General features: G+C 45.8%; 1 protein-coding gene across 2 annotated transcripts; it reads right to left on the bottom strand.

The window, feature by feature from the left end:
- Positions 1–37,107: 37,107 nt before the first annotated feature.
- FBXL18 (F-box and leucine rich repeat protein 18) lies at positions 37,108–70,776 on the bottom strand. Of its 2 annotated transcripts, none has more exons than XM_058157912.1 (5): positions 70,656–70,776; positions 65,828–66,028; positions 62,245–63,800; positions 57,425–57,643; positions 37,108–38,430 (listed from the first exon to the last, which is right to left on the bottom strand). In XM_058157912.1, exons 1-5 carry the CDS (start codon positions 70,674–70,676, stop codon positions 38,274–38,276), a joined length of 2,154 nt encoding a protein of 717 aa, XP_058013895.1. In that variant the 5' UTR covers positions 70,677–70,776; the 3' UTR covers positions 37,108–38,273. The 2 variants fall into 2 exon arrangements, with proteins under 2 accessions (XP_058013895.1, XP_058013896.1); XM_058157913.1 differs by having other exon boundaries at positions 70,661–70,757.
- Between the last annotated feature and the right edge of the window lie 971 nt (positions 70,777–71,747).

The raw sequence follows: 71,747 nt of genomic DNA, 5'->3' as shown, positions 1-71,747 counted from the left end.
AACACTGTGCAAGCTTCACTCAGAGCGAGTTAAGACAGCCTAAACAGAAAAGGATTATTGTATATCCAGGAATATTCTTAAATCAAACTTTTCTTCCAATGATGGCGAACCTTTTCAGTACCGAGTGTTGAAAAGGTCGTGCGGAAACATTACACACGTGCGGAGCCGTGCTCCGGGAAAGCTGAACTTCCAGATCCTAGCGGGCATGCGCGTCCGATGATCGGCTGGCTGGCGCGCATGTACTCCGGTTTTTGGCACCACCCTGCGTGCGAAGGACAGATGATTGTCGCGTGCGCATGTGCAGTTTTCAGCACTGCCATGCGCGCAATGGGATTGCGCTCCAGAAAAGCTGAACTTCTGGGTTCTGGCACATATGTGCACCCGACAATCAGCTGGCTGGCACACATGTACACAGCGGTTTTTGGCACCGCCCTCCACGCGAAGGACAGCTGATTGTCACGCACGCATGTGCAGTTTTCAGCACTGCCACGTGCGCAAAGGGATTGTGCTCCAAAAAAGCCAAACCTCCAGGTTCTGGCACACATGTACACCTGACAATCAGCTGGCGGGCACACATGCGCACACTGGTTTTCAGCACCGTCCCACGCATGCGCACCAGAAACCCGTAAGACAAACAGGCAAGGCTGTGTGTGTGCTGGGTAACACGGCTTCATGCCACAGGTTTGCCATCACAGCTCTAGGAGAACATCAATAGCTAGTCTTCTGGACTGAGAACCTTTTAGCAACGTCTTGGGGGAATGTTCTTCAGCTCTGCGGCTTCTTGCAAGCATCGTTACATCCTTCTTCATCTTGGCTTTGGGACTGTTACTATTCTGGATTCCCAAGAATCTTCTCGCTTCCTTTTTATTTATTTTTTTAACCCTCCCTGGCTTCCTGCAACTATCTCAGCTTGCAAAGGAACTTGGTACCATTCCAGATCGTCCGACGAATCCCACATCCCTTAAGACGTCTGGTGGTTGCAACTCCAACCATGGTCCTCATAACACGTTGTGTTTCTTGACAAGCTGTAGCCGGGCTCAGATGAAGCGCTGGTCCCAAACCACCAAGACCCGCTTTGATTTCAAGGATCAAGGGGGCAGGGGGTGGGTGGATGGGAAAAAAGAAACAGACTTTGAAAAGATAGCAATCTCGCCTTCTTTAAAAAGAAAAAAAATTTGCAAAGAGCAAGAGGCTCACTTTTGATTTCCCCTTGCAGTATCTTCTGATATGGCCCAAGATCACTCGCTTTAATTAACGTATCTGGAGGGGTAAATAAACAAGCTTTAGATTTATGCCAAAAAGACGGGAGAGAGGAAAGAAGAGACCTACACACACACCTCATGTGCACACACACATGAAATGTAGATGCTCTTCCTTCTATTTTTAACTTGTTTTTCCATAGCTCGGTGACTACAAAGGAAATGCGGACACTGAAACAGATCAACAGAGTTGGAAGGGACCTTATAGGTCAGGGGTCAGCAACCTGTGGCTCTGGAGCCGCATGTGGCTCTTTCATCCCTCTGCTGCAGCTCCCTGTCACTGGTCGGCTCCACAATTGATAGGGCTTTCGGTTAGGACAAATAGAGGAAAAAGGACGCTGCGCTAGGAGGAGACTCTATGGTGGGTGAACCGGACTTCCGGTTGGCTCTAGGACTGAATGTGGGGGTTTCCGGTTAGGAACTTTGTGGCCCTTTGAGTGTTTAAAGTTTATTTATTTATTTTATTTATTTATTTTTCGTATTTTTATACCGCCCTATCTCCCTAGGGACTCAGGGCGGTTTACAGGCAGATAAAAAATTCATATAAATACAAAATAAAACATCAATTAAAAAACTTATTCCAAATAGCCGAATAATTAAAAATAACAGTATACATAATAAAACCCATTAAAACCAGTTTAAATTTAAAATCTAAAATCTAATCCAGTCCTGCGCAGATGAATAGATGAGTTTTAAGCTCGCGGCGAAAGGTTCGGAGGTCCAGAAGTTGACGAAGTCCTGGGGGAAGCTCGTTCCAAAGGGTGGGAGCCCCCACAGAGAAGGCCCTTCCCCTGGGTGTCGCCAGACGGCACTGCCTAGCCGACGGCACCCTGAGGAGTCCCCCTCTGTGAGAGCGCACGGGTCGGTGAGAGGCATTCGGTGGCAGCAGACGGTCCCGTAAATAGCCCGGCCCTATGCACTTTGAAGGTCATTACCAAAACCTTGAAGCGCACCCGGAAGGCCACAGGCAGCCAGTGCAGTCTGCGCAGGAGGGGTGTCACATGGGAGCCACGAGGGGCTCCCTCTATCACCCGCGCAGCCGCATTCTGAACTACCTGGAGTCTCCGGGTGCTCCTCAAGGGGAGCCCCATGTAGAGAGCATTGCAGTAATCCAGACGAGACGTCACGAGAGTGTGAGTGACCGTGCATAGGGCATCCCGGTCTAGAAAGTTGCCGATCACTTTATAGGTCATCTAATCCAATAGTGTAGAAACAATCAAGACTTCGCTGAACTTCCTGGTGGGACTAGAGGGATGAAGGGGGCAAAGAGCCTATGAGGAGGGGGGAGTTGAAGAAGGAAAAATGAAGGGATGAAAGAGGACGATTTGAGGAACCAGGAACCAGGGCTAGAGGTTAAACTTGGGAGTTCAATCAACTGCAGACCCCCAAAAAGTAATTGGAAGCTTCTCCTGATCTTTGAGGTGGACTTCGCCTGGATCCAGAAATGGAATCCAGTTAGATGAGCCAGCAGTGTGCTGCAGCTGCCAAAAAAGCCAACACAATCCTGGGTTAAAAGAAGGATAGAATCAAGGTCACATGTAATGTTGATACCACTTTATAAGGCCATGGTGAGGCCACACTTGGAATCTTGCATTCAGTTTTGGCTGCCACGATGTAAAAAAAAAAGATGTTGAGACTCTAGAAAGAGTGCAGAGAAGAGCAACAAAGAGGATTAGGGGACTGGAGGCTAAAACCAGGGGTGAAATCCAGCAGGTTCTGACAGGTTCTGGAGAACCGGTAGTGGAAATTTTGAGTAGTTCAGAGAACCGACAAATACCACCTCTGGCTGGCCCCAGAGTGGGGTGGGAATGGAGATTTTGCAATATCCTTCCCCTGGAGTGGGGAGGGAATGGAGATTTTGCAGTATCCTTCCCCCTGGAGTGGGGAGGGAATGGAGGTTTTGCAGTATCCTTCCCCTGCCACACCCACCAAGCTACGCCCACCAAGCCACGCCCACAGAACCGGTAGTAAAAAAAAAATTCACCACTGGATAAAAATGAAAACAGGAAAGTTACTTCGTTCGATTGCACCAAAAAGTAAGGTTGGGGTGGGCTTATGCCCGAGAAGACTGGATGTCTCTCGTACATTTCAGGGTGCTAATTTACTACCGAAATAGAAGCAGGTTAGAGAGCCGCACTAATCCCGGGGGAATGCAATGCGCACCATATGGCCAGAAATTATCCTTTCAAAAATCCACCAAGATTGTGGCTTTGCTCGACTCCAGCTGGGATTAGGACATGATTCCTGTTGATCCGGGAAACATTTCAAAATATCCTTCATGTCGTACTGGCCTTCCGGCTCTTCTTTCTTTTTTTTTTTCATTCTTCTCTTCCTTCTCTCAAGCCGTCGTCCCTTGCCAGCCTGTTGAAAGAAGGCAGGTCGTCCTCGACTTACGGCCGCAACGGAACCCCAGATTTCTGTAGCCGAGCGAGACAGTGGTTAAACGAATTTTCCCCAATTTTACGACCTTGCTGTGACACTGTTAAGTCAATCTAACTTAACGCGGTTGTTAAGCGGATTGGGCTTGCCCAGTGGCTTTGCTTGACAGGAGGTCACAAAACGTGATTGCTGCAGCCGTCATAAATATGAGTCCATTTCCAAGCTCCTGAATTTTGATTCCCCCAACCGTGGGGACACTGCAACGGTCATAAGTGTGGAGAACGGCCACGTGTCACTCTTTTCAGTGCTGTTGTAACTTTGAATGGTCATTAAACGAATTCTTGTAAGTCAAGGAATACCTGTACCATGTTCTGGTGACATCTTAATGCAGGGGGTGTCAGACTCAAGGCCTGGGGGGAACGGATCTGGCCCGTGGGGTTCTTAGATCTGGCTCGCAGGCCTGCCCGGGAAACATTGAAGGAACGACCCGCGGTGCCTCTGCCAGCAAAAATGGAGCTCGGAAGGGCCATGTGTGGCCCACCAGAGCTCCGTTTTTAGCCGTGATGGCTTCCTGCAGCCTTCCGCCAACAAAAATGGAGCTCGGGGAGGCCTCACGTGGCTCGCCAAGGCTCTGTTTTCAGCCATGGTGGCCTCCTGCAGCCCTTTGCCAGCAAAAATGGAGCTTGGGAGGGGGGCGTTTGCGGCCTCCCCAAGAAAGGTAGTATTCAGCCGGTTCAAACCGGTTCGGGCGAACCGGTAGTGGCAACCTGCAGGTGGGCCCACCCGCCGACCAACCTGCCCACCCACCCCGGGCGCTATTCCATCCTATTTAGCCACATTTTCTAAGCTGCGTGCATGTGTGCAAGCCGCAAGCATAAGCAAAGCACATGCGCCAGAGGGCCATGTACGTGCATGGAAGGCACACATGCTCTCACATTTTCAGTGCAGGGCAAACCGGTGGTAAAATTATGGAAACTCACCTCTGCTCCCTGAGCTTCGTTTTCGCTGCTAGAGGACTGCAGGAGGACATAGCAGTGAAAAACAGAGTCTTGATGAGTGATGTCGAGCTGGCTATGCCCACCCTATCCATGCCCCCCTCCCCCTCCCAAGGTCAAACACAACCCTGATGCTGCCCTCAATGAGTTTTGACAACCCTGTCTTAATGCAACTTCTCCTTCTTCCCTGACCCTCCTGTTGAGCTCCTAATGCCAGTTCGTAAGTTGTGTGTATGTGTGCAATTTTTTTTTTAGAGGTGTAAAATTGCAGGAGCCTATTTTCGGTCCTTCGAAAAGATTTCTTTTGATCGACCCCTCCCGTTTCAAGGGGTCAGAAGAACGCTTTTGCAGGCAGGGATGGCTGTGAAAATGCTCCCATCTCAGCGCCCTCTCCCTCCCTCTCTCTCTCTCTCTTTCTCTCTCTCCCCTTCCACCCTGTATGTGTGTGTGTGTGTGTGTGTGTGTGTGTGTGTGTGTGTGTTTAATGCCGTCTATTCAAATTAATCCCACTAATGGAGCCGCTGGTCGCGTGCTGAGCATTTCAATTAAAGGGCTTGTAATATTTTATAAGCCAACTGCAAAACGGTGGGAGGCAGAAAGGGAAGGGAAGGGAAGGGAAGGGAAGGGAAGGGAAGGAAAGGAAAGGAAAGGAAAGGAAAGGAAAGGAAAGGAAAGGAAAGGAAAGGAAAGGAAAGGAAAGGAAAGGAAAGGAAAGGAAAGGAAAGGAAAGGAAAGGAAAGGAAAGGAAAGGAAGGGAGGAAGGAAGGAAGGAAGGAAGGAAGGAAGGAAGGAAGGAAAGGAAAGGAAAGGAAGTTAGAGAAAGGAAAGGAAAGGAAGATAGAGAAGGGAAGGGAAGGGAAAGGAAAGGAAAGGAAAGGAAAGGAAAGGAAAGGAAAGGAAAGGAAGTCTTGTATTTGGGGTAGGGTGGAGGAAAGTAATGGGAACGAGGAAAGAGAATCTTAATTTGAAAAAAAAAAGAAATTACAAGAGGAGAGAGAAAAAAAGAGAGTCGATGCCCCTTACAAAATTAATAATGCAGAGGAATGCAAGGGTTTTAATTTCCGTGTAAGGGGAAAGAGGCAATTAAGCAAAAATAGCACTGGTTAGGAAAAGTCACTGCATATTTTAAAGGAAAGAATCTACGCTATTAATATCCTTTCTCTCCCCCCCCCCCCACATCGCATGTGTTTAAAACTTCATTATGGAGCCCAACAGCAACATATATATATATACAGCTCCCAAATGCCTTTATCATTCTTTTATTCTCCCTCAGCTGCCCCAGATGCGGGTGGTCTTATTATCTGAGAGAATTAATTTAGCTCTCTGATGGATCACTCCCGCGCTTACTTCCCTGCGAGCAGTTCCTACTGAAATGATGTCTCTTTCTAGATAAAGGAAGCGGGGGTGGAGTGAGAGATAGAAAAGCCGAGAAAAATGAGTGGTAGAGAGAAAGGATGAAGAGAAAGAGGGGAGAAAACGATAGGAGAAAAAGAGACAAAACGGAGAAAAAGAATGGGAAGGGAGAAGAAGAAGAAGAAGAAAGGGGGCGGGAAAGCAAGCAAGGAAACAAAAAGAAAGAAATGGAGAGAACGAATAACAAGACAAATTGAATAAATCCTGAGTGGGTGGGCGGGTGGATAGGGAGAGAGAGATAGGTAGGTAGGTAGGTTCATGATAGAGAGAGAGAGAGAGAGACATGAGAGAGAGAGAGAGAACCATGTTTCCCTAAAAATAAGACCTTAATAATATTAATATAAGATCTTATATTAATTTTGGCTCAAAAAGATGCATTAGCGCTTATTTTCTGTTAGCTCTTATTTTTGGGGAAATACGGTACTAAATGCATCCATCTGGCTGACAATCTTAACTGGGGCTTATTTTTGGGTGGGGTAGTTCTTATATTACGAGCATCCTGAAAAATCATGCTAGGGCTTATTTTCTGGTTGGGTCTTATTTTCGAGGAAACAGGGTAGACAGACAGACCGATGATAGACAGGATAGATAGATAGATAGATAGATAGATAGATAGATAGATAGATAGATAGATAGATAGATAGATAGATAGATAGATAGATAGATAGATAGATAGATAGATAATTGATTGACAGACAGACAGACAATGGAGAGTTTTTGATGCTCTCTGAGCTTTGTTGTTTGCTTGCAACATCAGTGCTAGTGACTCTGCAGAGTATTTGCTCCCTGTTTATATATAGTACCTTCCCTGCCAGTGTCAGTTTGGGTATGGTTTTTCTCCTCGCTAGTTCTAGCGTATGTGTCCATCCGCATATGCACGCGGAGGAATGAATGAATGAGTGAATGAATGAATGAATGGGTTGTTTTACATAACAATGGCAGTAAAAGTTACCCATATTTCATTTACTCCTCCACCCGTATTCTACATCTGTAAGCAACTCATTTATAAGTCACAAGCCACAGCGGGCCTTCAATCCACTGGGTAATTGGGGACATAAATCTTTCTTTCCAATGTAGAAGGACCAGTTCCTGGGCATGAATAAAGGCGGGGAGAATCTGTTTCCCCTGTCCAAGTATCTCTTAGGATTTCTCTTCCTTAATACAGGAAATCTCTGCGGCTGGTAAATTTCTTCTTTTTCATCTTTTTTCCCCCCCACATATATATATATATAATTTTGTTAAAGACTTTTTTCCCCCAAAAAAAGATAAACACTGTCATTATAGAAATGGCTAGTGCATATTAAGTACGTACAAGTAGGGGAAAAAAGGTTGTAATGTCATTTATTCTACTGCACTTAAAAGAGTCGGGAGTCAATACTTTTTTTTTTTTTTTGCATTTATATCCCGTTCTTCTCTGAAGACTCAGGGCGGCTTACACTGTGTCAAGCAATAGTCTTCATCCTATTTGTATATTATATACAAAGTCAACTTATTGCCCCCAACAATCTGGGTCCTCATTTTTTTTTATTTGCATTTATATCCCGCCCTACTCCGAAGACTCAGGGCGGCTTACAATGTGTTAAGCAATAGTCTTCATCCATTTGTATATTATATACAAAGTCAACTTACTGTCCCCAACAATCTGGGTCCTCATTTTACCTCCCTTATAAAGGATGGAAGGCTGAGTCAACCTTGGGCCTGGTGGGACTTGAACCTGCAGTAATTGCAAGCAGCTGCCGTTAATAACAGACTGTCTTACCAGTCTGAGGCACCAGAGGCCCAGACTTTTCTTTCTTTTTTCCTCTTTCCCCCTACCCTTCTCTCTCCTTTTCCTTCTCCCCCCCACATCTTCATTCACAATTATCCTGAGGTGGGGGGTGGGTAATGTGACTGGGTGGGCGTGGTCAACTTTTTTTTTTTTTTTACTTTTAAAAGCATTTTTTCTACAACCTCTTCAGCCGAAGAGGTTTGGCGGTTTGAATCTCTAGTACAGGTTTCCTGCGTGAGCAGGGGGGTTGGGCTAGATGACCTCCAAGGTCCCTTCCAACTCTATTATCTATATCATATATATATCTATATCATATATTCATATAATTTTAAAAGTGAAAAACCAACCTAAAGTAAAAGAAAAGAAAAGAAAAAAAGAACAAAGAGAAAGCTAAGCAGGCCAGAAAAAGATGAGCAGAAAGGAAAGAAAAAAAGAGAGAGAGGTACCATTTCCCCCCCCCCCCCAAGTTTTTTATTTTTTTATTTTTTACAAACATGCCAAATCAACGCCTGAACAGTGTAGCCCCTGGGTGTCATACATTCTAGTACAAATAAAACTAGTAAAATTAAGCAAAGTTATTACATTCGATCGACTTATATATTTTTAGTAATAGCGCACAATTATATTAAGTTACAATCTGTCATTATTCAATTATTCCATATTTTCTCTTATTACTTTTATTTTATTATATAAAAGTGTATACACTCATATTCCCCCTTCCCTTATTTCTATCACTTATTCTAACTTTTAGAAGAATAAGTGATACTTATGTCACCGTTTATTAAAAAGCATTTTCTTTCTATTCTCTTTCTATTCTACCTAACTTCTAGTCATGTCCCCTGCCTTTTAAGAAAAGAAAGCAAGAAGAAAGAAAAAAAATCTATCCATCGTCTCTTGCCCACTTCAATACTTTAATTGCTATGCTTTTTTTTTTTTTTTTTGACTTGCCTCCCAAATTCCTCTCTTGAATCTTTATCCCTGTCTTAAAAACTTTCAAGGGTTGGTGCACCCACAATTTCTGGAGGCAAGTTATTCCACTGATTAATTGTGGGACCCCTTGCCTCCAAAAGTTGTGCGGGTTGCTCTAACGCTGGAGGTTTTTAAGAAGAAATTGGACAACCATTTATCTGAAACAGGGATTTTATTTCAAGAGCTGGACTGGGCCAAAGATGATGATGATGATAATAATAATAATAATAATAATAATAATAATAATAATAATAATAATAATAATAATAAGAAGAAGAAGAACAACAACAACAACAACAACAACAACAACAACAACAACAACAACAACAGAGTTGGAAGGGACCTTGGAGGTCTTCTAGTCCAACCCCCTGCCCAGGCAGGAAACCCTACACCATTTCAGACAAATAGTTATCTAACATTTTCTTAAAAATTTCCAGTGTTGGAGCATTTACAACTTCTGCAGGCAAGTTGTTCCACTGATTAACTGTTCTAACTGTCAGGAAATTTCTCCTTAGTTCTAAGTTGCTTCTCTCCTTGATTAGCTTCCACCCATTGCTTCTTGTTCTACCCTCAGGTGCTTTGGAGAATAGTTTGACTCCCTCTTCTTTGTGGCAACCCCTGAGATATTGGAAGACTGCTCTCATGTCTCCCCTAGCCCTTCTTTTCATTAAACTAGGCATACCGAGTTCCTGCAACCGTTCTTCATATGTTTTAGCCTCCAGTCCCCTAATCATCTTTGTTGCTCTTCTCTGCACTCTTTCCAGAGTCTCAACCTCTTTTTTACATCGTGGCGACCAAAACTGAATGCAATATTCCAAGTGTGGCCTTACCAAGCCATTATAAAGTGGCACTAACACTTCACGTGATCTTGATTCTATCCCTCTGTTGATGCAGCCCAGAACTGTGTTAGTGCCACGTCCTAGCTTTAATGGAAAAAAAGCTGACTCAGTTGGTCCTTTTGTCCACCTGATTAACATCCGGAACAGGCTAAATCAGCAATCCAGGTGTTATCATCAGCAGTCCAGGTGTTATCAGGGGAGGCAGAGGTGAGATACCAAAGGCCAATCTTCTCTTAGGTCTGAAAAGCAATTATCCTTCTAATCTTTTTTGTTTTGAAGGCGTTTACGGCAATCCAGCTTAATGTTTTGAACCAAAATGGCAAATATGTACTAGGATGAGTCTAAAAATAGCTGTTATCCTTTAACTGATCAGGGTACAGCAGGTGATTGCTCAGGTGAATGAGCCGCATGTCTGATGCTCAGCTTGCTGTCGAGGGGTTCACAAGAGGTAGCTAACTTCAGAACACTTTCTATTTTATCTTTAAATTCGACTTTAATTAGACAGGCCCTAGAGATACCGTCAAATAGAAGATTGTCTTTTGTAAAGTAGGATCCATGAAGACAAGCTCCATATAAACAATGGCCCACAAGGAGCCAGGACTAGGGAAATTGGGAATTTGACAGGTTTTCGGCTTATTATTTGAGGCTGGAAGTAGACACCACAACCTATGGAACACAAGGTTTCCATCCACAATACTGAGATCAGTTTCAACCACGTTTTGAAAACAAGTATGAAGCTCTTTCCTCTTTTTTTTTCTCCATCTCAGCTTAACATCAATTTTTTTGGCTGGCTCAAAAAAAAGGAAGGATGGCTTCTACATGGGGTGCCAAAGAAGAGAAGACCAGAGGTGTAGCATCTCAAACATCTTATCTGCCCTTCCAACCTTTCTTGAATCTAGGTATTTTGTGCCCAGTGGGGCTAGACGAACCAAGAAAGAAAGAAAAATAGATGCAGAACAAGCTAGCTTTAGACCAGATGAACAGAGATGGAAGGGATCTTGCAGGTCATCTAGTCCAATCCCCCCTGCCCAAGCAGGAGACCTTACACCATTTCTGACAAATGGCAGTCCAGTCTCTTCTTGAAAGCTTCCGGTGATGAAGCTCCCACAACTTCTGAAAGCAACTTCTGTTCCATGGGTTGTTTGCTCTCACTGTCAGAAAATTCCTCCTTATTTCCAGGTTGAATCTCTCCTTGGTCAGTTTCCATCCATTATTCCTTGTCTGGCCTTCAGGTGCTTTGGAAAACAGCTTGACCCCGTTCCTCTCTGTGGCAGCTCTTCAAATATTGGAAGACTGCCATCCTGTCTCCCCTGGTCCTTTTCTTCACTAGACCAGCCATGCCCAGTTTTTTTTTTTGTCATAACATTATATACAGGAACATATATTGAAAGGAAACAATAGGACAGGAACGGTAGGCACTTTTGTGCACTTATGCACACCCCTTATAGTCCTCTTAGGAATGGGGTGAGGTTTTTGGTTAAAGCTTTTAAGAGTTGGAGAGGAGACCACAGAGTCAGGTAGTGTATTCCACTATTAACAACTCTGTTACAGAAGTCATATTTTCTGCAATCAAGTTTGAAGCGGTTGACATTAAGTTTGAATCTATTGTTCGCTCTTGTATTATTGCTATTGAAGCTGAAGAAGTCCTTAACAGGAAGGACATTGCAATAGATGATTCTGTGTGTTAAACACAGGTCTTGTCTGAGTTGGCGGAGTTCTAAATTTTCTAATCCCAGGATTTCAAGTCTGGCGGAATAAGGTATTTTGTTGTTGACAGAGGAGCGGAGAACTCTTCTTGTAAAATATTTCTGGACTCGTTCAATTGTATTAATGTCAGAGATGTGGTATGGGTTCCAGACAGAGATGTGGTATGGGTTCCAGACAGATGAGCTGTATTCAAGAATGGGTCTGGCAAATGTTTTGCATGAGTTGCAGTTCCTGCAACTGTTCTTCGTATGTTTCATATGACCAGTTTTCTTCAAATTTGTAACCATAAATCACTTGGCACCACCAACCAAGAGATTATGCCTTCTTTATAGGTCTGTAGATGGCCTCTCACTCAATTCCTGGAGAGGTGTTGTGTATATTTTATACATGCCTGGATCAGGAAAGGAATTTGTTTATTTGGATGGGCTTTTTTTAAAAAAAACAACTTCTAATCATAAAAAGAAAATAGACAATGGAACTCATCTTCCTTCGATTTTAGTGAGCGAGACCACGGGCAAGGATATCGTTTGGTACCGCTCCAAAAAAAAAAAATTTAAAAAAATCTTGAGAAGGATCTGACTCAAGTGGTATTTCTCTACATAATTCATGGCTCATAATGACAGATGATCCATCAACGATGCTGCCCATCCAGAAGAATGGAAAGGGTGGAGGAGGTCAAGAATCCAATCCACCACATTTTTTGCATAGTTGTGTTTGTGCAGAGCAGATTCCTCAAGATACGAAGCTTTGACTGCCCCGGACCTGTTCAGAATGTAGACTAGTCCGAGCAAGTTTTACAGGTCTTTTGTAGGCCCCTGGGCTTGGAGGATGTCTGAATAGTGAAGAGGGGGGCTCTGTTTGTTTCCTGTAGGAGGGAAAAGGACATCATCATGGGAGGATTTTTAGCTCGGAGCAAAAGCTGTCAAGAAGGGAGACGTGACTGAGGTTTATGAAATCCATGTGCAAGGTGAAAAAAACAATGTGGACAAAGAGAAGGACACGTTCACCTCCACGGCTGAGGTTAGAATCCAGAGATGCGGTCAGGCGCAAATAACCAGGCGGGTCCGTTGAGTTCAAAGCTCAAAGGAGATTATTGCTACCTCTACACAAGGATCTAGAGTGGTCAAGACTAAATTGGTGCTAGATTAGGGTCAGCAGAATTCGGGGAGGGGGTGTGAACATGGGTTTCTTATGGTGTATTGGTATAGGGCTATGATAGTGAGCCTATGTGTGCCAGAAGTGGCACACAGAGCCCTCTCTGTAGGCATGCATGAAGTTGCCAGCCGCTCTTCTGGTTTTTGGTGCGCACATGCGTGCTGGCCAGCTGGTCTTTGTGGGCACCGGAGTGCCCGAAAATAGCCCGAAAAACGGCCAAAAAACAGACCGTTTTTTTGGGTCCAATTTCTGGGCCGATTTTCAAGCTGCTTTTCAAGCCGTTTTCAAGGTGGGTTTTGTGTCATTTTGGAGCCAGTTTGTTTGTTTTTTCACTGACTGAATTTCCTACTACCTGTCGTGTCCCACTCCTCCGCTGACGACCGGGTCAGGGAAATCCGAATCAGGCGTGCCTCTGCAGCTCTGCCAAAGTCCTAGCAAAGATCTCAAGGCAGGCAGGAGACCAGAAAGTGACTTCAGCAAGATATGTTCGACTTTGCCTGACTCAGAGAATGCCAGAAAGCAGATCCTTTATATAGGCCATGGGGTGTGGCTCCATGACTCAGCACTTATCCAGGCCTGCCCCTCCCTTCCTTCTGTCGCCACCGCCTATCAATTCTTCTGAAGCGAGGGTCACTCCAGTCTGCAGCTGTTGGTAATTGACCTTCCTCAGGCTCACATGCTGTGGGGGAGGGGGAGGGGTCTAGTTGCTCCGTTTGCCTGGGCATGGAGCCAGAGCTGGGGGCTGGAGGTACTTCTTCCTCCTCAGCCTGTCTGGGCATGGAGCCAGAGCTGGGGGCTGGAGGTATACTAGGACATTCCTCAGCGTTCAGAAGCAGATAAGAAGGCCCCGGCTGCGGTGAAAGCGGGCGAGACACAACACTACCTACTTGGGCCTGGGTAACAACAATATCCTTCCCCTGCCACGCCCACCAAGTCACACCGCGCCCACCAAACCACGGCCACAGAACCGGTAGTAAAAAAAAATTTGGATTTCACCACTGGCTCATCCGCGGCTTAATTCCAAATCCGTGGCTTAAATAGACTTTTGCAAATAAAGAGAACCAACGGTCAAGGGCAGGAGCCCAGAGAGAAGGAAAAGACCACAAGCCTTGTTCCAAGTAGTTGACCTGAACTTAAAATGTGTGTGGGGGGGGTTCCCCTCGTGTCTCCTCCTCAGCGGTTTCTGTAATAACGAAGGATTATAAAACACTTGGGAGTAACTGGCTGGTACCAACTGCAGATAGGAAAACCAGCTGGGATTTTAAAGCGAGCATCATCGGACAGAAGACACAACCTCGGTAGGATCATCAGCCGAGAGAGAATATTTCTGGGTGTTTTTCCCTCCCCTCCCCCTTCTGTTTTAGCACTTTTTTTAATTTTATTTTGTCACAACAGTATATACAATCATCAACATAAACAATAACCCATCATGAGAGGAAAAAGTATATATAAGTAAAAGTATGCATATAATACTATAATGAAGAGAACAATAGGACAGGAACGGTAGGCACTTTTGTGCTCTTATGCACGCCCCTTATAGTCCTCTTAGGAATGGGGTGAGGTCAATAGTAGACAGTTTTTGGTTGAAGATTTTGGGGTTTTGAGTAGAGACTATGGAGTCAGGTAGTGAGTTCCAAGCGTTAACAACTCTGTTACAAAAGTCATATTTTCTGCAATCAAGTTTGAAGCAGTTGACATTAAGTTTGAATCTATTGTTTGCTCTTGTATTGTTGCGATTGAAGCTGAAGTAGTCTTCTACAGGAAGGATATTACAATAGATGATTATAAAATCATCTTCCATGAAATTCTTATATAAAATAATCTTCCATGAAATAAAATTCTTCCATGAAACGGGATCCCTGCTTTTTAAGCAACCGAACATTTGAAACGGATTGCTTGATCAGAGTTTGCCGCAAACGAAGCAGCAATGGAGCCCAGCAGCGAGGAGAGATATCTTTCGATCGGAAGACACACTGATCTTCAGAAAAATGCTTCCCTCAAGGGGATTGAACAGAACAGAATAATGGGGTTGGAAGGGACCTTGTACAGTAGGTCATCTAGTTCAACCCCCAACCCCCGCTCAAACAGGAGGCCCTACGCTATTAAACATTAACCATTTGTCTGAAATGTTATAGAGTTTCCTGCCTAAGCAGGGGGTTGGGCTAGAAGACCCCCAAGCTCCCTTTCAACTCTGTTATTTTTCTATTCTATTCTATTCTGTTCTATTCTATTCTATTCTACATTGTATTAGTCTCTATTCTACTCTGTTCTATTCTATTGTATTCTACTCTACTTTCTATTCTACTCTACTCTACATTCTACTCTACATTTTACTCTACTGTACTCTACATTCTACTCTACTCTACACTCTACACTACTCTACTCTACATTCTACTCTACATTTTACTCTACTGTACTCTACATTCTATTCTACTCTACACTCTACACTACTCTACTCTACATTCTACTCTACATTTTACTCTACTCTATATTTTACTTTACTCTACACTCAACACTACTGATGGGTTTCTACCCGTTCTCCCCGGTTCGGGTGAACCAATAGCGGTGGCAGCAGGAGGGTCTGCCTACCTGCCTGGACGTCATCACAAATGCTCTGCGCATGTACAAAAGAGCTGCTCACAGTTCCGAACCAGTAGCGAAGGTAAGTGAAACCCACTACTGCTCTACACTCTACTCTACTCTACTCTACTCTACTCTACTCTACTCTACTCTACTCTACTCTACTCTACTCTATTCATTTCTGACAGATGGCAGTCCAGTCTCTTCTTGAAGGCTTCCAGTGGCGAAATTCCCACAACTCATTCCGCTCGGAGACTCTGGAACCAGGAATCCAAAGTAGCATAGCCAAGAGGGTTAGTGTTTTGTGGTCGAGTGATTTTATTTTGGGTGGGGGAGAAATGCGATCTTTTCGCAAGACTTTTGTCTTTGAAGAAGAGGGCGGGAAAAAGAAAAGGAGAAACAAGTTCAAAGATAAGACATAGGTTGGAGAGCAGCATTCCAAGCCCTGCAACGGCAGAAATATGAGAGAAGACAATGGTCACCTTTAACTTACCAGCTGCTTCTCAAGAAGCTATTTGAAAATCTGTCTTGACTCGTTTTTTCTGTTCCTTCCCGGAATGTGACAGAGGGGTGGAAGGATAAATGAACGGACGGAGGGAGTGAACTCTGTGGAACTCAAGACACAGCCTTCCCAGGCCATCACTCTGCTAAACAAATAATTCCCTCAACACTGTCAGACTATTTACTGAATCTGCACTACTATTAATCGTCTCATAGTTCCCATCACCCATCTCTTTCCACTTATGACTGTATGACTATAACTTTGTTGCTGGCAATCCTTATGATTTATATTGATATATTGACCATCAATTGTGTTGTAAATGTTGTACCTTGATGAACGTATCTTTTCTTTTATGTACACTGGGAGCATATGCACCAAAGACAAATTCCTTGTGTGTCCAATCACACTCGGCCAATAAAAAATTCTATTCTATTCTATTCTATAAATACAGGTATTTACAACAGTGATATACAACAATACCCGACTTACAATATTTCATTTAGTGATTGTTCATGGTTGCAACGCCACTCAAAAACAGCAACAGCAATAGCTGGCACACATTGAAAATGAAATTCTGTTGCCTAATCTCAAAAGTGTACACATACCAGTGGTGGGTTGCTACCGGTTTGCCCGGGATCAGGCGAACTGGTAGCAGCGACAGCCGGAAGCTCCGCCCACCCACTCGGATGCTTCTGTGCAGAAGATGAATAAAGCTGGGTTTTAGATGATAGGCAGTCCTCGACTTATGACCACAATTCCACCCTGAGTTTTCCTTGCTAAGGGAAAAGTTGAGTTTTGCCCCATTTTACGACCTTCCTTGCCACCGTTGTTAAATGAATCCCTAGAGTTAGTAACAACTACAGTTGTTAAGTGAGTTTTGCCCCCATTTGACGACCGTCCTTGCCACCGTTCTTAAGGGAATCCCTGCCGTCGTTAAATTAGTAACCTGGTTGTTAAGCGAATCTGGTTTCCCCCTTGATTTTGCTGGCCCGAAGGTGACACCCCGCTCCCCCTCCACCCGGGGACCCTGCAACGGTCATAAATATGAACCAGTTGCCAAGAAACTCCATTTTTAATCAGCTGACGCTGAGGAGGCCACAACAGTCGTAAGTGTGAGAAACGGTCACAAGTCGCTGCTGCGACTCCGAATGGTCACGAAACAAACGGTTGTAAGTCGAGACTACTTGTAGTCCGTCATGGAAAGTACCGGAAGCCTGTTCTTCCTGCTTTCTTTTTCCTTTTCTCTTCCCACTCTGTGAAACAGACTCGTAAAAAAAACTGGCTGAAATTCTGGAAGAATCAGCCTTTCTTCCTTGCCATAAAGGAACACCGCAGCCACCCCCTCCCCGCCACCCCCCCCCCCACCCCTTCAGCTCCAAGGAGAAGAAACATTGACAAAACCTGGATTATCTCTCGCCAACCCCATCCCTTCGGGGAAATTCAGATGACATCTGTTGGGGGGAGGGGGGTTGGGGGATCCATTACCTGTAACTCTATGCCGAAAGCTAGCAAGCATTTCTGCTCGCACCTCCAAGCTGCTCCCCCTAGAATTGGGTAGCCTTACAGTTTTCCAGCGATCCTGCACAGACCCCCAGAAGGATCTTGTCAGCCAGCAAAATCAGATTTTGGACTGCAGTCAGCCAATATATATATATATATATATATATATATATATATATATATATATATATATATATATATATATATATATATATATATATATATATATATATATATATATATATATGTGTGTGTGTGTGTGTCTTTGGTTATTCGGGTTTTTCTCCCGCGTAAAATTGGAAGTGTCTTGGCGACGTTTTGACGAAGTCTCATTCGTCATCTTCAGGCTTCAGCTTCGTGCTTCTGGGAGCAATCCCAGAATTCAGGTTCTCCCAGAAGCACGGCTGAAGCCTGAAGATGACGAATGAGACTTCGTCAAACGTCGCCAAGACACTTCCAATTTTATGCGGAGAAAACCCAATAACCAAAGACCTATATATATATATATATATATATATATATATATATATATATATATATATATATATATATTGCAGCTGCCATTAATCACAGAAAATCCAATCGATTGTGACTCATTGGGAGGCATATTATTATTATTATTATTATTATTATTATTATTATTATTATTATTATTATTATTATTATTATTATTTTTACACAAAATGACAGTATACACAGCAAACGAGATAACTATGCTGGATTTCGTAGCACAGATCACTAGTCGAACACTTCCCAAGCGTGATGTATCGGCAAATTATGCGAGCAGATCCCAGTAAGGTGGCCTTCTGCAGCTGACCAATGGTGATCTTGTCAGCGCCAATTGCTTTTAAGTGCTTGCCTAGGTCTTTAGGCACAGCTCCCAGTGTGCCAAGTACCACTGGAACCACCTGCACTGGTTTAAGCCAGAATCTCTGGTTCCAGTGGTACTCGGCTATTATTATTATTATTATTATTATTATTATTATTATTATTATTATTATTATTATTATTATTATTATTATTATTATTATTATTCTTTAAACATGAAACTCAGTCAACTGAGCATTCAAAAATACATCACAAATACCATTGACTGGTGCCATTTTTATTATTGACTGGTGCTATTATTATTATTATTATTATTATTTACTTTATTCTTTAAACATGAAACTCGGTCAACTGAACATTCAAAAATGCATCAAAAATACCATTGACTGGTGTTAATGCTTGATAGGGGTTGCTGCCAGTATCCTAGGTATCAACCAAGTACCTTCTTAAGATGTACAATGTTCCGAGTAGCACAGTTTTTTTGCAGTTCCGTTGGTGTTATTGCAGGAAGCAGCAATTTGTTGATGTATCTTATAAAATTCTTGGACATGGCACCAAGTGCCCCGATGACAATAGGTATCATAGTTACATGTTTCATCCATAGCTGTGTAGTTTCGATGGATAGGTCGTAATATTTCATGATTTTTTCCAGTTCTTTTTCTTCAACTCTGGCATCTCCTGGTACCGCGATGTCAATAAATTGTACGTTTCAGTTTTCAACAGCTGCGATATCTGGCGGGTTGTGTTCCAAGTGACAATCCATCTGTATTCGAAAGTCCCACAAGAACTTCACCTTCTCATTCTTTATAACTTTTTCCACTTTATGTTCCCATGACTTTTTGGATACAGGCAAGTCATATTTTTTACATAATGACCAGTGGATTAATTTAGCAACTCGACTGTGTAGCTTTGTAATCAGTTTGTGCAGTTTTGCTGCATTCACATATTAAGCGCGCAACAGTTTTGACTTTGTTGTTGCAAATACTTGGTTGATACCTAGGACGCTGGCAGCAACCCGTATCAACCATCAGCACCAGTCAATGGTATTTGTGATGCCTTTTTGAATGTTCAATTGACTGAGTTTCATGTTTAATGAATAAAGCAAATAATAATAACAACAACTGGCCGGGGGTTGGACTAGATGACCTACAAGGTCCCTTCCAACTCTGTTAATCTAATCTAATCTAATCTAATCTAATCTAATCTAAATCTAATGTATTTTTTTGAATTGCTTTATGAAGAGTTTTAAAAATTGGCTTTTTATGACCAGCTATCTGGGGCTCCATTGGGTGGGAAGAGCAGGAAATGAAATAATAATTTCCCTCCAATTCATAGGCTGGATTCTAAAAATGTAAGAGAAATGGAGCATAAAATACCACCACTGGTTCGCTTGAGTGACCTCACTGATTTTGCTGGAACAACCCCAAAAAAACATTTTTAAAAAAACATTCCTCTCCACTCCTATTTTGGTTCAGCTATCAGGCTTTGGTTCAGCTATCAATTACAGGTTAGTCCTCAGCTCAGGGGTGAAATGCTCCCGGTTCGGACCGGATTGTCCGATCCGGTAGCGATGGCGGTGGGTGGTTTGGAGAACCGGTAACAAAAATCCCTGCTCCCTCCACGCCCAGCTGAGCCACGCGATCGTCAGAGCCTTTTGGTTTTTTTACTTTTAAAATCATTTTTTTACAACCTCTTTGGCCGAATAGTTGTAAAAAAAATGCTTTTAAAAGTAAAAGCGTGCTCCTGGATGGGCGATTGTCTTTCGATGACCATTTGACAGCCGTCTCCAGGAGAGCTTTTTATCAGGTTCCCCTGATCCGCCAGTTGCGCCCCTTCCTGGACCGGGATGCCCTATGCATGGTCACTCATGCTCTCGTTACCTCTCGTCTGGACTATTGCAATGCTCTCTACATGGGGCTCCCCTTGAAGAGCACCCGGAGACTCCAGCTAGTCCAGAATGCGGCTGCGCGGGTTATTGAGGGAGCAGTTCGGAGCTCCCATGTAACACCTATCCTGCGCAGACTGCACTGGCTGCCTGTTGTCTTCCGGGTGCGCTTCAAGGTGTTAGTTACTACCTTTAAAGCGCTCCATGGCTTAGGACCGGGATACCTACGGGACCGTCTACTGCCAACGTCTATCTCCCAACGACCGGTGCGCTCTCACAGAGAGGGGCTCCTCAGGGTGCCGTCAGCCAAGCAATGTCGGCTGGCGGCCCCCAGGGGGAGGGCCTTCTCTGTGGGGGCTCCTACCCTATGGAACGAGCTTCCCCCTGGACTCCGACAAATACCTGACCTTAGGACCTTCCGCCGCGAACTTAAAACCTACTTATTTCGTCTTGCTGGACTCGCTTAAATTTTATATTATCAAATTGATTTATGGGTTTTAAATTTTTGTAAATTTTAGAGGGTAATATTTTTATCTATAAGTAGCCATATTAAATAGGTTTTTTATTGTATTGTTGTTTTCTTTCTGTATTTTATTTGTGGCTGTACACCGCCCTGAGTCCTTTGGGAGAAAGGCGGTCTATAAATAAAAATATTATTATTATTATTATTATTATTTTTATAAAAAAAAAAAGATTGTGTGCCACAGCTGATCACACACACACATACACACACCCCATGCGCTGTTCTAGTTACCGCATGCTTCCTTTTGCCGTGCATTGCAAACGTGCATCGCACATTTGGTAGCTGGTGAACCGGTAGTAAACCGGTTCTGATTTCACCACCGCCTCAGCTTATAACCTTGCAACCGTCCGAAGTTACAACAGCATCGAAAACAAGTGATTTATTATCATTTTTCATACTTATGATCCTTGCAGCATTTCTGTGATCACGCATCAAAATTCAGCCAACCGGCAAATGGTTCACATTTATGATGGTCGCAGCCTGGGGGGTGGGGTGTTACGTGATCCCCTTTGTGACCTTTTGACCAGGGGAAGCCAGATTCAATTAACAACCAGGTGACTAACTGAACAACCGCAGTGACTCACTTAACAACGGTGGGAAGACAGGTCGTAAAATGGGGCACAAACTCGCTTAAGAACTGTCTGGCTTAGCAACGGATATTTTGGGCTCCATTAGGGTCGTAAGTCGAGGACTGCCTGTACTGTATTATTATAGAACAGTCATTTTGAGGGGGAATACATTTTTTAAGAAAACAGTCCAACCATTTGGGAAATGGCCTTCTGCTGGAATTTATCTCAGAGAACATCTCAAGGTTTTGATAAGGATTTACAGCTTCCCACGCCTTGGTCTCTCACGAACGAACGTTCAGCCTCTAGTGACATCTACCGGACACTGGATCCATCTGTAATTTTTGCACCAAAGTACCAGAAAGAAAATCAGTAAGCTTTTTTTTTTTAAGATTTTTTTTTTTAAATCTTGCCTTTATTTTTTTTTAATTTATTTTTAGAAATAACTCAAGGTGGCCAACACGCCTAAGATATTTTTTTCCCCCGAAGCACCAGAAGGCAGGAGAAACAGCAACTAATCAAGGAGAGAAGCAACCTGGAATTAAAGAGAAAGTTCCTAACGGGGAGGACAATGAACCAGCGGAACGGCTTGCCACCAGAAGCTGTGGGTGCTTCATCGATGGAGGTTTTGTTTTGTTTTTTGTTTACATTTATACCCTGCCCTTCTCCGAAGACTCAGGGCGGCTTACAGTGTGTAAGGCAATAGTCTCATTCTATTTGTATATTTTTACAAAGTCAACTTATTGCCCCCCCAACAATCTGGGTCCTCATTTTACCTACCTTATAAAGGATGGAAGGCTGAGTCAACCTTGGGCCTGGTGGGACTTGAACCTGCAGTAATTGCAGGCTACTGTGTTCTTAATAACAGGCTTTACCAGCGTGAGCTAAACCGGCCCCTCTTTTAAGAAGAGACTGAACAGTCACTTGTCTGAAGTGGTCTAGGGTCTCCTGCTTGAACAGGGGGTTGGACTAGAAGACCTCCAAGGTCCCTTCCAGCTCTATTCTGATGGATGGATGGATGGATGGATGGAACTAATTCAAGGAGAAAACCAATCTGGAATTAAGGAGAAACTAACTTCTAACAGGGAGAACAATTAACCAGTGGAACAGAAGTTGCCTTCAGAAGTTTTGGATGCTCCATCGATGGGAGGTTTTTAAGAAGAGACTGGAAAACCACTTGTCTGACATGATCTAGGGTCTCTTGCTTGAGCAGGGGGTTGGACTAGAAGACCTCCAAGGTCCCTTCCAGCTGTATTCTGATTGATAAAGAGAGAGGAATTCAACTCCCTATTTCTCAATCAAAACAGGGGTATCTTTACAAAATCGGCAAGTTGGTCTAACCCAGCTTTGGAAGAGTTTTTCTTCCTCCCAGCTTCACCCTACTACAAGGTTTGTGGGCACCCACGCGCACACAAATGCATACACACAAACTCCATGCTCTTCTCCGTTTGCAGAAAAATTATTTACATGGATTTTTGGCTGGCCTCTCGAAGAAGCGTGACTCACGCAGCTCTGGGCAAACACCCGTGGAGAAAAATAAACAATGTCTTTTGCAATCCAAACAGATCTGACCTAGATGGATGGGACTTTCCACCTAATTTTCTGGCAGGACGGCTAAGTCAACATTTCTCAACCTCGGGCACTTTAAAAGATGGCTGGACTTCATCTTCCACAGGCTGGCTGGGGAATTCTGGGAGTTGGAGTCCACAAGTCTTAAAAGAGCCAAGTTTGCAGAACCCCCTGGGATAAGAGATACTGACGTAGGAAAAGCTTTTTATGAGGAATGTGATTTTGATGCGTTTGTCTTTGGGTGCTTTATTTTTGTGTGTGTGTGTGCATGTGTATTGTGCTTTTTTTTTTTGGTTTGTGTATTTTAACTTTTGGAAATTCAATAAATATTATTTTTTAAAAAAAAAAATTGAGTTTGATATTCCTGTCTTAGACCATTTCAGACAAATGTCTGGCCAGTCTTTTCTTAAAAACCTCCAGTGATGGCAGCACCCACAAATTTTGGTGGCAAGCCGTTCCGCTGGTTAATTGTCCTCACCATTGGGCAGTTTCTCCTTAATTCCAGGTTGCTTCTCACCCTTGATGAGTTTCCATCCGTTGCTTCTTGTTTTGCCTTCTTTGGGTCTTTAGAGCAGGGGTCTCCAACCTTGGTCCCTTTAAGACTTGTGGACTTCAACTCAACTCTGTTGAGTTGCCGGCTGGCGACGCCCAGGGGAAGGGCCTTTTCTGTGGGGGCTCCCACCCTCTGGAACGAACTTCCCCCAGGACTTCGCCAACTTCCTGACCTTCGAACCTTTCGCCGCGAGCTTAAGACACATCTATTTATCTGCGCAGGACTGGACTAGAATTTTAAATTTTAAATTTGGTTTTAATGGGGTTTTACTATTTTATTGTGGTTTTAATATTCGGCCGTATTTAATAAGTTTTTTAAATTGGGGTTTTAACTTGTATTTATATTTATGTTTTACTTGGCTGTAAACCGCCCTGAGTCCTTTGGGAGATAGGGCGGTAGAAAAATATGAAAAATAAAAATAAAAATAAATAAATAAGAACTCAACTCTGGGAGTTGAAGTCCACAAGTCTTAAAGGGACCAAGGTTGGAGACCCCTGCTTTGGAGGATAAGTTGACCCGACCCCTCCTCCTCTTCTTTGTGGCAACATCTCACTTGAATGAGCTTACCCATGTCCAGTGTAGCATCCCAGTTCTGCCTTCTGCTTCTCCTCAAGCTGGCATCCATATTCATCAACCCCATGACTGCAGCAGGCAGCTGATGATTATCCTTCGCTCTTCTTGGCACACGCAAGCGGGGGAGGGAGTGGGTGGGGAAACCCCCCCCCCATCTCCCAACCCCCACCCCCGCCTGCGCAAAGCACAGCGTGCAATGCAAACGAAGGTTTCGGCTGCCCGTTACTCCCCTCTCCTCCCTTCCTCAACATGCATTGATGATCTCTCTCCAGAGTCCCCTTTGAATGCTAGGATGGATTGTAAGTCGAACCGAGATGCGCCAGGCCAAGCAACCTTTACGGCTCCTCCTCATAAGAAGGCGGAGGTGGCCTGGGGGTGCAGGAATCTTTATTTTGCCTCCAAGAATCATTTAACTCCTGGCATTTGAATTCTGCAAAGGTGTATTTGTGTGCGCACGTTTGATGCGCAATAAATAAATAAACAAACAAATATATAGCATCCATCGCCTTGTCACCTGCTGATCCAATATTGGAAAATCTTCGGGGGGGGTGGGGGGAATGTGAATCGATCACGGCTCCTAAATGGGAATAATGCAGGGGGTGAAATCCATCAGGTTCTGGAGAACCGGTAGCGGAAATTTTGAGCCGTTCGGAGAACCGATAAATACCACCTACGACCGAAAAATATTTATCGGTTCCAGAGTGGTGGAATGGGGATTTTGCAGTATCCTTCCCCTGCCATGCCCACGAAGCCACCAAGAATAGTTCCAGAGTGGGGTGGGAATGGGGATTTTGCAGTATCCTTCCCCCGGAGTGGGGTGGAATGGAGATTTTGCAGTATCCTTCCCCTGCCATGCCCATCAAGCCACACCTACAGAACCGGTAGTAAAAGAATTTGGATTTCACCACTGGACCAATGACCCTCATTTTAGATTTGGTTCCACTCTTTGGAGACCCAAGTCAGCCTTCATATTATTTTTACTTTTGTTGTAAAAAATATCGCGTTCTAAGATCTCTTGACTCGCTTTGGAAAGCAGATTTTTGCCCTGCCCGTCCTCCCAAAAAATTTCCAAAGAAATTTGAATTTTGGCCACATTTTGGCTCCCTCTTGTCCTGGAGTGGGAAAACCATTTAGAAAAAGGAGGAGGAGGAGAGAGAGAAGAGGAGACTTTAAAAAAACGAAGCAAACGAAGACTGAATTGCCCATCCAAATGTCTTAGGAAGGAAAACTCAATGACCTCCCCCGAGAGCCATGGCTGGGGTGGGGGTGGGGTGTCTTAAGGCACATCTACCCAGCAGGATGTTACAAATCCCTCCACTAAATAAATTATTTGATGGTTGCATGCTGCAGCCTCTAAAGGCTGGAGGGTTTTTGCTGACTGGCAACTGCTTTTATAGCCACACATCAAAGGCATCGAGAGCTGCTTCGCATTCCTATCCTCAGGACCCCTGGCCTCAGGGGTGGGCTTCAAAAATTTTAGCAAGGGGGTTCTCTGCCCGGTTGCTGGGTGGGCGTGGCCATGGTGGGCGTGGCCTAATCGACACTGTGGTGGGGGTGGAGGGGTTTTTGCCTTCCCTGGGCTCCAGAGGTTTTTCTTGTGCCTCCGGGAGGGTGAAAATGACCTCCCCAGGCTCTGGAGGCCCTCTGGAAGCTGGAAACAGGCCCATTTCTGGCCTTTCCGAACTTCTGGTAGGCCTGTTTTTCGCCCTCCCTGAGTCTCTGCATGTGCCCTGCACTTACCTGCATCCAAAACGGGCTATGTGAGGACTCCTGGGAGGGGCGGGGTAGTGTGGGCAGGGCCAGCCAGGAGTGGGATTTGGGGGTTCTCCGAACTGCACAGAATCTTAGCTAGAGGTTCTCCCGAACCCCTGTGAACCCCCAGCAGCCCCACCCCTGCCCTGTCTCAACCAGCCATCTCATTCAGGGGTTCTGCGGGGAAAAGGCTGCAATCGCTATCTTCCACCATCTTAGAGACCCCCAAAGTTGCAGCGGATACATTGGGTTGCACACCCACAACTCGGCTGCACGAGCAACAGAAAACACATCCTGGGTATTTGCTCCTGGCCCAGTTTAATTTAAAACATTTGTGGTTGGGGAAAAAATAATCTTGATCACTTTAAGGAATCTGGGCCGTAAGACCAACTCTATGGAATCTTCACCATAAGACCAACTCTATGGAATCTTGACTAAAACTCTATGAAATCTTGACCAAAAGACCAACTCTATGGAATCTTGACCAAAAGACCAACTCTATGGAATCTTGACCAAAAGACCAACTCTATGGAATCTTGACCAAAAGACCAACTCTATGGAATCTTGACCAAAAGACCAACTCTATGGAATCTTGACCAGACCAACTGCATGGAATCTTGACCAAAAGACCAACTCTATGGAATCTTGACCAAAAGACCAACTCTATGGAATCTTGACCAAAAGATCAATTCTATGGACTCTTGACCAGACCAACTGCATGGAATCTTGACCAAAAGACCAACTCTATGGAATCTTGACCAAAAGACCAACTCTATGGAATCTTGACCAAAAGACCAACTCTATGGAATCTTGACCAAAAGATCAATTCTATGGACTCTTGACCAGACCAACTGCATGGAATCTTGACCAAAAGATCAATTCTATGGAATCTTGACCAAAAAACCAACTCTATGGACTCTTGATCGAAAGACTAACTCTATGGAATCTTGACCAGACCAACTGCATGGAATCTTGACCAAAAGACCAACTCAATGGAATCTTGACCAAAACTCTATGGAATCTTGACCAAAAGATCATCTTTATGGAATCATAAATCATATGCAGGACGCAGATGCATGTTCTTCTATACACAGAGAAGAAATTGACAAGCAAGCAATTTTACACTCAGATCTGTTTTCTTTAATATCTCAACAAGTCATGTTTTACACACCTCAACAATTCAAGCCATATTTTGTAGTTTGCACCAGTGGTGAACCCCAAATTTCTTTACTACCGGTTCTGTGGGTGTGGTTTGGTGGGCATGGCAGGGGAAGGATATTGCAAAAGCTCCATTCCAACCCAATCCTGGGGGAAGGATACTGCAAAATTGTCATCAGGGCACTTGGTACCATGTCCAAGAATTTTATAAGATATATCAACAAATTGCAGCTTCCTGCCCTAACACCAACGGAACTGCAAAAAATTGCACTACTAGGAACATTGTACAGCTTAAAGAAGGTACTTGGCTGACACCTAGGATGCTGGCAGCAACCCGTATCAACCATCAGCACCAGGCAATGCTCTTTGTGATGCATTTTTAAATGTCCAGTTGACTGAGTTTCATGTTTAATGAATCAAAGAGATAACAACAACAACTGGCCGGGGGTTGGACTAGATGACCTACAAGTTCCCTTCCAAATCTGTTAATCTAATCTAATCTAAATCTAATGTATTTTCTTGAACTGGTTTATGAAGGGTTTTAAAAGTTGGCCTTTTATGACCAGCTATCTGGGGCTCCATTGGGTGGGAAGAGGAGGAAATGTGCCAAGATCAGCAAGGTACTGCTACCGTTTTGAGTTGCTAATTCCCCTCCCCACTACGAAAAGGATCAATTAACCAGTTTCCTGTATGGTTTCCCCCCATAAAACAAACTGTATTTGTGAACCAATTTGCCAAGCACCCCCCCTTCCCCCCCCACACAAAAGACCCATAAATACTTGGCTGCGTTTGCTGCCGTTTGATGTTAATTTGATAACAGTCGCTTCACAAAAAATCTGCTCTTCCTAGAGAGGTTGTGTCCCCCCCCCACTTCCTTTTTATCTCTGATATGAAAATTACATTATTTTTTTCCCCCTTGTAGCAATAACAAACACGTAGCCTCTCTCATGAAATGTCGTTTTTCCCACCCCCCACTCCCCAAAATAATTTGTTCTGCAAATGGCAAGGAAGGAAACTTTTTCAATCATCGCATCTTTGTCTTTCTCAGCATAGGACATAAAGAAATGTTATATAAAGAATGTAAAGAGAATAGCAGCGAAGCTTAAACCCAAATACATCTGCTTCAAAACCATTTTTTCCCCTCTCTGGCTGACAGGAAAACGTCGAATTCCATTCATGTGTCTTCAGAAGGAAATCTCGTAATTAATCTCTTAATAGGGTTATGCCAGTATAGCCAATTGGAGCATGTCAAACCATGATTGGTTTGTTCCTTGTTTATTGAATAAACCTAAAAGGTAAAGGTTCCCCTCACACATACATGCTAGTTGTTCCCGACTCTAGGGGGCGCTGCTCATCCCCGTTTCAAAGCCAAAGAGCCAGCACTGTCCGAGGATGTCTCCGTGGCCATGTGGCCAGCATGACTCAATGCCAAAGGCGCACGGAACGCTGCTACCTTCCCACCAAAGGTGGTCCCTATTTTTCTACTTGCATTTTTTACATGCTTTCGAACTGCTAGGTTGGGAGAAGCTGGGACAAGTAACGGGAGCTCACCCCGTTACGCGGCACTAGGGATTCAAACCGCTGAACTGCCAACCTTTCAAACGACAAGCTCAGCGTCTTAGCTACTTGAGCCACCGCATGTAAACCTACAAATTTGTAAACCTACAAATGACTAAATCATTCCTGGCTTGGTACCTTCTGCATATCCAGTTGGAAATGTTAACGAATTGGAGGGAGGGGGGAAAGCATTTATTTCTTCACTTTATTTTGCACTGTCCTTGCTTTAATTTTTGTCTTGGTTCATCTTAAAAAAGAGACACAGGATTGGGTTTAATAATTAAAACTCGGATCTGAAATCCCAGGATTGTAAACTAGGACAGAGGGTCAAAAGACGGTCTTCGAAGGGCTCATATCCATACTGCAGTTGATAAATTTCCCGGACTTACATCTATCAAGTTAGTTAGGAATTGAACCCAAGTCAAAAGACAGTCTCGCTTTAGAACAGCAAACCCCAAATTGCTAAGCTCAACGATTCCTGGCATGCCATTAATTCTAGACTCCTATCTGCTTACCGCCCTGGGATTTGAGTCTTAATTGTGGCGATTCGGATGGGGCGTCCGAGGGCGGTCTTGGTGATGTTGTCTGGGATGAGTTTGACCCTGTGACTCCCGAGGACATGGACAGGTTGCTGGGTAGACTGAATGCCACCACGTGTTTACTGGACCCGTGCCCCTCCTGGCTGGTGCTGGCCACTCGGGAGGTGACACGAGGCTGGCTCCAGGGGATTACGAGTGCTTCCTTGTTGGAGGGAGTCTTTCCGGCCGCCTTGAAAGAGGCGGTGGTGAGGCCCCTCCTCAAGAAGCCTTCCCTGGACCCGGCTGTTTTAGGTAATTATCGTCCGGTCTCCAACCTTCGCTTCGCGGCGAAGGTTGTAGAGAGTATGGTGGCATATCAGTTTCCCCTGCACCTGGAGGAAACTGTCTATCTAGACCCGTTCCAGTCCGGTTTCCGGCCGGTTACAGCACTGAGGCGGCTTTGGTCGCGTTGGTGGATGATCTCTGGAGGGCCAGGGATAGGGTTGTTCCTCTGCCCTGGTCCTATTAGACCTCTCAGCGGCTTTTGATACCATCGACCATGGTATCCTGCTGCGCCCGGTTGGGGGATTGGGAGTGGGAGGCACCGTTTATCGGTGGTTCTCCTCCTATCTCTCCGACCGTCGCAGACGGTGTTGACGGGGGCAGAGGTCGACCCGCGGCGCCTCACTTGTGGGGTGCCGCAGGGGTCGATCCTCTCGCCCCTTCTGTTCAACATCTATATGAAGCCGCTGGGTGAGATCATCAGTGGTTTCGGTGTCAGGTACCAGCTGTACGCTGATGACACTCAGCTGTACTTTTCCACATCGGGCCACCCCAATGAGGCTATCAAGTGCTGTCCCGGTGTTTGGAAGCCGTCGGGTCTGGATGGGGAGAAACAGGCTCAAGCTCAATCCTCCAAGACAGAGTGGCTGTGGATGCGGCATCCCGGTACAGTCAGCTGAGTCCACGGCTGACTGTCGGGAGCGAGCCATTGGCCGCGATGGAGAGGGTGCGCAATTTGGGCGTGCTCCTGGATGAGGGGCTGTCTTTGGATGAACACCTGGCGGCCGTCTCCAGGAGAGCTGTCCACCAGGTTCGCCTGGTGCGCCAGTTGCGCCCCTTTCTAGACCGGGATGCCCTATGCACGGTCACCACGCCTTGTGACGTCTCGTCTGGATTACTGCAATGCTCTCTACATGGGGCTCCCCTTGAGGGGCATCCGGAGGCTACAGTTAGTCCAGAATGCAGCTGCGCGGGTGATAGAGGGGGCCCCTCGGGGCTCCCGCATGACACCTATCCCGCGCCGGCTGCCCTGGCTGCCTGTGGCTTTCCGGTGCGCTTCAAGGTTTTGGTGAACGCCTTTAAAGCGCCCATGGCATAGGGCCGGGCTATTTACGGGACCGCCTGCTGCTACCGAATACCTCTCACCGACCCGTGCGCCCTCACAGAGAGGGACTCCTCAGGGTGCCGCCGGCGCGACAGTGTCGCCTGGCGACGCCCAGGGGAAGGGCCTTCTCTGTGGGGGCTCCCGCCCTCTGGAATGACCTCCCCCCAGGACTTCGTCAACTTCCGGACCTCCGAACCTTTCGCCGCGAGCTTAAAACTTACCTATTTATTTGCGCTGGCCTGGGTTAGTTTTTTAAATTTATGGGTTTTTAAATGGGTTTTAGTTTTAAATTTTAATTATGGCCAATTTTAATAAGTTTTTTAAGTGTATTTTAAATTGTATTTATATATTGTCTATTTTACTTGGCTGTGAACCGCCCTGAGTCCTTCGGGAGAAGGGCGGTATACAAATTTAATAAATAAATAAATAAATAAATAAACACTTAGAATGAGTCCCAGTTTTAGCGTGGCAGATACAGAGAGCTGTCTCTTCCTTTTCTGTTGACTCAATAATTCTCTGAAGTATACAGAATATAGAATAACACAGTTGCTTGGAATTCCCCTAGTGTCAATCCCTTGTTCCAGCAGAAGACCCTAGACATTTCAGACAAATAGCTGTCCAATCTCTTCTTGAAAGCCTCCAGCGATGGAGCACCCACAATTTATAGAGGCAAGTTGTTCCAATGATTAACAATGATTAACAGATCTGGGATTATAGACTAAAAGAATTGGAAGGGACCTTGGAGGTCTTCTAGTCCAACCCCCTGCTCAAGCAGGAAACCTGATACCATTTCAGTCAAATGTCTTCTTGAAAGCCTCCAGTGTTGAAGCACCCACAACTTATAGAGGCAAGTTGTTCCAATGATTAATTGATCTGGGAGTATAGACTTCAAAATAATAAAATTGGAAGGGACCTTGGAGGTCTTCTAGTCCAGCCCCCTGCTCAAGCTGGAAACCCTATACCATTTCAGTCAAATAGCTGTCCAATCTCTTCTTGAAAGCCTCCAGTGATACAGCAGCCACAATTTCTGGAGGCAAGCTGTTCCACCGGTCCATATTTTCATCTTGCTGATTAATGGTCCTGCCCATAGTTTCCAACTCCACACAAAACGGTACAACTGAGGAAAAACCCTGCCACTGCATTCCACATCTTTTACAAATGAACCCCATGGTCTCCTTTAAGCGTTAGAAGTAAAAATAAGGAGGAGATAAAGCACATCCAGTCTAGCTCTTTTATGCTTTTTTAATAAGAATTCTTCCTCCATCAAATATCACGGTTTTTTGAACGCTCGGCGCTCCGAATAGAGAAGCATTCCTCCTTTTTTGTTTCCTTTAATGTTTTCAGACAGCCGTTTTTCAAAGTTTTCGCAAGAGAGAAGAAAAATCTTTATCTCACATCTTCGGAGGGAAGAGTTGACTTCAAAGCATTACAGGGAGGAGGAGAATTCACAAATACATACAGAAAGCTCAAATCCCAGGCCCCAGTCACTTCGTGCCGTATTATTTTAATTATCAAACAGCTAATTAGCAATGCTTAATTTAACATTCTCTGTATGTTCGGGAAGAAACTACCCTTATGGAAGGGAGCTATTTTAAGGCAAAGGAGACCAAGCTTCAAATAAATAACTTAAAAGGTGGCGCCTGAGCATCTTTCTTGCCTCCATATTAACACAGAAAAGCCACACTTGAATCTTTCACAGATAAAAGGTTGTTTTTCTTTGTTTTAAAAAAAAATAATTGTACATTTAAAATGAAATTTCTTTGTCTAGCGTCAGATCTAATTCTCAATTATTTCCACTGAGCTTCAGCTGACCTTGGAAAAAAATTGATGTCTGTTGTGGGCTTTTTTTGCCCTGCAAATATTCTCAGTTGTTGCAAAGATGTGAATTGTTGTGGCCCGCCGGCGGCCAGCAGAACTGGCAGCAGAGTCAGACAGTGAGGAAGTTGGTGAGGAATAGGGGCCAGTCTTGGGGGCTGGGGAAAGCTGGGACGAGGGCAGAGAGGGAGATAGACAGCAGTGAAGCAGAGGAACAGCTGGAGCCCGTTCCCAGTGTGTGCATGTGCAGAGCTGCCAGAAAACAAGAACAACTCAGAAAGCAGGGTCGACTTGGGAGTAAAGCCTTGGAGGTAATTGGCTTTACAAAAGAAACAAAAGAAGAGCGAACAGGGAGGGGGCTTTTGCAGGAAACAAAAGAAGAGCGAACAGGGAGGGGGCTTTTGCAGGAAACAATTCATTCGTTCCGTGAATCTGAGAGACTCTGTGCCAAGTTTTGCCCTGTACTGCGTTTGGAAACTAGTTACGTGGCAGCTTGCCAAGTGAGATAAGGGCTGTGTTGATAAATATTCCTTTGAAAGACTGTTTGGACAGGCCTTGCTGACTGTGAATGAAAGGAATTCACAGTTGTGTAAATTAAAGAGGTTTTGCCAGGACCAGGACTCTGCTTCCTGCTTTTTAAGGGAGCCTAGGTCAGAAAAGGAATTCTGTCTTGGCTCCTGAATATCTTGGTTTCTGGAGTTGGGGGAATGTGATGGAGGGCTGAGGTTGCTTTCCTCTAGTTGACTGGTAGTCTTGGGGACCCCCGAAGCCTTGACTGCTGGTGTATATCACTCTCACAGCCTACAGGCTACAGCAGAGTGGCATATCAGAAGATGCTTCCTTGTTCCACCAGAGGCTTGCAGGGACCTTGGACACTCAACTGTTCCAGATCTTGACTCAAGACCTGCTCATCATGACTCCTGGAATTCAGAAATCTTAACTAGTTGAGGAATTGAGACTGGCAGTCATAAGAATGACAGAATAACAGAATTGGAAGATACCTTGGAGGTCTTTTAGTCCAACACCCTGTTCAAGCAGGAGACCTTATATCAGTGATGGCTAACCTTTTCTGGACTGAGTGCCCAAAATGCGCAAAAATGTGCATGCACTTGTCCGAACCCACAAAATGCAATGAGTGCAGAGCCCCCGTGCATGCACCCCATCCGCCTGTGCATTTGTGTGTGCCCCCCACAGGCCCCTCCGAAGACCAGATCGCCGGTGGGAGGCGCATGTGTTTGTGCAGCAGAACTGAACTGGGGTGATGGCTCGTGTGCCATCAGAAAGGATGCTGTGTGCCACCTCTGGCATGTGTACCATAGGTTCAGCATCAGGGCCCTATATATCATTCCAGACCAATGATTGATCAATCTCTTCTTGAAAACTTCCAGTATTGGAGTATTCACAACTTCTGGAGGCAAGTTGTTCCACTGATTAATTGTTCTGTCAGGAAATTTCTCCTTAGTTTTAAGTTGCTTCTCTCCTTGATTAGTTTCCACCCATTGCTTCTTGTCCTGCCCTCAAATACTTTGGAGAATAGCTTGACTCCCTCTTCTTTGGGGCAGCCCCTCAAGTACTGGAATTCAACTGTCATATCTCCCCTAATCCTTCTCTTCATAAGACTAGATATACACAGTTCCTGTTATCAGAATAACAGCGTTGGAAGGGACCTTGCAGGTCTTCTAGTCCAACCCCCTACTCAGTCAGGAAACACTACATCACTTCAGACAAATGATTGCCCAAACTCTACTTAAAAACTTCCAGCGTTGGAGCATTCACAACTTCTGGAGGCAAGTTGTTCCACTGATCAATTGTTCTAACTATCAGGAAATTTTTCCTTAGTTCCAGGTTGCTTCTCTCCTTGATTAGTTTCCACCCATTGCTTCTTGTCCTGCCTTCAGGTGCTTTGGAGAATAGCTTGACTCCCTCTTCTTTGTGGCAGCCCCTGAGATACTGGAAGACTGCTATCATGTCTCCCCGGTCCTACTTTTCATCAAACTAGACATACCCAGCTCCAGTAACTGTTCTTATCTATCCCCTCCCATCCTTCACCGTGGAAAGCCCACCATCGTTCAGGGGGATCATAAACAGCCATCCCTATTAGTGATTTCCTCTTCTGTGAACAAGAGAACTCAACTTTTTGAAGCCGTCCAACTTGCTGGCAACTCCTGGCTGCAAATTCCACCATTTCTCTTGGTGTTCTCAGGGGGGAGGAAGGGGAGAAAGTCTACAGGCTCAGACAAGACCGAAGCGCAAGACTTGAGGGTATTCCAATCCTTTGGGCAGGTTTAGCGGAGGGGGACCAAAAAAAAAAAAGCCATTCCACCTCTCACCCACCCCGAAAAGTGAACCAGGTAGCAACCCAGGGCCCTGAAGATGATGAGGTCCCGGTGGCTTCGGAGACAAATTAAGCCAAGGAAGGAGCGAGCAAAGGAAGGTGGGCTCACCGCTTACAAACACCTCTCGTGCCCCCCTTCCCCCCACAAAAAAAAAGAGCAAGGAAAGGCTGGCATGCTTGTCTTCGGTTCTGCCTGGCATCCCTTCTCAGCACACGGCGCGGAGCATATGGCATTGTGCTTTACAATTCTCACCCCATCGATTGGAGACCGTTTGGGGCAGGGGTGGGTGCGTGTTTCCTTTTCCCAGAGCCAATGTTGCCGAATATAAATTGTAATTAACACCGATGCCAAAACGGCACTTAAGAGAAAATAAGCCGGTTATTTAACATCTGCTGAAGTCTGCCTTGGAGAGCCCCCCGCCCCCCCATCTCCCGAACGCTCTCTTGCATGATGATGGCTTGTGACAGGAGGGGCTTGAAAGCAGCAAAAGACTGGGGCAGCAGGGGTGGGGTGGGGAGCAGGGGGAAGGCTGTCTCTTTGCCCCTTTGTTGATGTGGTGGCCAACTCGATGTCATTTGCATCAAGGGGTGCCTTGCCAGCCTCTACTCACCCCTCCCCTCTCAGCCACTTTTCACCTCCTCGCCCAGGGTCCTTAGGGCCCCAACAGGAAGCAGTTGCTGGAGCTAAGCAGCCACCACGAGAAAGAGTTGGCAAAACAGCTGGCTCAGTTCAAATTGGATCTGATCGAGAAGGAGGTTCAGCAGAAGCACCTCACTGAGGACTAGGAGCATAGGCTTTCCAAGCAGAGGGAAGACCTGCGGGAGTGCAAGGCCAGATACCGGCGCCTGGAGGCTTAGCGGGCTGAGATGGTCAGCCAGTTCCAGGCCATGAGGCAGTCCCACTGGAACGAGGCCCTCTGGCTCTTTGCCACCAGCAGCACCTCCCTCCAGCCTTCGCCCAAAGCCCTGCACCAGGAGGTTGAAGCAGACCCCAAGTCAGAATTTCTGCCCCCCTCCAACCCACAAAAAAAAACCCCAAAGGGGGAGACTCTGCAGCAACACAAGCGTTCATTGCACGTATCCGGCCCAGGGGCCTCAGTTTGAGGACCCCTGATTTAGTGCAATATAAAAAAATGCAAATAATTTTTCTGCGTGGAAAAACAAAATTTTAACCAAAATTTTCTCGTGGACCACCAGTTGGTGACTGCTGCTTTAAAGAGTTTGCAGCATCCCGTGTCATATAACGGTGATTGATGGGGCTTTTTTTTTTGCTGAAAACAAGTGTTGGCTGCCGGTTTCCAGGGAAACGAACCCAAAGCGAGTGTTGGGTTCACTTAACGACCTCAGCACTGATTTAGTGACTGCGGCCAAAAGAAGTCATAAAATCTGTCATGGGATGAGCCGCTTTATGACCGCTCATCAACAGAGGACTACCTGTAAATTATCGGATTGAGGAAAAACAGCGATTCTTGCCAAATTAGGACAGCAGCCGATAGCAAGCTAACTGGACCCTAACTGGGCTTCCTCCGATAAGAGCAGGAGTCTCCAACCTTGGTCCCTTTAAGACTTGTGGACTTCAACTCCCACAGCCAGCAAAGCAAAGCTGGCTGAGGGACTCTGGGAGCTGAAGTCCATAAGTCTTAAAGGGACCAAGGTTGGAGACCCCTGGATAAGAGGCATATTTCAGTCACGCTGGCTGGCTGCAAAAACACACATACACACGGCCCCCAGAGGGGTGGTGGTGTTTTTTTTTTTAAAGAAACAATAGGATCGCCAAAAAATGTGTAAAGAAATGTTTATATGCCATCTGGATAGCTAAATCCACGGTTAAACCACTTAACACCGAGATGAGCATCGCATCTGAATGTGCACGCGCATTTACACACACACACACACTATTACGGATACCCAAGCTGGCTGGTGATTTTGGGCACGGAGCAGCCCGAGCGAGTCGTGAAAGATTGGAAGGAGGAAAAAAAAAAAAAGCAAAAAGCTAGAAAGGGAAAGGGGTGTCATAACATTCCGACCCTCGACGCCATACCATTCTTTGGAAAAGGAAGCGCCTTCCCCAAATGTCTTGGGTGACACCCAAGTGACACCCCACCCACCCAGGAGAAAGTTACTGGTGGAGCAGTTAGAGGTGGAACACAGGTGGAGCGCAGACTCCCCCACAAGGAAAGATCCTCTAAAACAGGGGTCTCCAACCTTGGTCCCTTTAAGACTTGTGGACTTCAACTCCCACAGCCAGCAAAGCAAAGCTGGCTGAGGGACTCTGGGAGCTGAAGTCCACAAGTCTTAAAGGGACCAAGGTTGGAGACCCCTGGATAAGAGGCATATTTCAGTCACGCTGGCTGGCTGCAAAAACACACAAACATACGGCCCCCAGAGGGGTGGTGGTGTTTTTTTTTTTAAAGAAACAATAGGATCGCCAAAAAATGTGTAAAGAAATGTTTATATGCCATCTGGATAGCTAAATCCACGGTTAAACCACTTAACACCGAGATGAGCATCGCATCTGAATGTGCACGCGCATTTACACACACACACACTATTACGGATACCCAAGCTGGCTGGTGATTTTGGGCACGGAGCAGCCCGAGCGAGTCGTGAAAGATTGGAAGGAGGAAAAAAAAAAAAAAAGCAAAAAGCTAGAAAGGGAAAGGGTTGCCATAACATTCCGACCCTCGACGCCATACCATTCTTTGGAAAAGGAAGCGCCTTCCCCAAATGTCTTGGGTGACACCCAAGTGACACCCACCCACCCAGGAGAAAGTTACTGGTGGAGCAGCTAGAGGTGGAACACAGGTGGAGCGCAGACTCCCCCCCCAAGGAAAGATCCTCTAAAACAGGGGTCTCCAACCTTGGTCCCTTTAAGACTTGTGGACTTCAACTCCCAGAGACCCTCAGCCAGCGTTGCAACGCTGGCTGAGGGACTCTGGGAGTTGAAGTCCACAAGTCTTAAAGGGACCAAGGTTGGAGACCCCTGCTCTAAAAAACACAGGGGCGCCCCTTTAAGACTTGTGGACTTCAACTCCCAGAATTCCAACTGGCTGGGGGAATTCTGGGAGTTGAAGTCCACAGGTCTTTAAAGGGACACCCTTACTTGAAAACCTAGAAAGCCAAGACCAGAAGGGTTTCCTTGAAGGGAAGTAGCTGGCTCAAAGTTAGCCCGGGGGTCACCAAGGAACCTTAACCTGCCCCTCAAGAGGTAGACTGGACTACCAGTGGTGTTTTGTCAAGGGGTAGAAATGAAAGGCTCGGCCCAAGACGGTAACTTTAGTGCCGCAGCTCGCTTTGAGAAATCTCTCTTCAAAAGGATTGTCGGATTTCAGGGGGAGAAAAGGAGAGGGGATGGATAGACTCCCTCTTCACAAGGGTGTCGTTCGCTTCGTCTATGAAGCCACCCGAATGTCACCATCTAGATCAGGGGTCTCCAACCTTGGTCAACTTTAAGAGTTGAAGACTCTGCAGAGCTGGATGAGGAATTCTGGGAGTTGAAGTCCACAAGTCTTCAAGTTGCCAAGGTTGGAGTCCCCTGCCTGAAAGAGTGAAGGAAACCATAATCCTGGAGCAGAAGAGCGATGTTTCTCAGCTCTGGGCAAGTGTGAAGTGTGAAGACTTTGTCTCCATGCTGGCTGCGGGGGCGGCGGCGGCGGGGGGGGGGGAATCCTGGGAGTTGAACTCCACAACAGCTTCAAGGGGCCCAGGTTGTGAGGAAAAACTCACACAAGGGACGAAGATGGGAAAATCAGGTTGCTTCCCCAAACCAGGGACTGAGGCGACTCAGAAGAGGAGGGGGAGAAGAGTACATTCTTTCAAGCTGACGTTTTTTTCTTACCTTGAATCCCACCTCAAGTTAAAACAAGAATTCAGACATTAAATAGCAAGGAAGGAACACTGAATGGGGAAAAGGTCCCATTTCTAGCTGCCGTTCGTTCCCACGTTTTGCAGAAACGAGGAAGGGCTAGCATTTTTTAAAAAAAATAATAATAATAATATTAATGGTGATGGCGGTTACAATTTCTTTCCCATGGGCAAATTTTGCCCCGAGTGAGATCCTCGGAGCAGCATCCAAACAGCGTTCCAACAACGGCCACGAGACTCCAAAAGCAACAACTCTCGACCAAGGAGGAGGAGGCGAAGAAAAGTGGCCAGCTTCTGGGTCCAAATCCGGGGGTGCTCCGCCCATCACCACCACAAATTCGGCGGCTCCTCGGCCACTCGGCTTTTGAACAAGGTGATCTCGTCCAGGTGCATCATGGGGACATCCCGGATGACCTCGGTTAAGTCTTCGTGCAGGAGAGGGAACACAACCACGTTCAGCGCAGGGCGTTCCGCCTGGAAACTAAGACAGAAACACAAGAGGAGTTAAGATCAGAGGGGACGTCGGAAGGCGGTTAGCAGGCACGGTTGCAAATCCAGATAGCTCCGGTCCCAGTGCAGGGAATCCTCGACCTACGACCACAATTGAATCTACATCGGGCCACACAGTTTATGGATTGTAATTTTAGTGGCTCAGTGGCGAAGACGCTGAGCTTGTTGATCGAAAGGTCCGGCAGTTCAGTGGTTCGAATCCCTAGCGTCGCGTAACGGGGTGAGCTCCCGTTGCTTGTCCCAGCTTCTGCCAACCTAGCAGTTTGAAAGCAGGTAAAAAATGCAAGTAGAAAAATAGGGACCACCTTTGGTGGGAAGGGAACAAGTGTTCCGTGCGCCTTTGGCATTGAGTCATGCCGGCCACATGACCACGGAGACGTCTTCGGACAGCGCTGGCTCTTCGGCTTTGAAACGGAGAGGAGCACCGCCCCCTAGAGTCGGCAACGACTAGCACATATGTGCGACGGGAACCTTTACCTTTACCAGTTCTTAAATAGGATGAGTCTGATTATAATTTTTTATTGTATATTTACCGAGTGTTTTTATTGGTTCTGGTCTTTGGTCTAAGGCTATAATAAACTGATGGATTGTTTGACCACAACTGGCACACTGGCATCAGCATTTCTATTGCTAAGTGACTCCATTTTACAACCTTTTCAGGCCACGGTTGGTAAGTGGAGACTGCCGTCGTTAAGTGAATCACACGGTTGCTAAGTGAAACTGGTTTTGGTTGTTGCAAGCAGGCTGGGAAAGTCACAACGGGCGATCACATGACCCCCCGGGACAACTGTCGCAAATACATTGATTTATTGATCTATATCCCATCTTTGTTATAATGGTTGAAAGCGACGGGCGTATCTATTTCTCCTTCCTCCTCCCATTTTCCCCACAACCACAATGCTGTCGCAAATGTCCCAAGATCATGTGACCGACTGTCTTTTTCGACCTTCTGACAGGCAAAAGTCAATGGGGGAAGCCAGATTCATTTAACAACCGGGTTACTAACTGAAAAAAGCTGCCATCATTCCTTATAACGACGGCGGCTAGAAAGATGGTAAGATGGGGCCAAAACTCACTCAACCAATGTCTCACTTAACGACGCAAATTTGGGGCTCAACTGTGGTCATTGAGGCGAGGACGACCTGTATTTCTTCCCCCCCCCCTCCCCACTTCCCCCTGGATTACGTCAAGTGCCCGATCTTCGGACCTTTCGCCGTGAGCTGAAAACATATTTATTTATTCAAGCGGGACTGGCCTAATATTTTTAAATTTTAATTGGGGTTTTATCATTTTAGGGTTTGAAATTTGAAATTTGAAATTTTTAATACCGGCCATTTTTTCTAATTTGCTCGGTTTTAAATTGTTGTTTTAATTGTATATTTTTATATTTCTTATCTTTTGGCTGTACACCGCCCTGAGTCCCTTGGGAGAAGGGCGGTATAAAAATTTTTTTTAATAAAACTAAACTAAACTAAACTCCGGTCCCTTTTCGGCTTTTTTAGGCATTGCAAAGTCTGCCTTCCTCCCAATAACTCCAGAATCCGCTGCCTTAAATTTTCTGCTGTGCCGTTAATTTTCCCTTATTAAAAAAAGGGACCGCCGTAAATTCCCCTCTCATCCACGCAGACCCAGGGCTGCAGGCATGTTAATTAATGCAACGGGAAAAAGCACTGCACCAAAAGTGCGGTTGGACATGCGCCACAGCAGAGAGAAAGAGAGAGAGAGGCTGTGTGTGTGCCACTTAAAATCCATCCACAATCTTTTTCTGGGTTGGTGGGGGGGAAATGTCCATGAAGGTGCGGGTGGGGGGGGAGTTGGGGGGGGGGAACATTTATATATCTGAAAAACATATCCTGAGCAGCCGTCTCAGGATAAGGACGGTTAAATAGGATAGGGCAGGGAAGGAAAGGTGAATGGGAGATGCGCCAAGGAGGAAGCGGAGGTGGAGATAACCGCTGCAAACAAACACACACGCGGGAGTAAATCACAACGTTTGGCCTCGGATGCCAGCGGAGTAAAACGCGGGTCACATCTCATTTTGGGCGAAGGGAGAAGGGAGGCCGTGTGTCACCCACACACACTGGGGCTGCGGTGTTGCTTTCTTTCCGTCTGCCTCTTACTCAAACGTTATGTCATCTGCCTGGCGATGAGAACAGGACAAGCTCCCCTCTTCTCCCCCACCTCAATGTTGAAACGGACACTAAAATCCCGTGCAATTACGCAGAGTGTAAAGGGACGGGTGTCTGAAAGTGCCGAAGAGCGAGAGAAAGATCTGCTTGCTGTTTAAAATCCGATTCTGGGTTTCTAGCCCTCTTTGACTGCTGCCCGGGGAAGGTAACTGGCAATCCTGTCCTACCGACAATGGCTGAATGATACAGTCGGGATTAGATGTGAAGAAATTGGGGGAAACGACCCGACTGGGGAGAAGCAATTAGAAACCACCTCTGAATTTGGGTAATAAGGTTTAGATCCTATTTTCATGCCCAAGGCAGGATTAGAACTCACCGTCTCCTGGTGATTAGCCAAACGCATCCAGACGGTTTTTGTATCTAAAACAGGATTAGAACTCCCATCTCCTGGTGATTGGCCCAAATGCACCCAGCTGGCTTTCGTATCTAAAACAGGATTAGAACTCACCCACTCTTGGTGATTGGCTCAAAGTCATCCAACTGGCTTTTGTGCCTAAGGTAGGACTAGAACTCCCATCTCCTGGTTAACTTCCAGCTGTGTGGACCAACTATCATCCTTTCAGCAATGGCCATGCAGCTGGGGGAATTCTGGGAATTGCAGTCCACCCATTTGGAAGCTGCTGGAAATTACAGGCCTGTATTGTTTCGTGCCAACTAGCCGCAGCTTTTGCGACTAGGTCAAGCTTTAATCCCAGCTCCACATTAATTGAAATTAAAGGTAGCTGTTGGAATCTATTTCCATAAATCAGCAAAAAGCGGACGGACCAATTGGCCGGTTTATTTCATCAGGTTAACAGCGCCAAAGCAAAAACGCCTTCCAGCGATGCCTTCTTTCCAACTGTTTAATCAATGAAATTAAAAAAAAACACACCACCTAAATAAATACATATGAATCCTTGCCAGTTTTAAGGGATAAAAACGACCAGGAGCTGATTGCTCAAATGTGCAAATTCGATCTCGATGGTCGTTGCTGGCTTGCTGCTTCAGCAGCTGAACTTTCCAAGGAAAAAAAGGCAGGGAAATGTGAGTTGGGACAGAGTTGCCAAGACCTGACGCCAGGAAGATGCCACCTGGAAGAAGAAAAGGCCCCCTGCGGGAGCAGGGGTGGCTAGTTTCTCTTCCTCTTGCCTTGGCTACCCTGCCATGCCCTGCAGTAAATTCAGACTGAGCGGTTTGAAGTCCCAAGAATATATGGCAGCTGGCTAAGCGCCAACCAGAGGAACATCCTATGGGGCCGAAAGAGGAGCAGTTGGCACAAGAGGGCACAAGGATGGGAAGAGGCAGAACAGCCCCTTCTTGGGGGGAAGAGGCTGGGGGATCGCTACGGCAGGCAGAAAAAAAGAACAACAACAACAACAACAACCGGGAAGCTGTTTTTCCAACATCTCTGCAAATTAAGAAGTTATTTCAATAATTGGCCAATTAAGCCTAATTTATACTTGGGAAACACATTAATGGTTCAAGCCTCTTGTTCTGCCCCCCTCCCTCCCCTTGCCACCCGTTCGTGCTTCAAGTGGTGCATGTTGGCACAAACAAACCATGACAACCAGGCTTTCGATGGGGAGGAAACATTTGGGGGCTGAGGAGGAGGAGGAGGAGGAGGAGGAGGAGGAGAAGAAAGAAAGAAAGAAAGAAAGAAAGAAAGAAAGAAAGAAAGAAAGAAGAAAGCAAGAAAGAAAGAAAGAAAGAAAGAGAAAGAAAGTAAGAAAGAAAGAGGGAGGGAGGGAGGGAGGAATGGAAGATGGATGGATGAATGGATGGATGGATGGATAGATAGATAGATAGATAGATAGATAGATAGACAGAGACAGATAGGGAGGGAAGGAAGGGAGGGAGGGAGGGAGGGAGGGAATATAGATCTTTATAGATATATCCCTCTCTCCCTTTCTCTCTCCCCTCCCTCTCTCCCCCCCCCTTTCTCTCTCCTGTCTCCCCTACTGCTCTCTCCCTTTACTTTCTCTGTCTCCCTCCCTCTCTGTCTCCCCTCCCACTCTCTCCTTTCTCTTCCTCTTGCCTTGGCTACCCTGCCATGCCCTGCAGTAAATTCAGACTGAGCGGTTTGAAGTCCCAAGAATATATGGCAGCTGGCTAAGCGCCAACCAGAGGAACATCCTATGGGGCCGAAAGAGGAGCAGTTGGCACAAGAGGGCACAAGGATGGGAAGAGGCAGAACAGCCCCTTCTTGGGGGGAAGAGGCTGGGGGATCGCTACGGCAGGCAGAAAAAAAGAACAACAACAACAACAACAACCGGGAAGCTGTTTTTCCAACATCTCTGCAAATTAAGAAGTTATTTCAATAATTGGCCAATTAAGCCTAATTTATACTTGGGAAACACATTAATGGTTCAAGCCTCTTGTTCTGCCCCCCTCCCTCCCCTTGCCACCCGTTCGTGCTTCAAGTGGTGCATGTTGGCACAAACAAACCATGACAACCAGGCTTTCGATGGGGAGGAAACATTTGGGGGCTGAGGAGGAGGAGGAGGAGGAGGAGGAGGAGGAGAAGAAAGAAAGAAAGAAAGAAAGAAAGAAAGAAAGAAAGAAAGAAAGAAAGAAAGAAAGAAAGAAAGAAAGAAAGAAAGAAAGAGAAAGAAAGTAAGAAAGAAAGAGGGAGGGAGGGAGGGAGGGAGGAATGGAAGATGGATGGATGAATGGATGGATGGATGGATAGATAGATAGATAGATAGATAGATAGATAGACAGAGACAGATAGGAGGAAGGAAGGGAGGGAGGAGGAGGAGGAGGAATATAGATCTTTATAGATATATCCCTCTCCTTTCTCTCTCCTCCTCTCTCCTTTCTCTCTCCTGTCTCCCTACTGCTCTCTCCTTTCTCTGTCTCCTCCTCTCTGTCTCCCTCCCACTCTCTCCTTTCTCTTTCCTCCTCTCTTCCTCTCTCCACTCCCTCCCTTTCTCTCTCCCTCCCTCCTCTCTCCCTTCTTTCTCTCTCCTCCCTTTCTCTCCCTCCTCCTTCTCTCTCCTTTCTCTCCCTCCTCTCTCTTTCTTTCTTTCCCCCTTCCTTTTTCTCTCCCCTCTCCCTCCCTCTCCCTCCCTTTCTCTCTCTCTCCTGTCTCCCCTCCCTGTCTCCCCTTCCCCTCTCTCTCCCTCCCTCCCTCTCCCTCCCTTCCTTACTCTCTCTCTCTCACACACACACAAACACGCACACGCACAGAGGTTCAGAGCTGAACACGTCACAGCCCAGCACTTCCAGGGCTGCGACAACCTGCTGGATTTTTATTTTATTTTTGCAGAGCTGAGGATGCGACAGGTTTGTGCCTCAGCATAGTCCTTATTCTTCTGGAGATAGATAGATAGATAGATAGATAGATAGATAGATAGATAGATAGATAGATAGATAGATAGATAGATAGATAGATTCGGAATTTGTCAGTTGCAAAACGCAGGGAAGCTTTTTTGCTTTTTTTTTAAAAAAATCCACCCTGCAAAGCTTTGACTTCCAGATTGCAAAGCGAGGGTCTCTTGAGAAGGAAGGGGGCGGGGAATGGATCCGTACACTTGCAAAACCATTCAGAGGGAAAGAGGCGGTTTTTGGCATCGATCAAAACCCCACCAGGTGTGCTCCATGGGCCTTATTTGTACCCTATGACTATCATTAAGTGTTGTAAGTGTTGTACCTTGACGAAGGTATCTTTTCTTTTATGTACACTGAGAGCATCTGCACCGAAGACAAATTCCTTGTGTGTCCAGTCACACTTGGCCAATAAAAAATTCTATTCTATTCTATTCTATTCTATTCTATTCTATTCTATTCTATTCTATTCTATTCTATTCCTCTTTTCTCTTCTCTTCTCTTCCTCCCCTCTATTCTATTCTATTCTATTCTATTCTATTCTATTCTATTCTATTCTATTCTATTCTATTCCTCTTTTCTCTTCTCTTCTCTTCTCTTCCTCCCCTCTATTCTATTCTATTCTATTCTATTCTATTCTATTCTATTCTATTCTATTCTATTCTATTCCTCTTTTCTCTTCTCTTCTCTTCTCTTCCTCCCCTCTCTTCTCTTCTCTTCTCTTCTCTTCTCTTCCACTCCATTCCATTCCATTCCATTCTATTCTATTTTCTTCTCTCCTCTCAAAGGCGAGGGGAGGTCAAAGAATAGGGTAGGGACCTGCTCCCTCCCTCTCTCTCTCTCTCTCTCTCTCTCTCCAGAGCAGAATCCAATTTCAACAAGTGCTTCCTTTACCCTCAAGGAATGCAGGGCTGCGCACCAAGAAAGCAGCCTGGCCATTTATTATTCATGCAAGCTGACAGGCCGATTCAAGGGCTCCAAGTGAGCAGGAAGCCAAACAGACAATGAACGCTGGAACAAGATCTTCAATGATTCACTGCATTAAGCCCTCCGCGGATCGGGAGGTGGGGAGGAGACTTTGAGCCAGCAGACATGCTTAGGCAAGCAAAGAGGGCTTGGCAGCTCATGTACCAACAACGGGGCTCATCCGCCAGAGCCATCGCTGAAGAGTGGCAGAGCCTTTTCAAGGTCAGCCGGAGGAATAAGAAAGAGCAGGAGGAGGAGGAGGAGGCAAAATAGAAGAAAGAAGAGAAGAAGGAGTAGGAAAGAGGAGGAAAGGAGAGGAGGGAGGAGGAAGAGGCAAAGTAGAAGAAAAAAAGAAAGAGGAGGAGGAGAGGAGGAGGAGGCAAAATAGAAGAAAGAAGAAAGAGAAGGAGGAGGAAAGAGGAGGAAAGGAGAGGAGGAGAGGAGGAAGAGGCAAAGTAGAAGAAAAAAAGAAAGAGGAGGAGGAGGCAAAATAGAAGAAAGAAGAAAGAGAAGGAGGAGGAAACAGGAGGAAAGGAGAGGAGGGAGGAGGAAGAGGCAAAGTAGAAGAAAAAAAAGAAAGAGGAGGAGGAGGCAAAATAGAAGAAAAGAAAAAGGAGTAGGAGGAGGAAAGAGGAGAAAAGGAGAGTTGAAAAGAGGCGGAGGAGGCAAAATAGAAGAAGAGAAGAAGGAGTAGGAAAGAGGAGGAAAGGAGAGGAGGAGGAGGAAGAGGCAAAGTAGAAGAAAAGAAAAAGGAGTAGGAGGAGGAGGAGGAGGCAAAATAGAAGAAAGAAGAAAGAGAAGGAGGAGGAAAGAGGAGGAAAGGAGAGGAGGAGGAGGAAGAGGCAAAGTAGAAGAAAAGAAAAAGGAGTAGGAGGAGGAAGAGGCAAAGTAGAAGAAAGAAGAAAGAGAAGGAGGAGGAAACAGGAGGAAAGGAGAGGAGGGAGGAGGAAGAGGCAAAGTAGAAGAAAAAAAAGAAAGAGGAGGAGGAGGCAAAATAGAAGAAAAGAAAAAGGAGTAGGAGGAGGAAAGAGGAGAAAAGGAGAGTTGAAAAGAGGCGGAGGAGGCAAAATAGAAGAAAGAAGAGAAGAAAGAGAAGGAATAGGAAACAGGAGGAGGAGGAGGAGGAGGGGGCTGAAGAAGGGGAAGATGGGACCCACTTTTTTGCAGGGGACACACAAGGTTTACTATTTTTGAGACAAACACCACCCCGAGGTCCAATGTTTTTCCTCACATGATGCGCTAAGCTGCTATCTGGAGCTGAGCAACCTTTTACCTGTAGTCCCGAGTAGGAATTCCTTACTTCACTTTGACGGCACCTATGGACCAGCAGATTTCTGCAAATTTAGAAACTGCAGTTCTAACTAGTATTTATTTTATTTATAGAACTCTTTATTGGCCAAGTGTGATTGGACACACAAGGAATTTGTCTGTGGTGCATATGCTGTCAGTGTACATAAGGAGAATAAAATACATTCATCAGGAATAAAAAGTCAAGGTTACTAATCAGCGATCAAATCGTACTAGGAAACAAATAAAAACAATATAAATTGAAAGATACAAGCAACGTGGTTATAGTCATAAGAATAGAGTAGAGTAGAGTAGAGTAGAGTAGAGTAGAGTAGAGTAGAGTAGAATAGAATAGAATAGAATAGAATAGAATAGAATAGAATTTTTTTTATTGGCCAAGTGTGATTGGACACACAAGGAATTTGTCTTGGTGCAGATGCTCTCAGTGTACATAAAAGAAAAGATACGTTCATCAAGGTACAACATTTACAACACAATTGATGGTCAATATATCAATATAAATCATAAGGATTGCCAGCAACAAGTTATAGTCATACAGTCATAAGTGGAAAGAGATGGGTAATGGGAACGATGAGAAGATTAATAGTAGTGCAGATTCAGTAAATAGTTTGACAGTGTTGAGGGAATTATTTGTTTAGCAGAGTGATGGCCTTCGGGGAAAAACTGTTCTTGTGTCTAGTTGCGGGAAGAGATAGATACTAGTAAGGAAGAGAATAATAATAATATCTAACTAATTAGAAGAATATCTGTCTAACTACGGCCACTGGCAGAAGATACTTTGGGCTTGGGAATGCATTCATTCGAGAATGCTAAGGGTCCTGGATCAGTGGTGGGTTTCAAATTTTTTTACTACCGGTTTTGTGGGCGTGGCTTGGTGGGCGTGGCAGGGGAAGGATACTGCAAAATCCCCATTCCCTCCCAGTCAGCTGGGACTTGGGAGGCGGAGAATAGATGGGGACGGGGCCAGTCAGAATTTTTACTACCAGTTCTACTCAAAATTTCTGCTACCGGTTCTCCAGAACTGGTCAGAACCTGCTGAAACCCACCTCTGCCCTGGATGTTATAACACACAGACACACACACTCCCCAAAATGAACCAAAACAACTGTATCTCAATGGAGATTCTCAGCTTCTCAACTGAAGAAGCTTCTTGGATGAGAAGCGAAAGGAAAGAAAAAGGAAAGAAAAAAAAGGCCAAGGAAGTCCAGTTGCCTATTGGAAAACAGCACCTTTGGGACCAAGCAACCAATGGTCAAAGCTGCTAAGGAAACTGGCCCTTGTCTTTCCCCCTCCCCCAGACCCATTAAAGACCCCACCCCCACCCCTCTCTTCTTAAAGGCATGCAAAACATCTAGTGCTTACTTTCCATTGATCTGTTTTTAAGCGGGTAGTGATTTTATTTCCTTGCTTATCGACAGCCCGTCAAATATTTTTGGTTGAATTGCTAGGAAAGGGAGAGGAAGGCAGCCCCACCCCCACCCCGCCACGAAACGCCAAATGCCACGAGAAAAGGACCCTAGAAACTGATCGCTCTCTAAATGCATCCACAGAGGGATAGAATCAAGATTCACGTGAAGGGTTAATACCGCTTTATAAGGCCTTGGTGAGGCCAGGCTTGGAATATTGCATTCAGAATAGAATAGAATAGAATAGAATAGAATAGAATAGAATAGAATAGAATAGAATAGAATAGAATAGAATAGAAAGGAATAGGAAAGAATAGAATAGAATAGAATAGAATAGAATAGAATAGAATAGAATAGAATAGAATAGAATAGAATAGAATAGAATAGAATAGAATAGAAAGGAATAGGAATAGGAAAGAATAGAATAGAATAGAATAGAATACAATATAGAAAGGAATAGGAATAGGAATAGGAATAGGAATAGGAATAGGAATAGGAATAGGGATAGGATAGGATAGGATAGGATAGGATAGGATAGAATAGAATAGAATAGAATAGAATAGAATAGAATAGAATAGAATAGAATAGAACAGAACAGAATAGAATAAGCATTTAGAATAGAGTAGAAAGGAATAGGAATGGGAATGGGAATGGGAATGGAATTGGAATTGGAATAGAATCAAATCGGAATCAAATCGAATTGGAATAGGAATAGGACAGAACGGAACAATAGAGTTGGAAGGGACTTTTGTGGTCTTCTAGTCCAAGAAAGACACACACTCCAGACAATAAGCACAGTCCAACATCCTTCCTTTTTCAACAAGAATTCATAAAGAAGAGGTGTCGTCTCACACGCATTTGTCACAAACTGGCAAGGAATATATATATAGTGTTATTTTTAGGTTTTTATTAATAGGATCGGGTTTTTTATATATATATAAAACTATATATATAAAAAACCCGATCCTATTAATAAAAACCTAAAAATAACACTGCTCCTATTCCCAATCTCCCTTCAGTTCCGGAGGCAAGCAAGTTCGGCCATTAATACCTGGACGCCCAGCCTTTCGGGCAGCTTGTCCCCAGACGTGTGAGTTCCTACCTGTGACCCAGAATTTGAGGCTGAACCCACCCACCCCACAAGCCCCAAGGATTAAAAACCTGAGTGATTTGCTCAAAAGAGGTTGTCAAACCAGAGGGAGGCCATTTCAGAGAAGAAGCACTGATGGTGATTAATGAGCTGGAGGGACAAGCTCTAAGTAGAAAGTGGCGGCGGGGGGGGGGGGACGGACAGCGGAATTAAATATTTAAGCTTGACTAAACGACAATTAAAGGGAGTGGATGGGGGCGCGGTAGGGGAAGAAGGAAGATAAATATTTCAAGGGTGTGATGCCTGCTCTGGGCATGGGTGTGTGTGTGTTTGTGTGTGTGTATGTGTGTGTGAAGGGAGAATACAAGGAACTGTTTCCGACAACTGGAGGAGCGAAGGAACTTTGAAAAGGGATAAGGAAAAATTCCTCTGATACGTATCAATTGAAAAAAAAAGTGCAGAGAAGAGCAACTAGGATGATTAAAGGCCTGGAGACTAAGATATATGAAAACGGTTGCAGGATTTGGGTACGGCTAGTTTAGAGAAAAGAAGGACTAGGGGTGACACGAGAGCAGTATTCCTGTATTTGAGGGGCTGCCCCCAAAGAAGAGGGGGTCAAGCTCCTCTCCAAAGCACCTGAGGGCAGGACAAGAAGCAACGGATGGAAATTAACCAAAGAGAGAAGCAGCCTGGAATTACGGAGAAATTATCCTGACAGCGAGGACAATTAACCAGTGGAACAGCTTGCCACCAGAAGTTGTGGTTGCTTCATCACTGGAGGCTTTCAAGATGAGACTGAACAGCCACTTGTCTGTAATGGTATAGGTCAGGGGTCTGCAACCTTAAACACTCAAAGAGCCCATTTGGACCCCTTTCCCACAGAAAAGAAAACACCGGGAGCCACAAAACCCTTCCCCATGCCTACTTCTTGAGCGGCCACAAAACTAGCATATATAGTTGAAATTAAATGTTCTGTTTTCTTCTGAAACTTTTCTTTTCTTGGATTTATTCATGGTTGGCCTACTGGGGATTGAAAAGCTCAATTAATCATGTGCCAGAGCGGGGTGTCGCACATTGGCGGTTGTGGCACATATTTTAAGTGACAGGGAGCCGCAGCAGAGCCACATGTGGCTCCAACAGGTTGCTGATCCCTGGTATAGGTTCTCCTGCTTGAGTAGGGGGTTGGACTAGAAGACCTCCAAGATGAAAGAAAGGAAGGGAGGGAGGGAGGGAACGGAAGAGAGAGAGAGAGAGAGAGAGAGAGAGAGAGAGAGAGAGAGAGAGAGAGAGGATTTGCTCCTCAAAATCCTTTCTTTCTTCTCCCATCCGTCCACCCTTGGAAAGACCAGCATCTCAGGAGCGATGCAAACGCTGCTGCTTGATATAAATTTTTCCGAAATAATTTTTCCGAGGGGGAGGGAGAGGAGAAATGCACCAGGAGAGTCCAAAGAGCCGTAAACATTTCTTTTAACGCTGCCCTATTTTAACCCCGGCTCCTTCTGTAATGAATAGAAAGCGGCTTTTTTTTCTCAAGCAGGTTGGCACCTAGTGGTAGTAGCTCCCATTGTTGAAATTCTTTGCTTGGTGTTGCTTCTGCAGTGGGAGGGAGGGAGGGAGGGGGCAGGATTTGTACAGGCAAGGATGGATGTTTTAAGGAACAGCCACAGCTCCACCTAGGGGGATACTCAAGACAGCCTGGCACTTATGAGGAGGAAGAAGATTCGGGGATGAAGCTACAGGTGTGGCATGGAACAGGATGGGGCAGGACCTGACCTGCCTGGAGGCGCCACAGGCAGGGATTTGCGAAGCCTTCCTCCATTCAAGGAAAACACCTTTTTGAATCAGAAGGAAGGCTGGATATTTAAGGGAAGGAAGCAAATTAAAAACCCTCTTGGCATCTAGACGTGTCTGGAAACCCTGACTTGCTTCACGCATGATGGTTTATTTTAGAACATGGTCAGGTGAAGCAGCCGCAGTGAGAACTGTGTAACGTTAAGGAAGAGTTTATTTATGAATTGGGGCTAAAGAGCAGCAATTTGATATAGCATTGTCCTATGCACCTCTTATGCATCTTATTCCATTATTAGTACTCATGTAACTTGCTTTGTGGAGATAAAACTTTCAACGAATTAAGAACAGTGCCAAATATAAGGGTACATTTTAGAATAGAATGGAATGGAATGGAATGGAATGGAATGGAATGGAATAGAATAGAATAGAATAGAATAGAATAGAATAGAATAGAATAGAATAGAATAGAATAGAATAGAATAGAATAGAATTTTATTGGCCAAGTGTGATTGGACACACAAGGAATTTGTCTTGGTGCAGATGCTCTCAGCATACATAAAAAGACAAGATACCTTCATCAAGGTACAACACTTAACAACACTTAATGATAGTCATAGAAGAACACAAACAAGGTAAAAACACTCACTCTGCGTGAGTGACTGCAGAAGCTTTTGACAATAATGCAGTTGTGTAGTCATCTGTACAAAGGCTTACCAGAAACCAAGATTCACAAACCAGTGACCAGTGCTTTGCCCAATGCTGCAACTAAACAGAACACAATTCCAGCCCCAGCACTTTGAGTGAAACCTTTCATAAGCCCAGTAACAAAGTCTACAACACAACATGCAAAATATCCCAGGTTCATTTCAAAGAATACCATGACATAAAGAGACTGACTGCTCTCTGGTCTGGTTCTTACAATGCACGAGAGTCCCATAAGGTGGTTGGGCTAATGTTGGCTTAGCATGGCATGTGAATCTCGGCACTGCCGTGAACTTCTGTTTAGCTGATGCCGCACAAAATTCTTGGTTAGATGAGCTAAGGGCCGTGGTGGCTCAGGCTGTAAGATAGCCTGTTATTAAAACACAGCTGCCTGCAATTACTGCAGGTTCTAGTCCCACTAGGCCCAAGGTTGACTCAGCCTTCCATCCTTTATAAGGTAGGTAAAATGAGGACCCAGATTGTTGGGGGGGGCAATAAGTTGACTTTGTAAATATACAAATAGAATGAGACTATTGCCTTACACACTGTAAGCCGCCCTGAGTCTTCGGAGAAGGGCGGGGTATAAATGTAAATAAAAAAATAAAAAAAAAAGCTAAGGAAACACTGCTTCCCTCCTTAAAAAATTATGCTGTGATGTAGCCAACATGGCTGGCTACAAGTGTTGTGGTCCACCAACAGCCTGCGGAGCTGCCAGCGGAGTCGGACAGTGAGGAGGCTGGGGAGGACCATGGGCCAGTCCTGCAGTCAGGGGAAGGCCCGGACAAGGGCTCTGCGTCGGAGGCAGAGAGGGGGCCAGGGCCATCTGGGAGCGATGCACGGTCTCCGGAGCCTCCAGAGGCAGACAGCGGAGAGGCAGAGGAACAGGAGGAGCCTATTCCCAGTGCATGCATGTGAAGAGCTGCCAGCAGGCAAGAGCAGCTAAAGCAAAGAGGACGACTCGGGAGTAAGGAGATGATTGGCCCCTCCCATAAGGCTTAAAAGAGCAGCAACAGCTCTTGGGCTCTTTGTAGGAAAGCAACGTTGCTACATTGGTTTCTAGTCAGCGTCTCGTTTCTGAACTTTGTGGGACTTTACCAAGAAAAGCCTTTGGCAGGGTGCCAAAGAAGACAAAGGTTTCTGATAAGGCCGAAGAACTTTTTCTGAAGGATTTGTTTTGGAATTAATTTGGACTAAGCTGGGAAAGAAGTAATTCCCAGCTGTTATAATAAAATAGGGTCGTTTTAAGACTAAGTATATCTTTTACACCTAAGTGAGCCTAGGTCACAACAACAGAATTCTGGGAGTTGAAGTCCCCAAGTCTTAAAGTTGCCAAGATCCCTGGTGTAATGGTTAAGATGACATCAGCGAAACCCAAATTCAAATCTCCTGTCCGAACAGAAGCTCATTGGGTGCTCTAAACCAATCCCTGTCTCTCAGTCCATCCCACCTCGCAGGGTTGTTGTTGTGGAGGGGAAAATATGGCAGGAAGGAGTTTTTATACACACTGCACACTGCCTTCAACGAAGAGTGGCATACAAATTGGTATTTCTTCAGTCAACTTGTAAAAAAAAAACTCCTCAACTCCCAGAATCCCCCAGGGGGCTGAGGTTGAGAAACACGGATATAAATCAAACCGACAATCAATCAAAGAGCCTCTGATGACCCATAGGCCATGTTCAGGTAAGGCTGGGAAAGACCCTCGCAGGAATCCCTGAAGACCACCGTCAGGAAGCATCAAGCCCAGCTCTGGAGATGAACCAGAGGCTAGCGAAAGAGGGGGTTCTCTTGGGCCTGGCGGCTGTTGCTGCTGCTGCTGCTGCGGAATATAGTCGTGTGGATTAGTCGTCTCTTGACAGCCCCCGTTTCCTAATCTCCCTTTTTTAACACAACCTAAATTAACAGCCGCACAAAAGACCCACAGGAAGGCTCACCTCCTGTGGAGGTTTTCATTGACTCCAGCCCCTCCACCCTCCTCCTGGCTGAGAAAGTGGAAAAACCGCATTCTGCCCTCTTCGGCTTTGTGCTTTTCAGAACAGGCATCAGAAAAATGGTTCGGATGGCTCTTTTAAGAAACTAGAGGATTAGGCTGCCGGGAATGTTATTTCTGGCAGGAACGCCGCATACAATATCTCCCGTATTGTTCCAGCTGTCATCTGTCACCCCATTTAAAGCACTTAGCCGCATGTAATTTATATATATATATATATATATATATTCTTAGAGACAAGCCCGGTCTATTGAATTCTACCCTCCTGTGTAGTGATGACAACCAGAATAAGCTTGAAAATACAGGAGGATGGATGAAGGATTTGGAGCCGTCACAAATCAGGCCAGCCCACCTCAAAAGGTTATGATAAGGCTGAAAGGGACATCATCGCGAAGGACAAGAGGTTATGAGGTCGCCTGTGACTTACGACCACAACGGGATGTTCGTTGCTAAGCAAAGCGGACGTTAAGGGGGGGTGTTCCTGCCCAATTTTATAAACTTGTTTCTGCCGTGGTTGTTAAGTGAATCACACGGTTGTTAAGTGAACCTAGCTTTACCCATTATCTTTGCTTATTGGGAGCCGGCAATCAACCTGCAACTGTTGTAAATAGAGACAGTCCTCGAATTACAACCACAACTGAGCCCCAAATTTCTGTCATTTAGTGAGACGTTTGTTAAGTGAGTTTTACCCCATTCTACGACCTTTCTTGCCTCTGTTGCTAAGTGAACCAGCTGTTAAACTAGTCACACGGTTGTTAAGGGAATCCAGCTTCCCCATTTGACTTTTGTTTGTCAGAAGGTGGCAAAAGGGGATCGCATGACTCGGGTTCACAGCAATGGTCTCTGTGGCTCCGGGCCTCTGTGGCTCAGACTGGTAAGACAGTCTGTTATTAACACAGCTGCTTGCAATTACTGCAGGTTGAAGTCCCACCACGCCCAAGGTTGACTCAGCCTTGCATCCTTTATAAGGTAGGTAAAATGAGGACCCAGATTGTTGGGGGCAATAAAAGTTGACTTTATATATAATATACAAATGGATGAAAACTATTGCTAAACACAGTGTAAGCCGCCCTGAGTCCTCGGAGAAGGGCGGGATATAAATGCAATTTTTTAAAAAAAATGGTCGTAACCAACTGCCAAGTGTCTGAATCTTGATCACACGATCCTGGGGGATGCTGGAAAGGTCGTAATTCTGAAACACAGCCATGAGTCACTTCAGTGCTGTTGTGACTTTGAACAGACCCTTAACGAACGCTTGTAAATCAAGGATTAACAGTATACAAATTTTTGTCATTTGATGCAGTGACGGTTGCAAGTGTGAGGAGTTGTCTTAAGTCGCTTTTTTTTTCTCAGGGCTTTCGTAAATTCAAACAGGTACTAAACCAGTGGTTGTAAGTGGAGGATTACCTATAACAGGGGTCAGCAACCTGCGGCTCTGGAGCCGCGTGTGGCTCTTTCACCCCTCTGCTGTGTCTCCCTGTCGCTCAAAAATATGCGCCACAACCACCAATGCGCGACAGCTGCCGGCACGCGATTTATTGAGCTTTTCAATCCCTGGTAGGCCAACCATGGATAAATCCAAGAAAAGAAAAGTTTCAGAAGAAAACAAAGTTTAATTCAACTACATAGGCTAGTTTTGTGGCCGTTCAAGAAATAGGCACAGGAAGGGTTTTGTGGCTCCGGTGTTTTCTTTACTGTGGGGAACGGGTCCAAATGGCTCTTTGAGTGTTTAAGGTTGCTGACCCCTGACCTATAAGTATGATGAACCTTTATCAATGCCCAAAGTTTTGGCTCAGCTGCGGAAGCCAAATGCCTTTAGATATTACGAGCGAGAAAGCAGATGTCCATTAGGGGAAGGCGATTCCGGATTCATTGACGAGTCTGAGCTAACTGAGATGTTATTAATTTTTAATCTCACAAACAAAGGACCACAGTGAAGAATCAAATGCAACGAATAATGTATTATATTGTTTTGCACTGATTTTCATCTTTTTTTTTAAGGGACCAGAATTAAGAACGTGGAAGAGAACAGCTGAAGACCTGGTGGCTGCAGAGAGCATAATCAGAACACATGACGGAGATCCCAGTTTAAACCAGGGATGAATATAGTCCTCGACTTACGACCGCAATTGAGCCCAAAATTTATGTTGCTAAGTGAAATGTTTAACAATAGCACTTAGACTTATATACCGCTTTACAGTGTTTTACTGCCCTCTCTAAGCAGTTTACAGAGTCAGCCTTCTGCCCTCAACAATCTGGGTCCTCATTTTACCAACCTCGGAAGGATGGAAGGCTGAGTCAATCTTGAGGCGGTCAGGATCGAACTTCTGGCAGTGGGCAGAGATAGCCTGCAACATTGCATTGCACTCGTGACGTCTCGCCTGGATTACTGCAATGCTCTCTACATGGGGCTCCCCTTGAGGGGCATCCGGAGGCTACAGTTAGTCCAGAATGCAGCTGCGCGGGTGATAGATGGAGCCCCTCGTGGCTCCCATATGACACCTATCCTGCGCAGACTGCACTGGCTTCCTGTGGCCTTCCGGGTGCGCTTCAAGGTTTTGGTGACCACCTTTAAAGCGCTCCATGGCATAGGGCCGGGTTATTTACGGGACCGCCTACTGCGACCGAATACCTCCCACCGTCCTGTGCGCTCTCACAGAGAGGGTCTCCTCAGGGTGCCGTCAGCAAGGCAATGTCGTCTGGCGACGCCCAGGGGAAGGGCCTTCTCTGTGGGGGCTCCCACCCTCTGGAACGATCTACCCCCCGAACTTCGTCAGCTTTCGGACCTTCGGACCTTCCGCCGCGGGCTTAAAACATACTTATTTAATTGTGCAGGACTGAGCTAGATTTTAAATTTTGGGTTTTAAATTGGGTTTTATTTCTATTTTTAATTGGACGGGCTTTAGAATAAGTTTTTTAAATGTTTTATATTGTATTTATATTCTATTTATCTGTTTTTAGTGCCTGTAAACCGCCCTGAGTCCCTTGGGAGATAGGGCGGTATATAAATATGATTAAATAAAATAAATAAATAAATAAATAATAAATAAATAATAACAACTGCACCACTATGGCTTGCTTCCTTCCTTGCTTCCTTCCTTCCCTTCCTTCCTTCCTTTCCTTCCATTCCCTTCCCTCCCTCCTTCCTTCCCAAGCTATACCACATTATATACCACTTTACAGTGCTTCTACAGCCCTCTCTGTTTACAGCCCTCTCTGTAGTCAGCCCCTCTTTGCCCCCAACAATCTGGGTCCTCACTTTACCAACCTCGGAAGGATAGAAGGCTGAGTCAACTTTGAGCCCGGTGAGATTCAAACTGCCAAATTGCAGGCAGTTGGCAGTCAGCAGAAGTAGCCTGCAGTACTGCACTCTGACCACAGCGCCATTGTGGCTTGTTTAAATGAGTTTTGCCTCATTTTATAACATTTCCTGCCACAGTGATTAAGCGAATCACTGCAGTTGTTAATAACATTTTTTGCTAAGTGAATCGGGCTTCCCCATTGGCTCGGCTTGTCAGGAGGTCAGAAAAGCAGATCACGTGACCCACCCTCTGGACACGGCAACTGTCATAAATATGAACCAATTGCCAAGACTTTGAGTTTTTGACCAGGTGACCATGGGGATGCTGCAAATCTTGTTAAGTGTGAAAAACAGTTTTGAACAGTCGCTAAATGAACTTGTTGTAAGTTGAGGACTACCTGTAATGGAGACATAATTTCTGGGTATTTTTGGGGGGGGGGGGAGAGTTTCCTGTGGACAAATTCAGTTAAGGCAAGGGTGTGTACCAAACCTGACAGCTTGAAGACCGGTGGACTTCAATTCCCAGAATTCCCTAGAATGTTAAAAGTCCACAAGCCAAGATTGGACACGCATAAGTTAAGGCAGGGGTATCAAACTCAATTTCATTGAGGGCCGCATCAGGGCTATGGTTGACCTGGGAGGAGGGAGGGGTGTGTGTGGCCAGGTTGACACCCCTCCCCAAACTGCTGGCATGTTTCCTCTTTGCACTGGGTAGACCAGGCCGAAGTGATTGCGGGCGGCCCCTTACATTTTCCAGAACGGCCTTGAATTTGACACCCCTGAGTTAAGGCAGCGAAGAAGGAGCTGTTCAAAAAGAAGCCGAATCATCATGTTTTGCCCTTCAAAAATATGCTCTCCGGGTTCACGACACAACAGAAGCACGCCGAAAGGAGAACCTGGTGCGATTCCCTGCACTCACCTCCGTATCAGGGTCTGCTGCAGGTTTTTGCAAAGGGTGAGCGATTCCCCCATGAACATGTGGCACATGATCACCTCGCGGCAGGCAGCCATGAACGACACCACGGCGTCGGACTGGAGGGTCCCGCTCCGGGAGATGATGCAGAGACGCTGCAGGGAGGAACAGCAACTCAGGGCGTGGAAGAACTGGGCGTTGGCGTGGAAGTAGGGCTGCTCAAGCCTGCAAGGAGGAGGAAGAAGAAGAAGGTTGGATAGAGAGCTTCACCGGATCTTCAAAGAAGATTTGAGAAGTGGCAACCTTATTTATTTATTTATTTATTATTTACATTTCTATACCGCCCTTCTCTGAAGACTCAGGGCGGTTTACAGCCAAGTTAAAAAGACATATACAAAAATTAAAACACAATATTTGAAATTTAAAAATCTGAAACCATAAGGCCGAATATTAAAATAACAAGAAATAAAACCACTCAATTAAAAATTACTCTTAGGCCAACTCTGCTCGTTGAAACAAAAAAGTCTTGAGCTCGCGCTTAAAGGCCCAGAGGTCGGGAAGAAGGCGTAGCCCCAGAGGCAGTTCGTTCCATAGGGTAGGTGCCCCAACAGAGAAGGCTCTTCCCCTGGGGGCCGCCAGCCGACATTGTTTAGCTGACGACACCCCGAGGAGACCCTCCCTGCGGGAGCACACAGGTCGATGGGAGGCTATTGGCGGCAGTAGGCGGTCCCGTAAGTAACCTGGTCCTATGCCATGGAGCGCTTTAAAGGTGATCACCAACACCTTGAATTGCACGCGGAAGACCACCGGCAACCAGTGCAGCTTGCGTAGGAGAGGTGTTATATGGAAGCTCCAAGACGCTCCCTCTATCCCCCGCGCAGCCGCATTCTGTACCAGTTGAAGTCTCCCGGTGCTCTTCAAGGGGAGCCCCATGTAGAGAGCATTGCAGTAATCCAGGCGGATTACCTTGAAGGGGAGGAGACCTGGGCCGGGTGGGGCAGAAGGCCATCCATCCATCGGTTGCAACTCAAATAACGGAAGTTATCTTTCGAGTGCATCTTTATCAAATGTGCAGATTGGAGCTTCCATCTGCTATTCTCTAAAGGTGGCTGTTGTGACCCAGGCCCAAGGAGTTATTACCGGACACAATCAGTCCTAAACAAACGTTTTATTAGAACAGCTGAGAATTATTTCATTCTCAGCTTAGTCCAAATTAATTCCAAAACAAATCCTTCAGAAAAAGTCCTTTGCCCTTATCACAAACCTTTGTCTTCTTTGGCACCCTGCCAAAGGTTTTTCTTGGCAAGAACCCCAGGAAGTTCAGAAACAGGACACAAGAAACAATTGTAGCAATGTTGCTTTCCTACAAAGAGCCCAAGAGCCGTTGCTGCTCTTTTAAGCCTTATGGGAGGGGCCAATCATCTCTTTACTCCCAACTCATCCTTTTTGCTTTAGCTGCTCTTGCCTTCTGGCAGCTCTTCGCATGCATGCATTAGGTAACAGGCTCCTCCTGTTCCTCTGCCTCTCTGCTATCTGCCTCTGGAGGCTCCGGAATCCGCGCATCACTCCCCGATGGCCCTGGCCCCACCTCTGCATCCGATGCAAAGCCCTTGTCCGGGCATTCCCCTGACTTCAGGACTGGTCCATCATCCTCCCCAGCCTCCTCTCTTTCTGATTCCGCTGCCAGCTCTGCAGGCTATTGGCGGACCACAACAGTGGCGTTTTTCAAACTTGGCAGCTTGAAGATGGGTGGACTTCAACTCCCAGAATTCCCCAGCCACCCATGAATGATAAGAGTTGGAAGGGACCAGACGGATCACCTGGTCCACTGTTTCTCAAACTTGGCAGCTTAATGATGAGTGCTCAAGGTCCTTGAGTGGCTCAACAGACTAAGCAGTCTGTTATTAACAGCAGCTGCTTGCAATTACTGCAGGTTCAAGTCCCACCAGGCCCAAGGTTGACTCAGCCTTCCATCCTTTATAAGGTAGGTAAAATGAGGACCCAGATTGTTGGGGGCAATAAGTTGACTTTGTATATAATATACAAATGGATGAAGACTATTGCTTGACATAGTGTAAGCCGCCCTGAGTCTTCAGAGAAGGGCGGGATATAAATGCAAATTTTAAAAAAAAAAGTGGACTTCAATACAGGTAGACCTTACAACACTTCACTTTGTGACTCTTCGAACTAACAAGAGCACTGAAAAAAGTGACTTACAATCATTTTTCACAACTTATGACCGTTGCAGCATCTCCACAATCACATGATTTACGTTCGGATGCTTGACAACTGGCTCACATTTATGACGGTTGTTCCGAGGTCATATGATCACCTTTTGGGACCTTCTGACAAGCGAAGTCAATGGGGGAAACCAGATTCACTTAACAACCGTGTTACAAATTTAACAACTGCAGTGATTCACTTAACAAATGTGGCAAGGAAAGGCATAAAATGGGGCAAAGCTCATTTAACACATTTCTCGCTGAGCAACCTAAATTTTGAACTCAATTGTGGTCATAGGTTGAGGACTATTTGTACCCAGAATTCTGGCATCCTGGCTAGGGAATTCTGGGAGTTGAAGTCCACTCATCTTCAAGCTGCCAAAGGGCTGAGAAACACTGGACTAGGTGACCTGCCTGGTCCCTTCCAACTCTATGATTCATGGCTGGCTGGGGAATTCTGGGACTTGAAGTCCACCCATCTTCAAGCTGGCAAGGCTGAGAAACAATGGCTCTTAGGGCAACATTCGATTCAGAAGAATTGAGGAGACCTTACTAAATATCCTGAAAGAGCAAAACAGATACACAAAAAAGAGGGGGGGGCCAGCATTATCATGAAGCCGCTGGGAATTTGGGGAGCTATTCTCTAACGGGGGGGGGGGGAATGGGGAGGAATCAATTTAAGGCAACTTTGCAGCCATTGTCCTCAACAATGGAGCAGGACTGAAAAAAACCCCAACTTGTAATGTGCTGTGTGATCCACCAGATGGCGATGTTGCTCTATCATCTTCTGAAGAGTCCTGATTAAAATTTACCTTTTCTAAGTCTTCCTTTGAAGCCAGATAAACATTTATAGAGGTGGAAGAGAGGGAGAAATAGCTCAGATTCCCAGATATTGCCTCATTTTATATGGGAAAGAGGCCCCCCTCGTCCTCAGTACTGAACCGAGTCCTCTTGAATACTTTCAACAGGAAGGACAAGCCCTTAAGGGGGTTTTCTGCATATCCTAGACCAGGGGTCTCCAACCTTGGCAACTTTAAGCCTGGCGGACTTCAGCAAAGCTGGCTGGGGAATTCTGGGAGTTGAAGTCCCCCAGGCTTAAAGTTGCCAAGTTGGAGACCCCTGTCCTGGACCATACCTATTTAACACCTCAAGGGGTAAAGACTGGAATGGCAGAGAAGTCTATGGAGATTCTCAAACATCCAGCTCGTGGTTATCTCAAGGGTAATTTTCAAAGGGCAACTGGACTTGCCTTGTTTTGTTCTGAAGGACTGAAGAAGCTTCTGGCATGAGAAGCGAAGAGTTTTCAAGAAGAAAAAAGAAACCCAAGAAAGTCCAGTTATCTTTTGAAAAGCACCTACAGAACTAGAGAATAGAAGAGAGCCGGAAGGGACCTTGGAGGCCTTCTAGTCCAGCCCCCTGCTCAAGCAGGAGACCCTAGAACATTTCAGACCGGGCGCTGTCCAGCCTCTTTTTCAAAACGTCCAGTGATGAAGTACCCACAACTTCCATTCCTCCACCTCTCACAATACTAGACAACACAGTATCAGCAGTAGAAACTTTTAAATTTCTAGGTTCTATCATATCGCAAGATCTAAAATGGACAGCTAACATCAAAAACATCATCAAAAAAGGACAACAAAGAAAGTTCTTTCTGCGCCAACTCAGCAAGCTCAAACTGCCCAAGGAGCTGCTGATTCAGTTCTACAGAGGAATTATTGAGTCTGTCATTTGCACCTCTAGAACTGTCTGGTTCGGTTCTGCAACCCAACAAGACAGACACAGACTTCAGAGGATAATTAGAACTGCAGAAAAAACAATGGCTACCAACCTGCCTTCCATTGAGGACCTGTATACTGCACGAATCAAGAAGAGGGCTGTGAAAATATTTACAGACCCCTCACATCCTGGACATAAACTGTTTCAACTCCTACCCTCAAAACGACGCTATAGAGCACTGCACACCAGAACAACTAGACACAAGAACAGTTTTTTCCCGAAGGCCATCACTCTGCTAAACAAATAATTCCCTCAACACTGTCAAACCATTTACTAAATCTGCACTACTATTAATCTTCTCATCGTTCCCATCACCAATCTCTTTCCACTTATGACTGTGTGGCTGTAACTTTGTTGCTGGCAATCCTTATGATTTATATTGATATATTGACCATCAATTGTGTTGTAAATGTTGTACCTTGATGAACGCATCTTTTCTTTTATGTACACTGAGAGCATGTGCACCAAGACAATAAAAATTCTATTCTATTCTATTCTATTCTGGTGGCAAGCTGTTCCATTGGTTAATTGCTTTAACTGTAAGGATGTTTCTGCTTAATTCCAGGGTGCTTCTCTCCTTGTTTCTTGTCCTGCCCCCTTGTTGCTTTGGAGAATAAGTTGACCCCCCACTCCTCTTTGTGGCAGCCTCTCAAAATACTGGAATGATGCCATCGTGTCTCCCCAAGTCCTTCTTTTCTCTAGACTGGCCAAACCCAAACCCTGCAACCGTTCTTATGTTTTAGCCTCCTTTGGGACAATGACACAGAAGGATCCCTGCGTGACAGGAAAAGCCAAGGGGGAAAAAAAAAAGCTGCCGGGCTCTCTCACCTGAGATCTTGAAGACACCTGCAGTGCTTCAGCATGTCCACCAGAGCCGACACATACATCACTTTCCCCATCAGGCCCAGGTTGGCCAAGGAGAGAGCCCGCAGGCGCTGGCACTGCACCCCAATGTTCACCAGCCCGTAGCCCGTGAGAATATTGGGCAGCTGAGCCAAGGTGAGGCTCTGCAGGAAGGCCAGCTGGCCAATGGCGGCCACTTCAGCATCCCCGATATGCTGCGCCCGGCTGCAAGGGGGCAGAGAGTTCCGAATGGCCGGCTCGTTCCGCGGCATGGCCGAGGAAAAACTGGAGCCGATCAGCTCCAACTTTTCCAGAAACGGGAGGCTTTCCAGAAGAGTCCAAAAGACGGAAGGTGGCGGTCTGGGATGGCTCTGCTCCAAGCAGTTCCTGGGATAGGTCTGCACCCCGATCCGGACTTTTTTCCCAAACCCTTGAGAGACCGAGTGAGCCACCGGCTGCACCGAAGGCTTGTCGACCGTCAGCAGGGCGGCGGCCCCGTCAGCCACGGCGCAAACCGGCAGCGCCAGGGAGAGGAGGCCTTTCAGGCGAGCGAGGATCTGGCAAAGGTGCTTCCCCAGGCTTTCCGGGCTGTGATGGTGGGCGGCCGAGAGGTTGAGGTGCTTCAGGTTACGGCAGGTGTCCACCAGGGTTTCGGCGATACCGCTATCGATGTCGTCCTCCGCTTTCCGCAACAAGGAATCGGGCGACAGGCAGTGGACGCAGCCGCTCAGGTTCAAGCTGACCAAACTGCCCAGGTCTTTGCCGCTGTTCAACACTCGCTGGACCAGCTGCCCGCCGGACAAACTGCAGCGGCTGAAGCTGAAGTAAAAAGGGTTGCTGAACTTCAAGTGCTGCAGGAGGTTGGATCCGTTCATCCAGGACCGCGGCAGCTGAAGGGCGTCTAACGTCACGTTCCTGGCCATGGAATCCAAGAGGTTTTTAACGGCGCAGCTCTGGGCAAACCCACCGGGGGCGGAGATGAGGAAAGCGTGAAGTTTTTCCGGCGTCCGGTCGCTCAGCACTGCTAAGTACAGCCTCACCACTTCCTGGTTGACCGGGCCAGGTGCCAACCTGGCGTAGAAAACCCGTAGGTTCTGGTAATGGGGCACGTTGCTCTCCCCTACCATGAGCTGCCCAGAGATGATCAGACCTTCCCGGGATCGATCGAGGATCTCAAAATACAACAGCAGCTTCTCCAGGCTGGTGCAGCAAGGAACCACCCCGTAGGAGGGCGTGTAGAGGGTCTGTTTCAACTCCAGCACCCGGCTCAGGGTGGCTTTGCACTCGCTGCTCAGGTGGGAGGCGTCGAACCCGGGGTTCACGTCGATGGCCAAGGAGCGGAGGTGCTGCAGGGCCGAGAGCATCTTCGAAAGGCGAAGGGAGGTGAGGTGGCAGCCAGAGAGGTTCAGCTTCACCAAATTCTTGCAGCGGGTCACCTGATCAACAGTCGAGCCAGGCAACCAGTAACAGCCGGTCATGTCCAGCTCGTGGATCTCTTTTCCGATCTCCTTCATCAGCTGTTTCACCTTGTCTTTGTCCACCTGCAAGTAGAAACAGTTCAGGAGATCAAAGGAATCCCGGTTGTGGCAGGCCTAGATTTATTGATCAAGCTCAGGACAACTGACACCCGCCTTTTCAGGGACTGAAGACTGAAAAAAACGGAATTTTATGATCACGGGCAAGTGCTGGAGAAACAATATGGAACGGAATGCAAAAGTAACCACCATTGATTCTGGTGGGAACACCCTAATCTTCCCTACCCAAAGGCCATCTGTGATATTAAAAGACCTCTGGAAATCTCTTTAAAGCAAAGGAGGTGCGTTTATTCTATGTATTTATTTATACCCCACCTTTATTATTTTTATAAATAAATTAATGCGAACACACGCTATTCTTCTTCCTCCTGCAATTCTCCCCACAATAACAGGGGCTGTGAGGGGCTGAAACTGAGGGACTCTCCCAAAGACACCCAGCTAGCTTTCATGCCCACGGCAGTACAAGAACTCCTGGTTTCTCACTTAGTGCCTTAATCACGTTATAAGCAGATACCCCTCACAGCAATTTCCTTTTAGCCTGAAAAGGGAAACAAGAAGCAGAGCAGTTTTTCACAACCAGCTTTGACCAACTAATGTTCTCTGGATGTGTCGAGATTGCAATCTTTTAAGGATTCCGGGCAGCTCCATCACATCTGGAGGAGCAACAGGTTGGCAAAAGTGTTTTCAAGCAGGGAAAATGGTTTTAGACTGGGAGGTGGGGGGGGCTATGTCATTCTGCAAAGGACAAAATTTCAATCTGTGGGATTGTCATGGGACGGTGGTCTCCAAGTAATTGGATCAAAGAATAGCCTGGCCATCAAACTGAACAGACCTAAGAGACAATATAAACAGACAAAAGGGTTACATTAATGAAGAATTATGAGAGGAAGGAAGGAAGGAAGGAAGGAAGGAAGGATTTTTCCCTTATATTCTTCTAAAGTAGGACTTTAGGAGAAACCCTCTCATACTACCACGTCTTACAATACTAGACAACACAATATCAATAGTAGAGACCTTCAAATTTCTAGGTTCTACCATATTGCAAGATATAAAATGGACAGCTAACATCAAAAATGCCATCAAAAAAGGACAACAAAGAATGTTCTTTCTGTGCCAACTCAGGAAGATCAAACTACCCAAGGAGCTGCTGATCCAGTTCTACAGAGGAATTATTGAGTCTGCCATCTGCACCTCTAGAACTGTCTGGTTTGGCTCTGCAACCCAACAAGACAGACACAGGCTTCAGAGGATCATTAGAACTGCAGAAAAAACAATGGCTACCAACATGCCTACCTTCCATTGAGGACCTGTATATTGCATGAGTCAAAAAGAGGGCTGTGAAAATATCTACAGACTCCTCACATCCTGGAAATAAACTGTTTCAACTCTTATTCTCAAAATGACACTTTAGAGCACTGCATACCTGAACAACTAGACACAAGAACAGTTTTTTCCCGAATGCCATCACTCTGCTAAACAAATAATTCCCTCAACACTGTCAAACTATTCACTAAGTCTGCACTACTATTAATCTTCTCATCATTCCCATCACCCATCTCCTCTCACTTATGACTGTATGACTGTAACTTTGTTGTGTGTATTCTTAAAATTTATATTGATATTGTTTCCTGATTATTTGTCCCCTATATCTATTATTAAGTGTTGTACCTTATGATTCTTGATGAAGGTATCTTTTATGTACACTGAGAGCTTATGCAACAAGACAAATTCCTTGTGTGTCCAATCACACTTGGCCAATAAAGAATTCTATTCTATACTGTTCTATTCTGTTTTTCCCTTATATTTTTTCCCTTATATCCTTCTTAAAGTAAAATGAGGAAAGGATAATTCCCCCCATCCTAAGGCCATAATAAAGCTCGAAGGAAGAGCTTTTTAGGGTCATGTCTTCAGTCTCTTCTTGCTGCAGAGTCCTGGTGGGACCCAGAGAGACCCTCTGAGTGAGACTCAAGATTTTTAAACTGCCACAGTTCATCCCATGTTGTCCTAATTCTGGATCGTCTTCGGCAGCTCACCTGGTAATCTTTATGCAGCATCACAGTGTGAGTGAGGCTTTTGTCGAGACTGAGGGCGGAAAGTTTCCGACAGACGCTTCGGACGTTCAAGACAAGATCCGACACGGGAGTATATCGCAAGATGTGCAAGAGGATTTCATCCGAAAACTCCATCAAGTTCATGCCGATATTCTCCTCCCGGTTCTCCTCGCCGGTTACGTCCTGCAGGAGGGAAAAACAAGGACTCAGAAAAGACATAGTAGAAATGAAAAGCTGGGGAAGGAATCGGTCCGATTCCTCAAGGGACCCAATCAACTGAGAACTGCTGCGGTTATCATTTTTACATCCATTTTTAGTACTCTGTCCTGAAAAGACCGTTTGGGTGGATGATTTAATGACGCAGCTGGTCAAGGAAGAGAGACAACTATGTTTTAGGAGCTGTTGAAACAGCATAGAAAGAAACTATTTCAAAATTCAGCACCAGAGGCTGAAGGCTGCGTAGACTAGAGAGTAATGGAAGCAGAGGACCCCCAGTATTGGACCTGCATCTTATCTCTGCTTAAGGCTACCAATAATACTTTATAGCAGGGCTATCAAACTCAATTTCATTGAAGGCTGCATCAGGGTTGTGCTTGACCTCGCGGGAGAGGGGGCTGGGGGGAATGGCCGGGGGGGTATGGCCAGCATGACATCACTTGTGTCAAGGGGGGCACCTGTGGTGGCCCAAGCACTCTGCCAGCGAAAACGGGGTCCCAAGTCTGGGATGGCTTCCTGTAACCCGCTGGAGCTCAGGAGGGCTGTGCATGGCCCTCGCAAACTCTGTTTCCGCTGGCAGAGGCACCGCGGGCCGGTCCTTTGCTGTTTCCAGGGCGGCCTTGCGGATCAGATCTAAACACCCTGCGGGCCGGATCTGGCCCCGGGCCCTTGAATTTGACACCCCCTGCTTTATAGACCCAATGACTTGGGATGGCTAAACAATAGAACAATGAAATTACAATAAGATTATTTAAAGATAAAAGGTGGCGGGGGTATTGAAGCAAGGGGGAGGGGGGGTCACCACACTTCCAAGGTGGCTTCTTCCTTTTTCCCTGATGTGCTTTCCATGTTAAGGGCTCCCCCCTCCCCTGTATTATACTTTTTCTGTGTGCCTTTTGTGTTGACTCCCGATGACCACCTGGGCTAGCCCTGCGGTTTCCTTGGCAAGATTTAGAAAGTGATTTGCCATTGCCTCCTTCTGAGGGGTAAGAGTGAGCGACTGGCCCCAAGATCAACCAGCTGGCTTTGTATCTATGGAGATTCTCCATCACCCAGGTCATGGTTGTCCCAAAGGTGCTTTTCCAAGAGGCAACTGGACTTTCTGGTTTTTCTTTGAAGATGTTTCGCTTCTCATCCAAGAAGCTTCTTCAGCTCTGGCTTTGTGCCTAAAGTGAGACTAGAACTGACGGTCCTTGGCTTCCAGCCTTTATCACTTCAACCAAACAGGCTCTCTAAGACCCGTTTCTTCCTTTAATAGTCTACTTATACTTCTTCTACTTCTTCTCCTCCCCCTCCTCCATCTCCAAATGATCCATCTGTTAAACTACTGAAGTTCGCAGATGACACAACAGTGAACGGTCTCATTCGAGACAATGATGAATCCAGGTACAGACGGGAGGTTAAACGACTAGCCTTGTGGTGCGACCAGAACAATCTGGAACTGAACACACTCAAAACCGTAGAAATGGTGGTAGACTTAGGAGAAACCCTTCCATACTTCCACCTCTCACAATACTAGACAACACAGTATCAACAGTAGAGGCCTTCAAATTTCTAGGTTCTACCATATCGCAAGACCTAAAATGGACAGCTAACATCAAAAACGTCATTAAAAAAAGCACAACAGAGAATGTTCTTTCTGCGCCAGCTCAGAAAGCTCAAACTGCCCAAGAAGCTGCTGATCCAGTTCTACAGAGGAATTATTGAGTGTGTCATCTGCACCTCTAGAACTGTCTGGTTTGGCTCTGCTACCCAACAAGACAGACACAGACTTCAGAGGATAATTAGAACTGCAGAAAAAACAATGGCTACTAACCTGCTTCCATTGAGGACCTGCATACTGCACGAGTCAAAAAGAGCGCTGTGAAGATGTTTAGAGATACCTTGCATCCTGGACATAAACTGCTTCAACTCCTATCCTCAAAACAACGCTATAGAGCACTGCACACCAGAACAACTAGACACAAGAACAGTTTTTCCCTCAATGCCATCCCTCTGCTTAACAACTAATTCCCACAACACTGTCAAACTATTCACTAAGTCTGCACTACTATTAATCTTCTCATTGTTCCTATCACTCATTTCCTCCCACTTATGACTGTAACTTTGTTGCTTGTATCCCTTACAATTTATATTGTTTCCTAGTGTGATTTGATTGCTTATTTGTGCCCTATGACTATCATTAAGTGTTGTACCTTATGATTCTTGATGAACGTATCTTTTAGGTATACTGAGAGCTTATGCACCAAAGACAAATTCCTTGTGTGTCCAATCACACTTGGCCAATAAAGAATTCCATTCTATTCTATTCATCTCTTGCATGGCTGCCCAGCTCTCCAATCCTTCCTTGCCTTCCATTTCCTCTCTTTCATTTGCCACCTGAAGAACCCCTTTAGCCACTTGGACGAGGAAGGCAAGGCAAGAACTAAGTCGCCAGGAAGGCTGTGGATGATGGGAGAGAGAGTCCCCTAAAGGCTGTCTTGAAAGCCCTTCCCATTAAAAGACTGAAGGGAAACAGTAATAAGGCTATAATAAATAATACTAGAATATAATATACTGTTGTACTATAATTAGTAGAAACTTGTTATTCTGTAACCATTAGGTTCCTGTAATACATATATAGCCTTTGTATTTGTATAACACACACATATTGTACCTTTATATCTGTAACACAAATATGCCTTTGTATTTGTATCACATATATTATGCCTTTATATGTGTATCTCCTGTAACAAACATATTCTGTTATCAGGCCTCTGTAATGAATCTGGTATGGGGACGCGGTAGCTCAAGGGGCCAAGACGCTGAGCTTGTTGATCGAAAGGTCAGCCAGTGTAACGGGGTGAGGTCCCGTTGACTTGTCCCAGCTTCTGCCAACCTAGCAGTTCAAAAGCAGGTAAAAAATGCAAGTAGAAAAATAGGGACCACCTTTGGTGGGAAGGGAACAGCGTTCCGTGTGCCTTTGGCATTGAGTCATGCCGGCCACATGACCATGGAGACGTCTTTGGACAGCGCTGGCTCTTCGGCTTTGAAAAAGAGATGAGCACCGCCCCCTAGAGTCAGGAACGACTAGCACATATGTGCGAGGGGAACCTTTACCTTTACTGTATCTGGTATTTGTCAAACATATATCCCTGCCATTTGACCTGAACCCATATCAATCTTCTTCCTGTTTTTCTTGTTCCATCTAAGAGTATGGTAGGTATCTCAGTTGAAACTGCAGACATCATTCGGGGGGGGGGGGATAATTTACACTTCAGTCCTGACTTACACCTTTGATCTGTGTAAGCTGAGTTCCTTGCAGAACCAGGGGGGCCAAATGAGCAATCGGGAGAACAAAGGAACGCTCAAGGAAGAGATAACGCTAATTGGGAGGCATCTATTCCTTTGCAGGGCAACAAGGAATACACAAACCGAAACTAGGCAGCCAGAATTGGGTACTAAAAGCTGATGTCTCTGAGGGTAATAAAAGGACGCCATACCTTCCAAAAGGGGTGGCTATCTCCTCACATGCATTGTATTCAGTGGTGGGATTCAGCCAGTTCACATGTATTCGGCAGAACCGGTTGTTAACTTTCTAAGCAGTTCGGAGAACCAGTTGTTGGAACAAGTCTTATTTTGTTTTTCCCCCACTAATCCTGTAAGGAACTGAAACATTCTGGTGGTGTTTCTAGCCTAATCTTTATCGCCCTGCTAACAGAAACTGCCTCTCTGGTTAACCCTTATTACATTGTAACAGCTAAGGCGAAGCGCCCATCGACGCGAGTGACGTTGAGTTGGCCACACACACACAGTCACAGGACCACCAAGCCACACCTACCCAGCTGGTCATTAAGGCAGAGAACCGGTTGTTAAATTATTTGAATCCCACCACTGATTGTATCTGTAGGTTCTGGATCAGGGATCTCCAACCTGGGTCCCTTTTAAGACTTGTGGACTACAACTCCCAGAGTCCCTCAGCCAGCAACGCTGGCTGAGGGACTCTGGGAGTTGTAGTCCACAAGTCTTAAAGGGACCCAGGTTGGAGACCCCTGTTCTGGATATATGTCCCACCCAGTATTTTGGTGTTGGCCATAAATAAAATATGCTTCTTTTTGCAAGAGTCTCTTTTTTGGGCATTCTGGTGACTCAAGTATATTGTGGGACAAGGCAAGATCCAAACAGCTGGTGGGAGGTTATAAAGAAAGGTGGGGGAGGGGCTTGGTGCAGCACATCTGGAAGGGGCCCAGACTGTCACTCCACATTCACTGACCTGCAAAAAACAAAAAAAAAACAAAAAAAAAACCACAAGCCCCCCCTCCCTCTTTTTTTTTCATGGCCGTCCAATGCCCCAGGGCCCCTTTGCCAGGAATAAGACCCCCCCCCGCCCTTCCCGCCCGACTCAGGCCCTGCTAAAATCGCGGCTGCCAAATGAAACCTTTCTCCCCAGCCCCGCGAGGCACCCCCTGCCCTGACACGCGGCCTCCCGGCGGGTTCAGACGTGCCCTGCGGAGTCAGGGGTTGCCATGGAGACGCCGAGGCTCGCAAGGGGATGGCGAGGCCCTCGGTCCGAAAAAAAGGAAGGCCCGAGGTCTCTTCGGCGAGCCGGGCTTACCTCACCGGAGGAGGACGCCATGGTCGAGAAAAGACTCCCCGCCCGGGTCCGAGCCAGCTGAGACGCTCAACCTCCGTCTCCTCGCCTCATACGGTTTTTCCCTTCAGCCGGCACACCGAAGCGACGCGACGCGAGGCTTCCGGCGCCCTCGTGACGTCACTTCCGCTTAATTGCTCTTGCCGCCATCTTACACGAGGCGCCAGGGGCGGCAAAAGCCATAATGGGCGTGGCCGGAATGTTCCAATTATGCACCGTAGCACGGGGGGGGGAGGGAATGGGGAAGAGAAGGAGGGAGAAAACTGCCCGGGTTTTTCCAACTTGGGAGGGGGACCCCACTTCAAACTCGTGCATTTGAATTTTTTTTTGGGGGGGGGGGCTCTTGCAGTTGCAATTCTGGGTCAGAAGCGGGTGGGGTGTCTGCAAATCCTGACCTCAAGCTTGGGGTGTTTCCGAGCCTGTGCAATTGCATTTGTTTTGTTCTCACGTTGCACATATGGAGATTGTCAAGTCATCCATAGGATGCATAGAGTTAACAGAGTTTCAATCAAACAGAACAGAGCTGGCAAGGGACCCTGTAGGTCATCTAGTCCAACCCCACCCAAGCAGGAGACTCTACACCAGGGGTCTCCAACCATGGCAACTTTAAGCCTGGCGGACTTCAACTCCCAGAATTCCCCAGCCAGCTTTGCTGGCTGGGGGATTCTGGGAGTTGAAGTCCCCCAGGCTTAAAGTTGCCAAGGTTGGAGATCCTTTGCTCTCCACCGTTTCTGGCAGATGGCACACTAGTCTCTTCTTGAAAGCTTTCAAGGACAAAGCTCCCAAAGCTTCTAAAAGCAGGGTTTTTCCCATTGGTTGCTTGTTCTAAAATCAGAAAATTTCTCCTTATTTCCAGATTGATTCTCTCCTTGTTCAGTTTCCATCCATTATTTCTTTTTTTTTTTTACTCAAAAAGTTTTACAGAAAATTTCCCCCCCCTTTCCCCCCCTCCCCTCCCCCTTCCCTTCACAACCCCCATCCCCCCCACTTCCCCGAACGAGCACAAGGTATAGTTAAAAATAAAACAAACATATGCTAAAAAATTTAAGTCCCAAG

Source organism: Ahaetulla prasina, chromosome 14 (assembly GCF_028640845.1).
Source record: "Ahaetulla prasina isolate Xishuangbanna chromosome 14, ASM2864084v1, whole genome shotgun sequence".
In the NCBI taxonomy this organism is placed as follows: Eukaryota; Metazoa; Chordata; class Lepidosauria; order Squamata; family Colubridae; genus Ahaetulla; species Ahaetulla prasina.
The sequence above is the reverse complement of the archived record's forward strand: the minus strand, read 5'-3'. Positions and strand labels throughout refer to the sequence as shown.

Bases quoted from the DNA above. Each gene is read 5' to 3' on its own strand.
- FBXL18 (XM_058157912.1), bottom strand. From the start codon at position 70,676: ATGGCGTCCTCCTCCGGTGAG. The intron at 63,801-65,827 runs GTGAGCTGCCGA...TTCTACTTGCAG, and splicing joins TGCTGCATAAAGATTACCAG to GTGGACAAAGACAAGGTGAA. The intron at 57,644-62,244 runs GTGAGAGAGCCC...TCCTCCTTGCAG, and splicing joins AGGTGTCTTCAAGATCTCAG to GCTTGAGCAGCCCTACTTCC.